Consider the following 68904-nt stretch of genomic DNA (forward strand, 5'->3'; position numbering starts at 1 on the left):
TTTTTTCATCATCTGTGTTCAGGCATCAGCCCCTGCAGCCAGACCAGGGCTGGGTCTCCAAGCCCGCCCCTTCCCGCCCACCCTCCATTGCCCCCACCTCCTAGGTCATATGGTGAACAATCATCGTTATTAAGGCCAAATTGTAAGTAGCATTCAAGAGTGGGAAGTCTGCACACCTGACCCCAAATCTAACAGGCGTCTGGGCTAGAATTCAATCCCTCTCTTACACTTTCTACCTCAAGTGGAGCGGTGGCCATGAATAGTACAGACATGCCATCTTGTAACGCTATACGCCTGTCAGGAGGGACAGGCAGGGTTGAGCATCAACTATATAAGGCTGGTAACTAGGGGAAGGCCCAACAAACAGCCACAAACACCTAAGTTACTTTACTCAACCACTATCCTCTGTGCCTTTCTCTCTCTCTCTCTCTCTCTCTCTCTCTCTCTCTCTCTCTCTCTCTCTCTCTCTCTTTTCATCTTGGCTTTCTGTGGCAGAATGCAAATGGAGCCTGCCGGCGGTGAAGGGCTGAATTGTGATTAAGAAGAAGAAGAAGAGCTCTTTCTTTGTTCTCCCCTCAGGGGATGTTTACTGGGAGAGACACAGCGGATCAGATATGAAAGGCATTCAGGTCAGCATTGATGTGAGCGAAAGTGAAATCATACCTAAGGCATTCAAAAGACCGCCGTGTCAGGGGTTCAGCTAACGGTGCAGCTACTGTGTGTCTTCCCAGAGAGGCAAAAAAAAAAAAAAAAAAAAAAATTCCCCTCACTGACTGGCCATTTCTTTTCCCCCTAATTTGCTACAAAATTATAAAAGCACCCCCCCCCATTTACTTCCCACTACACGACACACACAACAGTTAGGATTTTCTCTCCTCCTGGACCACACAGAAAATCAAACCAACTTCTAATGATGCCATTACATAAATGAACCAGCAAGGCACTATCCAATCTGTGAAATATTTTTTTTAAACAGGTGTACTCGTGTGAGTTACATAGATGTGTGATATTACAAGAGAGAATGGAGAGAACTCCAGAAGACACATGCATGGATGGCTTTTCCTGTCAGCACCCTGACAGGAAACACAACACACACACACACACACACACACACACACACACACACAGAGAGAGAGAGAGAGAGAGAGAGAGAGAGAGAGAGAGAGAGAGAGAGCAGAACATCTTAAAATGAAATTATTTACTTTGTAATTACTGGTTACACTTTTCTTGAGAGCTTTAACTCTGATACAACTGTCACCCAAGATAAAACTGTCTAGCACAGGGCTCATGAAGGCAAGGCTGCCTTCAGCCTGATGGTTATTATTGTCTTTCTTTAAATCCCCTTGATGAAAAAATTCTTGGATCTTACTTTTAAAAGTTTACACTCCCTACAGCCCAAATAGTCATTCAATAGATTTTTTTCCAAGTGGTAAGCTGATGATGTTGGCACAAACAGAGCTGTATAAATATATACAAAATTCACAGATCACAGCAAACACATTAACAACAAGGAGGTTCCTGGATGTTCCAAGGCTCAAAAATTAAAAGAAAAAAAAAATCACATTTCATCTTCTGGTAGCTTAAGAAGAAAGGGGACTCAAGAAATGGGTCTGCATTTATTGGTTTTGAGTCATCCTTCCCTCTGCTCTGCATTCTATTCTGCAACATTCACATCTTGGCTAAAAAGCATATTTGGGCTTATGTTAACATCTGCTTTTGTACTGACATTTTGTATATTTTCAACTAGTGTTTCTGCATCACAGATTTTCCTCCTTTATCTCTTTGCTCTAAAAAGACAAGCAAAGAGCAATCAAAAAGGTGTCTGACTTGGCCATTCAGACAATTGCCCCCTTGTGGGAGTGCGGGAATGAATGGTACAGTGGACACCCAGCACCATTGACGTTATAAACATGTAAATGAAACACATTAGCGCAGACAATCAATTGTCTGTGAGCACTGCGAACCTGCACTCCCTCTCTCTGTGACAGGCACAAAATAGTGTCTACCTTGGGAAGCCACAGTGCTGAAGGGGAATAGGACAAAGAATCTCCTTTCACATAGAGAAAAAGCACCTTCAGAGCCTTGGAAGAACGCAGATGACAAAGAGAGTTGCAAGGAGAAGAACCCCCTATCCCCGGAATAATTATGCCCCTGTTAGAAAGCTAACAGCAGCCTTCTTTCCTACCTTCAAGGGAAGCACACCCCCCACCCTCATCCCAGGAAAATATGGTATTAGAGTCTCCAACAACCTCTTGTAATTTTCTTTAAGCAAATTAAGAAAGAGAGGATGAAGGGAAGAATCTATGATACAGCAGTTTGACAAGGAACTGCAGGCTAGGTTTTCCCCACATTTGAAAAATAAATGCTCAACGATATGAAATCACTTTTTACTTGACAACAGAGCAACATTACAAAGTTTAAAACCTGAAGCCTACCCCTATCCCTGGTGGATCGCCACACAGCAAGGATGCCACCGGGCTAGCTGCTGGCTCTGCTGCGAAGGCAAAGCACGTGTCGACCCCAATTGGCATAGTTTTTTCCAAACCAAAATAAAACAAATAGATCAGTCTAGATACATAGCCTCCAGCCTTGTGTGTGCAGTATCTCCATGGAGAGAACAGGATGGAGATGGATCTCTCTGGAGTACCCTCAGAGCTGGTACCTGCCGCACAGACAGCCTGAGTGTAAAACAGGCAAACAGGCTCCCTACAAAAGCTCACCAACTTTAGGAAAGCGACTTGCCAAAGATTTCCACAGTTGCAAAGATAGGTAAGTTGTGACCAGTTATAACCTGAAGGACACTATCCTGCTTCGATGTGTACAGAGGGTCTGTCACTTCCATCCCAACTTTGCCTCTGAGGGAGGGAAGGTGGCAGCCCCATCCTGAGAAAGGGTTGTTTGATTGCAGTCGCCTTTCTTTCCATTTAAGCAGCTCTGCAATGGGAGCAGCGGCTCCATTCCTCATCGCCTCTCAGCATCACTAACAACCTCCACTCCTTTTAAAGAAGTGGAAAGGAGCAAAGGTTTCTTTCAAGCAGGGATAATCATTTCTGCTCATCTGATTGCTTCTCCCTGAGATATTCAACTTGAGTACTTTCCTTTACAAACTGAAAATCACAGAGCATAGGTGTTTGGTGAAAGCTGCCCTGTCCACTACCCACCTCCTAGGCAGCCTACAGCATCCAAACCTTTAGCAGGAACTTTGAAGTAAAATCAAGCTAACTTTTCCTTCCTTCTTTCATTTCCTTCTTCTCCCTTCCTAATTCATTTTTTTCCACTTAAAGACAGCTTCATTCCCTTCTCTGAAACAGGCAGAGCAGCAATTTCATTTTTGCTAAAACACGCATATGTCTGTGTGAGTTTTCCAGTGGCTGGTGGTGAAAGCCGGGGGGTTGGGGGGGACCTGGGCAGGCAGGCCTTTCTTCTCAGATGGTTATTAATCCAGAAGGAAAACTGGTGCATTCTAGAGCATTCTAGGACCTGCTGCCTAAAATCAGGGGTGAAAGCAACAAACTTTGCAAGTTACAAACCGGCTGCAAGTGGTGGCAGACTGCAGCCGAGCCTTTCCATTCTGGAGAGCTCATTCCTGTTTCCAAGGCTATGTGGAGATAGTGGGGTATAATCAGAGGACTATAAAGGGGGGCTGGCTTTCCCCCTCCCCTCTAGCCTTAGTGAAAGTGTTACAAAGTGAGTCAGGCGGCTGAGGATCATCTGACTGAACTTTCTTGAAACCTACACACATTCTTGTCTGCTGGCTATTTGCTTTTTGCCTCTTTCCCTAATCCCACCTCCCCATTTCCTCCCTGCACATCTTATTTTCTAGGAAAAGGTTTCCTGCTTTCCCTGTGGGTGAAAGGAGAGGAACTACTAGCCATTCTTAACTTGGTCCTGGAACTGTCTTTACTAGGCATTTTGCTGGCCTGAAGAATACTGGTGCTTGGATGTTTTAGATTGTTCTTCTCTTTCTATATTTGTGTCCCCTGATCTGCCTCGTTTGCTTAGGCTTTTTAAAAAAAAATAATACTTCACATCACCATCATCTAAGCCTTGGTTTTGACCAGCCTTTCAAATACACAGGCACTGTTCTGCCCGTTTCCTTTCCTTGCCATCACACCCTCTGCACACACACACACACACACACACACACACACACACACACACACACTGGTGACTTCATTAAAATTATATAAAGTGCCATTCTAGGTCTTGGGTCTTTTTTCCCCCTTGCAGCTTCTATGATTATTGTTGCTATTATTCCTTTCCAGGAATTTCTATATGATGTTGATAAGAATCATCATATTTAGTGTTATCAGCAAAGACACAAGCTCAAAAGTGACATCTTTTCCAGGAATCCGGGAAAGAAGAAAAATCCACTCAGTTCAGATAAATCCTGGCAAGTCCCAAAGGAAAAGGCATTGGGTATGTATTTGATGAGAAAGAAAATGAAAAAGATGGTCTGAGCTCTCCTACCTGCTTCTCAAGACCTACACACTGCTAAGTCAGATTAAACCCAATGAAAACACTGACAAGTCAGTCCCCAGCGTACAGCGTGTTTTCTCATGGGCTTTTTGGAAAAAAAAAAAAAAAAAAAGACACAGGTAATAGTTAAACTCAGAAAAGGTGTGGGCAGTCCACAGACCTGCTGGTGAATGTTTAGGGTCTGGGATAAATGCCTAAACAAATCAAAAGTTTAACTTTATCCACTTCAGAGTGTGGAAGCTTGTTCCAAATTAATGGTTGATCATGGGAGAGATAGTTGGTGTCCCTGACCGCACCCCTCCCTGGTACACTGTATTACCTGTGAGGCCCGATTACCTTATACCACCAGAGTTCTCAGGGAGCCAGAATCTCTCCCAGTCCCCAAACTGGGCTGTGGCCTGACCTCACTGCTGGAGCCAAGTTGGCATTTCACAGCAAAATCATGAAGGGAGTGGAAGAAGGAAGAACACGAAGAAACAAACACTTCAGACAGTCTCTACTGCAAAAGAATACTTCTGCTAGCCTAGCTTCAAACCTCGTTCTCCTTTCTCTCTGAAACAAACAAACAAGCAAGCAAACAAACAAAACCTGTTTAACATGGAGGGGGGAGCTTCATGACACGAAGAAGCTTTTGTTATGATCAGCACTGTGATCAGCACTGTGCTTTGGATACTTGTGAGGGGGGAAGCCCCACAACAGACATTGATTTTAGAAAATCAATAACTAACATTTAATAAGGGGAACAGAGGAAACACGAGAGAGGAGAGGGGAGCATTGGATGTAATTTTAGTGTCTACTAAATTACCCAGAGATGGAGAAGGGGAAGTCTCCTGTGGAAGAACCACCTTAAATAATGCCAGGCAGCAATGAAGAAAAAAATTAAATTAAAAGAGAGACACACGCACATACTTAAAAAAGAGGCAGCATGAACCGAATCTTGGGGACCAGCTTGGAATATATTATTGTCCTTGTTTTTTGTAATACTAAGCCAACCAAACAGATCAAAGGCAGCACGAAGAGGAAAGACAGGGTAACATAACCAACAGTTTTTGACTAAAATTCCTCTATCACTCACCCATATGGCTCCCCACCTCCACAACAAGCAAAACACACACACACACAGACACACACACAGACACACACACAGAGACACAGACACACACACAGACACAGACACACACACACACACACACACACACACACACACACACACACACACACGCTAAAAGACAGGAGAGGAGAGAGAGGGAGATTATTTGTCTCTAAACAGAACCTTTTAGTCTTTGTGTTTTACTCCCTCTAGGACCCCAAACTCCCACACTGCCCCCCCTCCCCCTGCATGCGGTGCAGCATTGAGGCAGGCTACGAGAGCGCACGATTGTCCTCTCTGTTGGAAAGTTGTTCCAAGTGGGTCTGAGCAGTACCCGCCAGGCGCAGGCTTGGTGAGCGATCCCCGGGTGTGTGTTACCACCCCAGTGCCCAGCTCGGAAGCGTCTAGACCGCCCGCGCCCGGTGAGCGGGCTGAGAGCGAAAGGAGAGTGAAGTTTCCTTTCCGATTCTGGGCTGGCGCGGCGGGATCGCTTGTTTGTTTTGAGGGGCTGCCCCCCCCCCGTTTCTTTTCATTTTTTCCTTTTAAAACTCAGTATCCTCCGTCAGCACCCACCCCCTGCACCCTCTGTCGTCCCCCAACTCTCTCCCCTCCCCCAAGCGCCTTCTGCGCACTTGCCAATCACTTTTCTCTTTTATTCCCACGATTTTGTTTGAGGGTAATACCTAGGGGGTCTCTCTCTCTCTCTCTCTCTCTCTCTCTCTCTCTCTCTCTCTCACACACACACACACACACACACACACACACACACACACTCACACACACGCACGCACACTTTTACACAGTTCCTTTCCAAAATGGACCTAAACTCTCACATACACACCCCTTTAATGTGCCACCTCTGGTCTGCGTGTTCCCTCGCACCCCCATCTCTTTCCTCCTTTCTGACTCAGCCTGGATAACGGGCTCCTCCCGGGCTCCTCCCGGCCGTGGAGGAGCAACTGCCGGGAAAAGTCTCTGTTCGCCCCACTCTCTGGCCGGGAGCGGGGCCCGAGTCTGCTGCTGCAGAGGAGCCGGGTCCCCAGACCGCAGCTCCCGGCCCGTCCCTCCTACCCCCCCGGTTCCCCGCGTCTGGCCAGGGCCCGCTGCCCGCGGACCGTTACTTGGCGCACAGAGAGGCGGCCCGGCGACTCCAGCAAGAAACTTTGAGGCTGGCGGAGAAGCAGCCTCGGGTCCCCTCCCTTGCCCTCGTCGCCCTCCTGCCACCGTCGCCCGCCCGCGCCCCGAGGTCCAGCGCGCCCAAGCGCCGGAGCCCCCGCCCTGCCCTCGCCGGCCGCTCCTGCCGCGGGGCCGGGGACCTGCGGGCCGGGGAGCGGAGCGGGCGGAGGCAGCGGGGGTACCGGGGCCGCGGAGTGGGGCGCAGGTCCGATCGGCAGCGCTCGAAGCCCCCCTCCCGGTGCCCGGCGCTCACTTGGCCCCGCACTTGCTCAACTCCCCCCTCCCCCGGTACAGCGGCCACTCGTGGGGCTCCGGAGCTGGCCGCCGAGGGAGGTTCGCCCGCGAGCCCCAGGCGCCGCCACCGGCTTCCTTCTCCCTGTCCCCCCCTTCCCCCTGGTCTCGGGCCGCCGAGTGGCCCGGAAAAGTTTGGTTCGGGCCTCTTCTTACCGTTTTTCCTCCTGGGATTGGCTTGTTTGCGCCTCTTGCACCGGGGGCCATCCGCCATGATCGGCTGCTTCATTGATAAGAGCGGATCAGATGGCAGTTCGCATGGACTCGGCGCCCTGCTTCGGCAGCACGCAGGCTCGATCTAGCAACCAAACACAGCGACAATGTGGGCATCGTCCGCGCCCATTGAAACGCGCGCGGGCCGCCCAGGGGATCCGGGCCAGGGCCCGGGTGAGCACCCATCCGCGCCCCCAGCGCCAAAGCGAAACTTCGGCGGCCCCCTCCCCGCCCCCCACCCCCAGCCTTGGCCCCGAGGCGCTTTGTGTTGTTACTGTTTGGTGTGTTGCACTCGCGAGGGGATCAGAGACAAGAATTACATCTTCAAAATGAGTCATAACTCCTGACCGTATGAGGGAATGCACACGGCGGTACAGTAAGACTGCTTGACTCAGGGCTAGGCGGACCCCTTCCTCCGAAAAGTCCTCAGCCGGGCTCGGGAACTTGGAGAGGGGGGTCTTTCGCTCTCATCTTTTCTCATCCCTCCTCCGACCCCCCATTCCCAAGAGGGAAAAAAGTAACAAACAACGCAAAACAGCCCTTGGATGAAGCACACTCGGGTAAATTGATAATAGTAATTACAGGAAGCCCACTCGCCCCGCGACCCCTCCCCTCCCCTTTGGAGTTTATCGAGACACTGTCTCTTTCCCTACACCCTCCGCCCCCAAATTAAGATTTCCCATTTTACCCGGCAAAAGAAATATAATTATAAGCCTCTCTGGACATTGTTCCTCCCCCAACCTCACCACTTGGACAATATTTACTTAAGCCCCCCCCCACCACCACCACCACACACACATGTTTCCCCACACTGATTTCCTTAAATTCTTCCAGTAGGTTTTTTTTTTTTTTTTTTTTTTTTTTTTTTTTCCTCTCAAGAAAGGAAAGAGAAAGTCCGTGGCCACTGTTTAAGTTGTGCTAAATGATCGTGTCCTTTTTGGCTTCGAAACTTTTGTACCTAAAAATCGAGGGAGGCGCTGCATTCTTTCAGCTCAAACTGTCAAAACTTGGAGAAGGGGAGCCTCGGAGGCAGGCCGGAGAAGAGGAGAGCCCTGAAACTCCGCGGGGTGGGAAGATGCTGCGCCTCGAGGATTAGTTTAAACAGCGGGCTATAAAAGATGTAACAGATGCAAACTGTAACACAAGGGCCATTAACCCTTTCTCTGCCGCCCAGCACGCCCAATCCCTACACCCTGCACCTATTGTCTCCGGTGCTACAAGCTTTGCGGAAAACCTGGAAAGTGAGTATCAGTTTCCGCACATTTGCTGAGCGGGGGTGAAGGGGGGCAGAGAGAAGGGGAAGTGGATGTTGTAGAAAGCACTTTAAATTTACCTAGGCATACAGAGTAGACTTTCCAGTTTGACACATTAAAAAAAATCATTTCTTGTCTGTCCTATTAATTTGAAATTGTTGGGGGGGGGTATGTGTGAAATCCTGGAATAAAGAAATGGTCACACAAGCCTGTGGGATGAAACAGCTGGCCTGCCTGAATTTCTACTGAGACTTACACGCCACTGCATATAAAATATATATTTAATAAAATAAGTTGCTAGTTTTATGAGCCAGTATGTGTGTGAGGGAAAGCCATGGCATTTGTGCTGTAAACTTTATTTGTGAATGTTAGTCTTAACTCTGGAGTAAGCAATCTTGCCCTCATCACTACAAGGGTAGCATGAGAAACATGTAAGTAGGTGGGAGATAAACACATTTATGTTAGCTGAGCTCACCACTGTGGCTGGGACTCCTGAACTCCAACTTTCAATCCCAAAGTCTGGAATGGTGTGTGTGTGTGTGTGTGTGTGTGTGTGTGTGTGTGTGTGTGTGTGTGTGAGAGAGAGAGAGAGAGAGAGAGAGAGAGAGAGAGAGAGAGAGAGAGAGAGAGAGATTCCATGAAAAAATCCCAGTGTATATTACTTGGTCATTTAAAATAAAATTTCAAAAGTTACCCTAATTTTAACCCTATTATCCTGACAGCAGTTTTCTTCCCAGCTGTAGTGACCCCCCCCCACACTTTGGTACACGACTCAAGTTCCAAGAGAACTTTCACTTCTTTATTTATAATCACAGAAGTGAGGTGTTACTTCACACACACACAGACACACACAGGCACACACACACACAGGCACACACACACAAAGAATGAAATAAAGAAATGAAACTCGCTAGGCAGACAAAAACAGTCAAGTTTCTGCTTAGAAAACAGCCTTCTCCGGTGGGAGATGTTAGACAGCCATATCTAAGGGAAGGACTTGCTCCCGAATTTGGTAGGTCTTTTCTCGAATAAGTTTTATAATTATTAACAGGTATTTGCCAAGTTTTAATTGCAAGATATAATGAATTAGAAGTCGGTGTGAGAACAAAGCAGAAGCTCTCCACTTGATGAGTTTTTTACCCCAGCCATACAGATCTCAACAAAACTTTTCCTAGACTATGTAGCAAAAAACACCTTTGGTTACCTGAATGGACAGGTACAGGGCAAATTACTGGGGGAAAGAGGGGGAAAGGGAGAGAAAAGGAAAGAGAGACTAAGAGAAGGCAAGAGAAAGCAAAGAAGCCACTCCTGGGAAAAGCCTGCCACCAAGAAACTAAAACCACCTGAAATTCCTGTCCACAGACAACCCGGCTCACTTCAGACTAACATTCCCACTCAAAATGAGAAAATTAGAGAGGGAGGGTGGGGGACAAGCACACCAAAAAAAGATAAAAAGAGGGGGAAAAGAAGGGGGGAGGGAAACCTACCTGCGAAGTCTTGTTTGTAGTTTTGGCCAGAAATGGTGAGAAGAAAAAGCATGAAGAAGCCGCGAAGTGTGGGGGAGAAAAAGGTGGAGGCGAAGAAACAGCTCCCGGAGCAAACTGAACAAAACCTCGCCAAGAGTGTCGGGAGGCAGGACCGTTATTCCTGCCGAGCAGGTTAGAACTGATCTCTTTTCGGCCACTCCAGGAAACACAAACCTGGGGACGGACTGACGTGTTACGCCTCTTCTAATGACATTTTTTTCTTTTTCTTTTCTGTAGGGGAGAGAAGAGAGACCCTGAAACACGCGCCACCTATCTTTGTGGGGAGGGATAATTGAAGAGCCCTGAGCGTGAGCATCATGTGAAAACGTGATCGCCAAGTTTCTCTCTGGGAAAGGATCTGGGATAGATTATACCTTGAAGTCTCCGCAAACGCTTTAGTGGAAGAAATGAAATTCCACCTCCCTCCCTTCCTCTCTCCCTCCCTCCCTCCCTTCTCCACGCCCCCCCGCGCCCCCCCCCCCCCCCCCCCCCCGTCAAGCCTTTGGCATCATTATCCTCATCACTAAATCCTGCAGAGTACTGGGCGGAAAACGGTGCACACCATTCACAGAACTGGAGAACTCCGAGGGGCGAAAGTTAAAGGGAAAGATCTCGGGTCTTCCATGCAGATCTCTTTTCTTATACAGATATTTCTGGTGACTAGGCTTGAGGTGCACATCAAGTTGTATGGATACCTCAAGCACCGTTTTTTTTTTTTTTTTTTTTGGAACTAAATGCTTGTTCTTTCTCTTACTACGTTTTTTTTTTTTTTTAAAGATGCCAGAGCTAGGGTAGAAAAATGCTTCTTGTGCACTGCATCTTGTGTGTGTGTGTGTGTTTATGAGAGAGAGAGAGAGAGAGAGAGAGAGAGAGAGAGAGAGAGAGAGAGAGAGAGAGAGAGAGAAGATTTCTGGATTGGAACCCTATATTAAAAGTACTTTGGCATTTTAATAAAGGGTCTCTAGATTAACATAGAGCTGCACTATGTTGGCCAATCTCTGGATCTCTCTACATCTCATGCAGACCACACTACAAAGTGAGGGGTCGGGGACAGGAGGAAGAAGGAGAAAGGCCAGAGGAGCTTAGGAGGAATGAAAGAAGAGGGTGACATTAAACTGTGTGGGGTCTAAGTTTTGAACTGCACATTTTTTGATATTGCAATTAAAGTAAAATTAAAAAGAAAAGACTCCACCTTTGCTCTGAAGGGATTGGTTATGCAAATATGGAAGGGATTTCCTGGAGAATACAGCTTTCTACTGTATGGTTAATTAAATAATCACTCAAAAGCTTCCAACGTGACGCTTCTGTCGTAATCCAATCAGGTTACATAGGTCCTAAACAAGAAAGATATTTTCCACATCTGGAAGTCAGCAATTTAGCAAGGACTGCACATTATTAACCAATTCAGAGCCCACTTCCCAGGGGAATTTTTTTGAAGTTTAAGTGTTCTTAACCAATGCTCTGCTGTTTTGTTAATCAAAAAGCTGGTTTACACTGCACATAATTGGAACTAATATAGAAGTAAATAAAGACAGCCAGATTTGAGGATGCTCTGTATTCATAGGAAAAGGAAGAAACTGTTTTGCCTCAACAGTTAAGGCTTAATTTCTTAAAATACTAGGAGACCCCCCTCCCCAATTATTTTAAATAGTGAAAGTATTTAAGAACCTGAGAGCACAGATAAACACCCAGTCCCACAGTGTGTAGATTCCCGTGTAAAGGAAAAGGTGGAGGTTTGAAGAGGCCAAACAGCTGTCTCTTATCAGTTTTTCTGCTGTAATACTGTCAAATATGTCATAGTCCCCTGTTTTCAGTCTGAAGGAACCTGAAACAAATAATACCCTGATCCAACACTAGACTTTTACTCATATTAAGATAAACTGCTTTGAACTGTGCTTTGAATATGTGCCTACAGCAAGACTTTGAATACAAGAGTCACTGGCGATTGCACTCAGGAGGGGAAAGCCACCACAGGGGCTGCCACATCCACACTCCCAGAGCTACAGGGCTTTGTATTTTGCATGTTTATTTTTCAGTGGTGGTGGTGGGGGGAGGGTAATAGCCACCCAGCATGACCACAGCTAGATTTCATTCTAGGGTGCAAGAAAGCGGATTTTCACAGTTGGTTACACACTCTCCTCTTTCCTAATTTGAGCATTTACAATGAGAAGGATTGGATAAATTAATTTCTCCACTGCCCCCACCCCAGACAGAGTACCTATAGATAGATGATCTATATGTTGTAGAGATTTACAGTCGAAAAATTATTGATAAAGAAAAAGATTTCAACATGGGTCAAGCACATTCGTGCCATATTTAACATTTCTCACATTATCTTGTATCTGTACTAAATATATGTAAGACTTATCAAGTTTCCTCCTATAAGATTTATCACTACTGTTCATATCCTTTTTCCTTCCGCCTCTTTCCTTAAAAAAAAAAAAAAAAAAATCAGAAACCAGCTTTCTTCCAAAGTGTGCTGTTAAGCCACCCTTGGAGGAATACGGAGCCTCTTTTACGGAATGACTACTGGCAAGACCCTTGTGCAGGTACCCAGGTAGCCCCTGGACATTTTTTAGCCCAGACACTTCAGTGAAAAGGTACAATGTGACTATATGGCAAGTCGAATAAATAGCTAACAAACCTCTGCCTTTATCATGGATATAAAATATCTTCTTACTTCAGATCTGACAAAATAGACCATTAACTATTTCAATTAAAAACACCTAATTATCTGATTACCTTAGACTCAGTCATCCTTCCAGTGCCAGGAGGCGGCCCCCTAATAGTTAGCACTGAGTTTCGACATGTTTTCCCATATATTGGTATGGAAAAAAAAAAGATCAAAACAAAACAAAACCAACTTCAATTTTCTAGGTTCACATGAAGGTGGATGTTTGGGGTGGTGGTACAGGAAAGACCGCGAGGGCTGAGTGCGGGGCTAGGTTGCCCACTGCCCTTGCCTGGCACGCCCCTCCCCAAGCTTCTGACCGAGAGTGTTCCCACCATCGCAGAGGCAGTGGGATCAGAGGAAGCTGGAATTTAAATTTGTTCGGAACACTCCCTCAGTTCCAGGGCCAGGTCAGGGACAATGGGGACCGTGGGATCCACATAATACAGGAGAGCAGGATGAAAAGTCCAGAGGGGACCAGGGACGGCTCTGAGGCTCCTCACGCAGCAAAACAAGTCCAGCGAAGGAGGACTAGCTCCTTTTTGGACTGTTTTCCCGTTAATAATCCACTTCGAGATTAGCGCAGGCGAAGGGGATTAAAACAACAGATACATGCAAATGTGAAATAATATTGACATCGACATTGGAGGGGGAAATAATTCTTGAGGGTTTCCTTGGATAAAGCCAACTGCTCCCCTCAGGACTCCCCCCCCCCCAAGGCCCCCGGCAGGGTGAGGAGGACACCCTTTTGTTTTCCAATTCCCGGCAGCGGGACCCAGAGCCTGTCCCCCCATTCACCTCTCAGTCTGTCAATTTTCTTAACTTTCACAGCCGCTCCCCACCCCCACTCCTCCTGCTGGCCCAGAGGCCCGAAGAGGTACTTTTCTGCCCTTGAACACACAAGCTGAAGAAAGAATTCGAATTTGGCCACAGCTAATGATTTTTTTTTTTTTAAAGCAAATTGTGTTTATTTTGTACCATGTGGGGAAAATAAAAAAAAAGAGAGAGAGAGAGAGACTCTTTTCTGGTTTAGAAATGGAGTTGATCTTTCATCTAAAGGAATTATTTCAATCCTGTATTGCTATGTAGGACGTGGCTAACTTCGTTTGGAGTTGCGAGCAAAGGCTGATACCCGGGACCCCTGGATTAGGTGTGTGAGGGCACCGCGGGGTTTGAGCAAAGCCAAACGGTTTTCTCACGTGCAAACTCGCAATCCAATCCATTCGGAGTTGAGCCTAGGATAGGAGGGGAAAGCCTATTTAAAAAAAAAAAAAAAAAATCGGGAGCATCTCAGAGAAGCCCTTTCAAAGAAAACTAAAACAGGACCCGAGAGCCCGCGACCGTCCCTCACCTCCCCGCTGCGAGGCCCGCGGGGCTGTGGAATCTCGCACGTCACCTGGCCCCAGCGGGGCGGCCAGCTGAGGATTTTATTTTCCTATTTTATTTGAAGTAAAGGCTTCATCTCGGCTTTGGGGTGTTTGCCAACGTCTCTACTGACAGGAACCAGCAAACTTCAGGACTCAAATGAGCATCTTAATTTATTGATGCAAAGCAGGTCTGCTCGCAGATCCCTATCCCCGGCTCTCTCCTCCCCCCCCCCCAGCCCCCCACCCACCCCCGCGAACTTCGCTCCCTCTGTCGGTCCCGGAGCACGTGGGGGGGGGGGAATCGGCGACCCGCATCCCCCCTCTGCACACACCCGACCCCGCCCTGGCACCGCGCGACCCCCGCCCCGCTCCCGGTCAGCTGACCTGGCTCGCCGGCCTGCTCCCCGCCCGCCGCCCTGTTTCCGGTCCCCCGGGTCCGCGAGCCCCGCTCCGCGAGGAAGCCGCGGCGGCCGGGAGGTGATGCAGGGGGCTGATTATCATGAGAAAGGCTGTGCCTGGAAAAGCCTCCTCCACGCGACTGTCAGTCTCACAAAAGGGGGGTGGTGGTGGTGGTGGAAGAAAAGGGGCTCTGGAGGAGTCACCAGAAAACTTGCAGCAAGTTAGATGCGACGCAGGCCCGAGGAGGTGGCTTTCGCCTCAACTTGGAAGGCTGGGCATTAAGGGTGCGGACGCCAACAGCCTCGCCTGGGGATTGGAAACCCAAATCTCCCTCCTCCCTTTCCTCTTGCCCTCCTTTCAGCCCTCCCTGCCCTTTAACCAGATTTTCTTGCAATTCTGTCGTAACTGCATTTTCTACATTCTCGTCTCTTTCTATATTTCTTTTGCAATCTCGTCTCCCCCCCAATTTACCTTCTTTGTAAAAATTTTTGGTGCCTACTTTATATGTCCAGATTTATCAGTTCGTTTACAAAACAGTGTTTAAAATGCAATTAATCTACCAGCAGGAGGTCAGGGACACCCTGACTAAAATAACTCCTGGGTCTTGAGAGACAAGTTCGCCAGGTGTCAGGAAAAAGTAAAATAATAATGAAAATAAATGAGTATCTCAGTGACTATATATCAGCTCTCACAGATTTCTTTTTTTTAAAAAAAAAAAGATATAATCTTTCTGGAAAAATACGAAAGTATTTGACAAGGAGAATCATTATAATTAAGGCAATATGCAAATTGTTCATACTTATAAATAAATTATTTTAATCATGCTTATCAGACTTTAGAAATTATAGTTAGGTAAATTCAAGAAACAAACTGGTTTTTCTTCTCATGATTATTAGAAAGTGTAAAAAAAAAAAAAAAAAAAAAAAAAACCCTCCCAAAGCTGTCTGTCTACCCCTCCCAACGTGGACTGATCAATTCAGGGAGAAGCAGCCTGTTCTGCGTTCTGTTTAATTGCTAAGCAGATCCACAACTTGGGTATGTGGTTTGTTTTCCTGGCCAGGTTGCTGTCCGTTTCCTAGCAGGTGAGTGAACACGAGGCTTCATATGTCACGAGTTGGCTATACTTATTATTTTCGTGATGATTACAATTATTGCTCTTCCCTACACGTTGAACGCATTTGTAGTTCTCCTATTAAAAATCAGAGCTCGCTCTTGTTTACATTTGTTTACTTCCTTGAATTTTTAAAACTTGTTACAAGTCAATTGAACATGTACATTAACACCCCCCCCTTTTTTTTTAGGCCAAGAAAAATAAAGATGCATTAGAAAGATGCCTTTTAAGCTTCATAATTATTAATTGACATTTTATGATGAATAATTAATCATCTGAATAATTTTGGTATCTCTGATCTGAACACATATTTGCATATCTAATGCTTGATTTTTTTTTAAATGTGTTTTTTTTTTAGGATTCATTCTTTCAGGACAAAGAAATAAAGTGATATTTTAAAATGTAAAATTTCTGCACTTGTAAAAGTTTGTTATGCTATTATATTCTTTCTAGAAATCCATAAAACTTCTTAACAATTTGTAAACCATTTATGTAGCAAGCACATTGAAACACATGGCAGCTGTACAATTAGAAAAACGATCTCTGTGTGAAATCAAGTAACTGTTCTTCCTAAATTCAGATCCATGCACTAATTATGCACCATATATCCTTACTGAAATGTGGTCATTGAACTTCTTGGTGAGTTACTATGGCAGAAGCAGACATATGGGGAGGCATTTGACAGACAATTCAAGTTTGATATTTAGATAAGTTTTCATTTTTTTACTTATTAATATGTAGGCTGCTTGAAGTTATTTAAAAATGATTAAGCAAGTCTGTCCATGTTATTTTTATGATGCTGAAGTTTGAATGTCTATGTAATTATTCTTTTTGTGATCGCAAGCAATCTACTCTAAACTTGTTTATCTCCGGTGGGCGCACTAGCGGCACCTATCCCTGAGGGTGTTGTTCAGAATTAACTGAAGTAATGCATCAAGCTTTGCTGTGTTGTAGTTTATTATAGTGAAAATTTGGACAAACAGTATTGAACATCCAGGCCAGATAAAGCTAGTACCAAGTAGTTTTGAATATGGTAGGATTTATCATTACTTATGATTTTCTAGGACTGTCCAAAGGATGCCTAGCCACCAAAGTACAAATAAATGCAGCATTTTCTTTCTGCTAATTCAGCAGTTAATTTATTATATTCAATGTGGTCCTAATTTGGTTATAAATATCAGATTCTTTTGAAAAGGAATTTAGCCCAAATGTCTGAATGTGAAGTTTCCTGTGTTCTGTAATCACATACTGTCTTTGAGTTTAAAGGTTAAATGTGCAAAAGCCCAGAAACGATCTTAAGTAAGAGTCCGGAATAAAAGGAGACAAACTCACAAATTTGGAGACAATGCTTTGCTTTAAGACCACGCTTTCTGAGGTGAGCATTCCCCTTAGTTACCGGGGCCCGGGCTTTATGATTAGCTCTGGCATCTACAGTGGGGACGAAAGTCAGTTTATTAACTGGAGAATGAATCCTCCTAGTCTCTTAAATGTCCACAAGTCAGAGTTTCTTTTTGATGGAAAGCTGAAAAAATCAATGCCAATGCTGGTCGGAAAGTCCTTCAATATTTAGTCAGAACACTGAAGGCTTTTTGCTGTCTTTTAAGACCTGTAGGAGCATTTATAATTATTTGTAGTTCTTAAAGGGCCCTTTAATTGTTTTTTTTTTTTTTTTCTTAAAGGATCCATCCTATATTCCTTGAAGGTTAAACATACTGCAAGGAACCTGTGGAATTGGCTTAGGGGTCTGGAGTGACCCTTGCCATTCTGTTTTTTACCTGCTAAAGGGATTACAAATGGCTTGCACCTACAAATTGTCTAATTTGTTTTATATTCCTCTGAGGTCTTCTTTAACCCTCCATAATTTGCTAAAAGTTCAGAATTATAAATGTTGGACTGGAGACAGATGAGATGCTTGAGCCAAGGCCTGAAAGCCTGGGCTCAACCCTCAGGACCCAGTGGTAGCAGCTGGGAACTGACTCCTCCTCCTCCTTGTCATCCTCTGACCTCCACATGTGCACCATCACGTGTGCATCATGGCGTGTGCACCCACAACAGCAACGCAATAGCACAATTTAATAAATCAGTGTAATAAAATAATTTTAAACTTTGTGCTATATTTGGTTCTGATTTTACACCATTCTAAGGATTGGCGGAGGCCGTGGTGATCTGCAGTGTAAAGAAAGCTGTTTCTTTGGAGTTGGTACAAGGCTAAATCATCTCACATAGCATTTAATTCTGGCAGAAGATCCAAAGGAATTAACCTTACATACCACATTATCAAGAGACTGTGGGCTTGGGAGAATCAGTGACTTACCCAGAATCTAAGCATCTGGCTGGACATGGGACTTTCAGTCTGCTAAATCCACCATCAAAGCCAAAGCTACACTCATGGGACAACCAATGTGGTCTTTCAAGGATTCCTTCTGATTCCTCTGTAACCAGCATTTGCACACTCATTGTAACTCACCTCCAGTCTTCCTGGACACTGTACTTGGCCCTTGGGTTTCGTGCTTTACTTTCCCTTCTAGATCAACACGGATGCTCACTTTTTCTTTTCAGTTACAGTTCAAGTTCTTGAATACTTTCTCTGACTTTGGAGCCTCAGGCTTTCAGAGTGTGTTTTCTGACCCAGCTCTCTTTGTCAGGTGGGAGAGCTTAGAGCAATCCCCTTTCAGGGGACTGCTATCCGGGCCTAAGCACCGAGCTTATGTATTACACTGATTGATGACAGAGACATCATCCCCCACATATCACAGAATAGCTTTGATTCTTTCTGTGACTTCCCTTAGCATGCTTGAGTGGTACTTGAACATTGTTGTAGTGTATTCTTCAGTAGCTTATTTTAGTTATCCTTGGTAATAGTACAGTGTGCTGGCTACAGTTATCTGAAAGGAAAGAACTTTAATTGCAAGGATGCCTCCCTGAGATCTGATTGTCAGGCATTTTCTTAGTGATCGGTGTGGGAGAGTCCATTATGGGCAGTGCCATCTTTGGTGGGCTGGTGGTCCTGGATTCTATACGGAAGGAGGCTGATCAGTTATGCTGAGTAGACCAAGAAAGCAGCACCTGTCCATGGTCTCTGCATCAGCTCCTGCCTCCAGATTCCTGTCCAATCCGAATTCCAATTCTGATTGCCTTCCATGAAGAACAGTGATGTGAAGTGTAAGCCAAATAAACCCTTTCATCCCCCAAGTCGCTTGGTCGTGGTGTTTCATGACAGCAATAGTAACCCTAACTAGGGCACATAGCCTAGTTTCAAATATATGTGTTTTGAAATTACATAGACTAGATTTAATTCCTTGCCTTGTGAGAATTAATCTTGTCTCGAGTAGATACTGTTTAACCCCTTGAACATCAGTTTAGAAATGAATAAAGAATATGTCGATTCTAGCTGATTGTGGCAGAAGATTATGACAACCTATGAAATGTTACATTAGGTGGCCATGCTGATGAATACTATCTGTGGGTAACCTGGACAATGTAGGGTTAAATTATGTAAAATCAGGGTGAGCCTCACTTTTAGGTGATGCTTACTTGATTTTCTTTCTTTTTTTTTTTTTTTGAATGACTTCATTATTTTTATTTGTTTTACTGATTTTATTAGGAATTATTTAATTGGTTCTTGTATCCTAAAAGATTAATGTTTACTGACAATAATGTCAAAGCATAATCGGCTTATAGGATTTTTAAATTCATAATCAAAAGAGTGGGGTGCTCATGATTATGAACACTGTGATACTAACAGCAGCGGTGGTAGAAAACTATTTGTAAGCCATGCCTGCTGGCTCAGGCCTATAGTTTCAGCCTTCAGAAGGCTGAGGCAGGAGGACCGCTCGTTTAAGGCCTGCCTGGGCAACTTAGTGAGATCCCATTGCAAAATCAAAAGTAAAAGGGAGTTGGTGATGTGGGTCAAGGTTATGTACGGCTCTCATTCAACATGCATGAAGTCGTGAGTTCAATCCCTAGTACCACAAAATAATACCTTTCAAAATGAAAACAAATAGCATCTGGTTCTGTATTTCACATTTCCACTTGCATGGTAAGGAGCACGTTTGTAGCTAATTCTTCATGTGTACTCCACCCTCAGGGGAAGCACCCTTCCAAACAGTGTTCACTGGTCAAAGAGTGCCAGCCAGGTCAAGGCAAAAAGAGGGTCTTTTGGCAAAATTTCTACAGCTGGATGGAATTGGGAGAGGCCGAGGGACAGACTAGATGGGAGAAAGCTGGCCTGCATTGTCTTTTTCTCCAGGTTGAGAGCTGAAAAATCTGCTTTCAAAAAAAAAAAAAAAGTGAGACCACGTGCATAACAGTTTTTTAACAGTTTTTGCTACTTTCTCCTGCTGCATATTTGGAGTCTGGTTGTGTCAGCGGGCCCTGGCATGATCTACTGTGTATATGACTTTTCTACCCTGTGCCCTAGAAAGAAGGGTGTCAAGGGAGGCCTGGCTGTGGACACAGGGAACATATTGTTGCTGTGCTGCTGCTACAGTGAAAACCAGGCTCCTTTCTCTGAAACTAACTTTGCTACACATGCAAAAAAAAAAAAAAAAAAAAAAAAAAAAAAAAAAAAAAAAAGCCATTCCGATTAGTTTTTTCCTGGCCCACTGTAGAACCACAAGTAAGGCGTCTGTGGCAAAGGGGCAGTTTTTCTGGGTTGAGGGAAACTGGCTTACCTCTTGTTCTTGGCACAAAGATAGGGCCACTCTTCGGGACTAGGGAGACAGAACAAAGTGGAAAGTTCACAAAACATATTTAGTCTTTTAAAACAAAGAAATAGTAATTTTGATTCCTTTAAAACTTTCCTCATTTGTGTGCTCAGAGGTTGGGATTTCAGTGTAGGGAAATTATCGCAGCCCTGACTGTCTTGTCACCTACCATCAGTGTGCATTTAAGGCTGTGTGGAAAACTTGGCCACAAGGGCTCTGCTGTAGCCACTCTGTAAGATGATCATCTTGAAGTTTTGCTTCTACTGGGGAGGATTCTTGCATAGTTGAGGTGAGTGTGCGGGTTGTGGGAAATTCACTAATAAATACCATTTGAAAGCACAATGGATCTTGAATTTGGGTCAAAGCAATGCCATGCTGTGCCATGCTTTCAAGCGAATACCTTTCACTTGGAAAAGTTGAAGCTTGTTTCAAGTTAGGATCTCCAAGTTGTAGTCTAGTTGGCAAGGGAAGGTGATCTTCAATGGCTGTGTCGACCCCAGTTGCCTGTTAGATACAAATAGTGGAGTACACTTCATTCCTTCAGAAGCTTTGTAGAGACATAAACTAATAACCTACTCCAATTACACTCTGAAGTAAGAATGGGTAGAGGAGAAGGCATGGGCAGGGACTGTGCATTCTTAGACTTGATCATTTCCCTTTGGACCAAGCTCTGGGCTTGCAAAGTTTAGCACATACTCGGTTAGTCTTTCTTGTGTGTCTCCGTTACTAGGCAGCCTGAAGAAATGGAACAGAGGTGGAACTGAATACACACACTCATTCTCCCTACAGCACTTTTAATTGAATACACTAAAATTAACAGGTGTTTTTCCGGAAAAGGAAAAAAAAAAAAAAACAAAACAAAACAAAACAAAAAAACTCTTAGAGAGTAGAACTGACTAGAGAAAAGGTAAAGTTTGCTTAGGGGGACAAGGGTGGCGTAGTAATTTAGGATATGATCATCCCATTTCTGATTCTACACCAGGACTGAAAAAACAAAACAGAAGATAGGCAACTTTTTTCTACTTTGTTTTCATCTGTCAAGTAAAATGACAGCCTCCATCAGCCAAAGGTCACAGGACTATCATGCAGAGCTAAGGCAACTTGATGCTCAAAGGTGTGATGGGGTGGGGCTGGGGTAGGGGCTGGGGAATTGGGGGTGGAGGTGGGTCCAGCTTGAGTTCTGTTTAAAGGACTATCTTGAATACACTCTCTTTCTTGTTTATCTTCTGAGTCAGGCATACTTGTCACTTCACCTTACCTTGTTTTCCATCCTTTCTATTTAAAGGAAACACTTAGCTTTCAATGCTGGTCTTGTCTGTAGACCTGTAGGCTTAGATCTTGAATTATATGACCCAAACATTTGACATTTCCACGGTGTTACTAAAAATGGCCTGGAGCAAGCAAAATATCACCTGAAATGTGGTGTGAAGAACAACACTTTAATACTGTTGCCGTGTGCTGAGTGCCTAGGACAGAGTTTGGTGAGTCAAGTCTGGACCAACTGGTGAGGGTTTCCACGTGTGAATATCGTAGGCTTCAGAAAGTTTATACTGTTCGTTCTAGATGTTAAAGTTGATAGGTGTTAATGTAGGTGAGGAATCACCTGTGGGCTTGCGCAGAATTCTGACATTGTTTTTGAATTCTGGGTCTGATGCTTTATTGCTAAAACGAAAATACTAAATCATTTTCCAAGTAACAGAGATGTAACAGATCCTATTCACTCACTTGCAAAGGGAATTTTCAATACAAATAAAGTCATACATATTTATACTAGGGTAATTCAAAATAACTTCCTCACATAAGCACTGTTACATTCAAGTAAAATCTTGCCAGCACTTCTGAGTACATTGCTTTAAGAGAGAGAGAAAAAAAAAAAAAAAAAAAAGATGTGTAGCGTCCGAACTATTTAAAAATCTTGCCAGCTTCCTTAACATACACCAGCTATCTCTCTTTAAATCACTGACAAGGATTTAAAAACTGCTCCATCAGAACAACTGTTACCCTTTTTCTTACTCCAGCTAGAGGCCGGTCTTTTAAAGGGACCATATTTACAGCTTCTTTTGAAATCTTGAAACCATTTGGCTGATACATTTTTGCTACATTTTTCTTTTCCTGATTTAATTACTGGCGATATTCGCATGAAAACAGGAGGATGGGGACATTGAATTTTTTTGTCTTATGAGCTCATAAGTTTTGGATGCCTAGTCCCCACCTGAGAACAGTGCCTGTTTTACTGCATTTAGGGAGCCAAGAACTACTTGAAATGGTAGGACAGCAGTTCTCAATGTCCCTGAAGCTGTAACCCCTTTTAATACAGTTCCTCATGCTGTGGTGACCCCCAACTATAAAATTATTTTCATTGCTTATTTTATAACCGTAATTTTGCTGCTGTTATGAATCATAATGCAAATATCTGTGTTTTTCAGTAATCTTAGACAACTCCCGTGGCCCACAAGCTGAGAATCAATGTTGGAAAAGAACTAGTTGAAAGAGAAGTAAAGTTCAGAAATAGGCACTCAGGAAATTAAGGGATCCATGAACCAAACAACAATAAATTTTCTTCTAGGCCACTCTAAACCAGTATATATAGTAACTTGCACTGTTGCTACTGAAAGGGTCAGAACAGCAAGATCTAGGCAGAGCTTGTGAGTCAAAGCTTCCCAAGAAAACCACATTCAGGCAGTGACTGCTGTCCTGTGGGTGTCGGTGTGTCAGCACGGATCTCAGAGAACAACGAGGGAAGCAATTCCAGATTAAGTATGAACTCTAGAGAAGGTCGCTGACAATTAAGAAGGAGACAGAGATAGATCCCTCCTTTTCCTCAAATTCTAACTACCCGGCAAGCATTTGTTATCTTTTACAATCAGATCAGAGAAGACCAATCAGGATGAGATCTGAGCATCTTAGAGATCCAGTGATTTCCATGCTCACTGATAAGAGTTATGGTCTTCTCAGTGGTGTATTCTGCACAGTATACTTTACTCTGCTTGAACGGCTTCACCTCTCATCCAGTCCCCTAAACCTGAACCCTTGCTTGGTATGTCTTTTTCTTCTCAATAACTATATGTTCTTTCTCCTGTGCCCTCAGCTTGCTTCTGATTTTCCTGCCTCTGCCTCTTCAGCATATTCTACCTGTGTGCATTAGTACAACTGGCCTCGCTTGGTTTTTAAAATGACATCTATTTAATGTATGCACACATGTGTTTGCATGCCACAGTGGTGTGTGTCTGTGTGTATGTCTGCATGTCTGTGTAAGTCAGAAAACAGCTTACAGGAGTTCTCTCCTTCCCTCATGTGAGTTCCAGGAACTAACCTCAGGTCATCAGACTTGGTAAAAGTTTAGACATGCAGTTATAAAAGTGTTCAAATAAAATACCAGTACATTAAAAACAATTTGAAACAGTTTTTCACATACAAATTTTCCTCTAATCCCCACAATAAACTCTTAAGGTTAACAAATATTCTTATGCCCAGTCTTTCTCTCATACATTTCCCATCCTTCCTGAAATGCTAGCATGGAACACTGACGTCAGACCCCATGGGTGAGCTTGCTGTTACTGCAGCTGCACCTTCAGCATTACGCCTGGGCTTGAAAGAAGGAAATTAAGATTTTCATGGGAACACAAACACAAAATAATCAAATCTTTTTTGAAATCTCAGACTTTCCTAGGAGTAACAGAATGAAGTACTGTACCTGAAAGGTAAGGGTGGGTGTCTACCAGCTTTAGTTGTGCAAGAGCACAATCTAGGTTGAAATCGAACTCAGGTCCTCCGACTTAGTTTTGTCCTGTATGCAGGGAAATTGAACATAAATATGCTAGAAAAAAGTATGTGTCTTTAGGAGAGCAGCTGGGCCCAGATGTTTGTTTGCTTTTTTCATAACAGGTTTGTCAGTTGTCCTTGGTCCAGGAAGACAAGTCATAGATTTGACCATTAAAGTAGCCTGATAGCACTGGTTTGTTTATTTGTTTATTTATTTATATACAGAGGGTCTATTATATAGTCATGGGTATCTGGGAACTCACTACGTAGACCAGTCTGGTCTTGAATTCACAGAGAACTACCTGCCTCAGCCTGCCAAGTGCTGGGACTCAGGTGTGCACTACCTCACCCAGCTTGAAGTTTGCATCTTAATTCTTTCCCACAGGTGTGTGTATTAAACGTGTGGATGACCCTGTTGGGAGATGATGACACTAGAGGAGCTGGTGGGTCTAGTGGAAAGTCTTCAGCCCATTGGTGGAGGATGAGTAGAAAGTCCATTGGAAGAGGATTTTGGCCTCTTCAGAGCCACCACAACATTGGCTGAAGCTTCCAAAAGTTTTCAGATTTGATGATCTCAGGTATTTCTTTATGGCAATGGAAAAATGGGCTGATGCAATAGTAAACCAAATAAGACCATTTTTTTTTTTTTTGTTTGTTTGCTTAATGTTTGTTGGAACAGGAGCAACAAGAGTCACACGGAAATGGATCACTGACAAAACAACTTTGTCAAAAGTTAACATTCTCCATTTCAAGTAAGTGCTGTGAAACTGTCGGAGGAGATGTTCCTTGTCATTTTCAAGAAATATTTCTGATCATGTACATCCCAAGAATATATGTAGTTTCATAGTTGCGGTGAATGAGATGTCGGCTCTAACAAAGGGAGCTTCCAGGACTCTACTCACCAATGCCATAAATATTCTTTTGAGGGCAGGAAAATTTTACCCACAGTAAATGGCTGGCTAAAAACATATCTTAATAAAATTATTTAAAAATTAATGTGTGAAATGCCAGTGGTAGCAAGTAAATTCTGCATGTATGACAAAGAAATAACTCAAGGTAAATACACATATTCTCTCTTTTTACCCCTAGCAACCAATTACACAGCTTTTAAAAGAGTTTTATTAAATTTTTTAAAAAATTTATCTTTATATGTATCTTGCCTATGTGCATGTCTATGTGCGGTAAGTACCCTTGGAGGCCATAAGAGCATGTTGGTACCTGGAAGTAGAAAAATAGATGGTTGTGAGGCATTATGTGGGTGCTGGAAATTGAACCCAGGTCTTCTGGAAGAATAGCTAGTACTCTTAATCTCTAAGCCATCTCCAACCCCAAAAGTTTTTTTTTTTTAAATATGTTTCTGTGTATATTTATTAAATATGTTAAGATTAATGTAAGTGAAATGGCTGATGATACATCAGAGTGGTCAGATTATTTATAAGTTCAAATATGTAATAGGGTACTGCATTTCCCAAGCTAATTGGTACTTGGTAAAATATATATATATATATATATATTCACTCATATATAATCTCACATTTACTCAATCAGTGAATGCTACTTTAATTCCCTACTACGTGATGAGAACTCCTGGGGGGAAAAAAAAGATCAAGGTGGACTGAATCCATGCAGGTGATCAGAGAAGAGAGACTGTCTGAGGAATGTTCCTGGGAGCATAGAAGGCACTCACATTTAGTCTAATAATAGCTACAAATAAAGTGAAGGCAGGAGTAGGTCTTCTTAATGCACAGAAGGTCAGCTCTTTGAAATCTATCAACCACAAGTGAAAAGAGTTTAAATCACCTGTGACACGTTATAACCCTTTGGGGTTGGATTAAAGGCTGGTCGCGAAACTGCGAGGAGGCTGGGAAAGAAAGAGGAATAAATTCTAGAGTCAGAATTACCAGGAGAAGGACGATGTTCTAACGATGACGATTCTAAAGGGCTTTGATGAGCAATGTTCTCTAAAGGCTGACCTTGTTACCCAGGTGCTCATTCTGGTGGATGGGTGTCCCTGTACTTACGGAAGGCAGAACTGACCGCTTCATATTGCTTTTGTCATGGTTGCAATATAGTCTCAGTTAAATGCTGGAGTCTCAGGAACTGGATGGAGTCCCCCCCAGCCGCCCCCCTCCCCCCCACACACTGGGAAGGAACAGACAGGCCATCCACGGAAGAGCCTCACAGTAGGCTGGCTACACAGTAGTGTCAATTAGCCAGCAGTGTGAGCTGCTCCTTGGGGAGCCCGGGGTGGTTGGGGTTCCTTAGGAGTCTGGTTTATGTAGCAGCCTCTTCCTCCTGTGTAAGTCCTTCTTCCAGTCACCACTGCTTTTTTATTAATTTGTTTAAATCCCAAGACTGTCTGTTATGCCCAAATATTGAATCAGGCTTCTGTTTGCAGCAAGAACTATTAATAGTTTTAGATGTGAATTTGGCTTTTGTTGAGAGAATATTATTTTCAGTAATTGTCAGTTCATTAGAATATAAGTAAGGCTTGGAATTTTGCTGAAAAAGTACGATACTTGAATTAAAATAAATATAAACAAAGAACTTCAATATTTTGATTTATTTATAGACTCCACTGTTTGTATATCGAAAGCCAAAAATTAAAAAAAAAAAAAAAAAACTATAAGAAAGCAGAACTATTATAAAGAACTATTTGACTTTTCCATTGGGCGTTTTTCCTCTGTTTATAAAATAACCAAAGTGCATTGGTACATACGTTGTTAGGATATAATGTGCTGAGGGTCTTAGAAATGGACCCCATGGCAGTAAGCTTATTGTTGATTTTTTTTTTGTTCAACCTTATTTTCTGTCTGTTTGAATATAAATTCATTCATCTGTGTATATTTGTATGTGTGTATGTGTGCATGTGTGTGTGCATGTGTGTGTGTATGTGTGTGGGCTTATTTGCTTCTGGGGTTCTTTTTTTGTTTGTTTTTTGTTTTTTTTGTTTTTTGATTTTTTTTGAGACAGTCTCACTGTATATCTCTGACTGTCCTGGAACTCACTCTGTAGACCAGAAACACACAATGATCTGCTTTCCTTTGCCTCCCAAGTTCTGGGATTAAAGGCATGCACCACCATGCCTGGCTCCAGATGTATTTGAACAAAGGCTAAGGTTTTTAAAAATTGATTACTTTTGTTCTTGTACCATTTCAACATGCTTACCCTCATCCCAACACCCTCTCACTTAACCTCCCCAAACACCACCAGTACATTTCCCCTTGACTCTGCACATGGCCCATCGGTGAGAAGGGAACCCCCCCCCCCCCCAGGTACTCCTCATTTCATGCCTGACTGCTGATGGGTTTATCCTTCTGCAGACCCAGTGCAGACCATCGTAGCTGCTGGGAATGATTGCAGTGGCTATGCCTTGCCCAGGAGATGACATTTTCCAGCCCCTTTTCTTGTCTTCTGGCTCTTACATCCTTTCCGTTCCTCCTCTGATATTCCCTGAGCCTTAGAGGGAATGCTGCAAATGTTTTCTTTCCTTTAGGGGTGGGCACTTTCTCTATTGCTTATTCTTGGCACCCTATGCAGCTATGAACCTCTCTCTACTCATTACCATTCACTGTCAAGAGATGCTTCTGTGATTAAACATGAGAATAACTTATATCTATAGCTATAGAGATAAATATCTATGACACTATGTCCACTTACTAGATGAAAGTATTCAGCAACCCCATCCTATTTACTCCCCACCATTTTTTTTTTTAAACCAGGTTTACAGCAATAGGCATGGATTGTCTCCTGTGAGTCTCAAATCCACTTAGAGAGCAGCTGGTTACTCCCATAAAAGTAGTGCCACTATTGCATAAGTGGACCAGGCAGTTTCGGTCTAGTAAATGTTACAATTTACAGCGGATAAGACTATTGATACTCCCCTTCCCAGAAGCATTTATAGCACCTCCCAGGACTGTGAAAACCACCCGGGAGGTAGGAAACTTCCAGATCAGTTTTAATTTAATTTATTTCAGATCATGTATCAAAGCTGTATGATATCTTCAACAATAGCGCCTTATTGTTTAATTCTGATAGAAAATCAGTAAGAATGGTGTCTTAGTTTGGGTTACTGTTGTTGTGATGATGCACCATGACCAAAAGCAAGTTGGAGACGGAAGGGTTTATTTGGCTTCCATTTTTATGTTGTATTTCATTGTTGAAGGAAGTCAGGACAGGAACTCAAACAGGGCAGAAACCTGGGGACAAGAGCTGAAGCAGAGAGCATGAGGGTGTGTGTGCTGCCTACTGGCTTCCTTCCCATGGCTTGCTCAGCCTGCTGTCTTATAGAATTCAGGACCACTGACCCCGGGATGGCACCACCCAAAATGGACTGGACTTCCTTCCAACAATCACTGAGTAAGAAAATGTCCTACAGGCTTCCCTACAACCCAAGTTATGGAGGCATTTCCTTCCTTCCTTCCTTTCCTTCCTTCCTCCCTCCCTCCCTCCCTCCCTCCCTCCCTCCCTTCCTTCCTTCCTTGCTTTCCTTTCTTCCTCTCTTCTTTCCTTTCTTTTTCTTTCTTTTTTCTTTCCTTTGTTTCTTTTTCTTTTCTTTTTTCTTTTCTCTCTGTCTCTTTCTTCCTTCCTCCCTCCATTTCTTCCTTCCTTCCTTCCTTCCTTCCTTCCTTCCTTCCTTCCTCCCTCCCTCCCTCTTTCTTTCTTTCTTTCTTTCTTTCTTTCTTTCTTTCCTCCTTCCTTTCTTTCTTTCTTTCTTTCTTTCTTTCTTTCTTTCTTTCTTTCCTCCTTTCTTTCTTTCTTTCTTTCTTTCTCTCTGCCTTTCTTTTTTATTCTAATAGACAGAGTTTCTTTGTTTAGTTCTGGCTGACCAGGCTGGCCTCAACTCAAGAGATGCATCTGCCTCTGCCTCCTGAGTTCTGGGATTAAAGGCATGTGCTCCAATACCTGGCTGGAAGCATTTTCTTAAATGAGGTTTCCTCCTTTTTGATGACTCTAATTTGTATCAAGTTGACATGAAAGTATCGAAAACAGATGGTAACAGCGTATTCTTTTGGTGCCTCTAGAACCTCTTTGATCAAATCACTGTGAGGTATCTCACTTTGATACTTGGGTTTTTTTTTTTTTTTTTTTTTTTTTTTTTTTTTTTTTTTTTTTTTTTTTTTTTTTTTTTTTTTTCTTTGATAACACACGTCTCTTGGAGTAGCTTTATCCAAAAGGCTGAATTTTTAATTCAACCATTTAACACTTAGAAAGTGATTTGGCCAAGTCACATAGCTTCTGTAGGCATCAGCTTCCGCATCTGAAGAAAAAAAAAAAATTCTTGTAGCACTGGTCTAGTGAGTTGTTATTCAGAGCAGAAGAGACAGTGGAGATCCAGTTAACTGTGAAGTGCTAATCCATATGCTTAGTGCTGTATTCAGATTCAAGTTATGCCCACATTAAAATTAAAATGTGAATATGTTCAAAACCACAATCACTTCCTGAGGCAAGAAATATGAAATGGCAACAATGAAAAGGGTCAAGGAAACTCTTGGCTTCTAAGTGACACTTCCAAATCTTTCCTAATGACATGTTTTAAAAGATGCTGAAAGACAGAGTAAGGCAGAGAGACTCCCTTTCCTCTCAACCTTAAAGCATTTTCTCTTCCAAAAAAAAAAAAAAAAAAAATCATCTGTAAAAACTCGAGGCCTAACCCAGTACTAAAGATGGGCACTCAAAGCACTGCTGAGAAGGACTGTTGTGTTTATGAAAGTGGTGCTATGGACATGTACTCGAATCAGACAGGGTGGACATGATCAGAACAAGCTTGCTAACAAGGCTCCTTTCTTGTCCTTGGCCATGAGTCATAAATTCTGTTTGAAGATGAAGCGTTTCTCTGAACAAAAGCTGGAAAATGAGTGCAAATGTGTGTGTGTTTATGTGTACATGTTCTTGTACGTATATGTATGTGCATGTTTACTTAATATGAAAAAAAAGAATGACTCTTTTGTTGACTCCACTGTAGGGATAAATTTTAATACCACAGCTGTCCAGATATGAGACATGAACGAGAACATAAGAAATTCCTGAATAGAAAAGAAGATGGCTGGCCCAATGGCCTGTCTCCTCTAAATCTATGGCAGCACCTCTCAGTGTTGCCAGCATATCTGCTGACCCCTTTTGCTCCGTAAACATGTCCAGCTCTCTTGTAAACCCGTTTTTACATTATGTTTCATTCAATGGAGTTATTTGGAAATTCATAGGCGTTTCCACATGACTTTGGATCCATGAGTGAAATAGTCCTACATTACCACTACTCTTTAATGATGTAGAACTACTTGATCCTAAGATATTCATGATAGGCATCATGGGACATTTGGAAGAAATCAACTGACAGGACAGATAGATCTGTGGTTATTTTTAGAAAACAAGTTATTTTGTGAATTTACATTCTATTTTTCTTAACGATATGAAGTAGAGAGCGCCCAATGACAGTAAATATAAAACCATTCCCTGTGTCATATTATTCTCATTAGCATGCCCTTTTTCAAGAAGAACATACAAAGTTCAATGTTTACTAAAGAGTAGGCTCTGATGGTTTATTGAGATTAAGTGAGATTGGGCTTAAGTCATATTTCAGATAGTATTTTTATTCTATGAATTCTATACATACCTCTGGAAAATATAAATTTGAATTTCATTTTACAAAAAAAGAATTAATTCTTTAATAAGATAGAAGTTTTTTTTTTATTAATATTTTCTCCAAAATTTCCAAATGACAGATGACCTGTGTGAGCTTGGGGTCAAATTCTTCAGTTGATGCTGGGGGGACCTTTTCATCCTGGAAGATAAACTTGACAACTTCCTATAGGATTTGGAAGAACTGAATTTTAGCAATCTAAAATGGAGTTAATGGACACAGTGTAATTGAATGATGCTACTTAAAAGTTGTTTGAGCGTCTGTGTGTTGCTTCAGTGTATATGTTAAGATTACACATTGTTTTTCTTTTTTTTCCTTTTTTTTATGAAAAATACATAGGCTGAGAGACTTGCCTTGTTTTCACCCTAGACATGCTAAGTCAAGTCCTGAAAATCTCACGAAACACCCCATCTTCATGCAGAAATACTTGGTAAACACATAAGAAAAAGCACAAGCAGCTTGCCTCTAAGACGTGTTTGATTTTGGTCTGTATACTCTTTAGAGTCTAGACACTGGGAATCAAGCGTCAAATGGGTGCTTCCTCAATATTGAAAGATTTTGTATGTTGGGGTAGCAGCCTATATTGGGTGTCAGCACCTAGGTGAGAGGTGACCAGTGAGTTTTGTTTTCTTTTACTGTTGAGTTCTTGTTGTTTACGAGCCTATCTCTCTCTGCCTCAAACTTGGGGATCAGATGGATGCTCTCAGCTACTGCTGTTGCAATATGCCCCATTACAATAGTCATGGGCTTTCTCATCCTCTGGAACCTTGAGCCCCAAATAAATGTTATCTTTTCTAAGTTGTCTTTATGTCTTTAAGAGATGCTGGCATCTCTTCCCAGGAGGAGAAAAGTAGCCAAGACACTGTAGAACATAGTTTGAATCCTAGCTCTTTGAGTGGTCATCACAAGTAAGTGACTTCTGTAGGTCTTTGGCTCCTTTTACATTTGTGAACTGTGACCTCTGAACTCTTTCAAGAAGATGGTCTCAATGAAGGATGTGCGTGTATCCAGGCCTTGTGATTTTTTTTTACCTTCAGATATGTTATTTGGAATTGTGCTTGCTCCCAAAACTGCTCTTCTGTCTTCTGTGTAAAAATAGTACTGTTCATGGTTAGGTAACTCGTTGGATGATGGTCGAGCTGTCTGCAGTGCATAAAGATGCCAGCATCCACTCCATCCGGCTATCTTCATGTTTATATGCACAATGCATCTTTGTAGTCACACCTTGATTTTGTGTATAGACGGTGTTTGGGGGATGTGTGCCGGCATGTACCACTTAGCTACAGAATGTTAAAAATTTCTTCCCTGGTCACTGTGCTGCATGACTGATCCATTTCATGTGATATATTTAGTATGGTTCATTGCCCACTGGTCTTATTATTTAACAATTTGCATTAAATTGAATTTTCTATTTACAGGTGTAAATGGAAATTTTGGCTTCTGAGAGCATATTATTTCCTGGATAGAATGTTCTTGGGTGAATTAGATCTGCTATTATCAGACTGTACATACCTGGACTAAGCTGAGGCTGTTTAATTAGAATGTCATTGTTATTTTATTTTATTTTTTTTATGATAAAGCTTAAGTTTCTGAGTCCAGGCCTTTTTCGTCAATTTAAGAGACATTACTATTATTCTACAGAAGTTAAATTCAAAACAAAACATGTAGATATGTCTTGATGAATCAGAGGGAGTTGAGTCAGTGTCCTGTGACAAACTTTTTCCAGGAAGACACAACACACACATCTACTCACCGCAGATAGGGATCCCATGAGGGACTAAAGTATGGATACCACCAAAAACCAACTTAGTGAACCCATGAGGTTTAAAGGGGTTATTTATGAGACAGGTGATGGATTATTTGCAGGAACAGAAATGACTCAAAGACAGCTGCATCACCAAACCTCACCCCAGCGTGGGTGGCAGCTCATAAAGGCTGGGGACCTGAAGCATATTCCACAGTTTTCAGGCAGTTCAACAGGAGAATGTCTTTTCCAGGTGCCTCAGTTGGTCTAAACCTCTTGTAGGCAGCTGGGGTGCATTCTGCTTCTTCCCGAGGGCGTGGTTTGGTCTCAGAGTCTTCTTTGGTCTCAGAGTCTTCTTTGAGCTTGGCTTTCTTTCATCTGAGAGGGACTCTCAGCACTCAATGCTTACTGTGGCAGGAAGGGTCTAGTCAGTTTCAGGGACTTCCTAAAGCTATTTTGAGTTGTTTACCTTCCTGCTTAAGTAACTTTCCTGTAGGATAGAATGTTTCAATCTTATAGGAAACTGTTATACAACAATTAGTGGCAATATGTATACATTACTCAAATATTATCATTTGATACAACATTGGTAGCTGTACATTTCTTATTTTCAACCCTACACTTCATATAAGCTTGAAGAATTGACATTTATTGGATGTAAACCAGGGGTCAAGCTCTGTAACATTTGCTTTGCCTGCATTTCTTCATTAAATAACTAAAGTATCTTGAGGATAAGGTATTATGTTTATTTCCATTTTACAGAGAAGGGTTGCTAAAGAATGATTATATTGTGCACCGGTGCACACACTCTTGGATGACAAAGGCACCTGCAGTTTTACTTTCCAGGCTATCCCTATCCTCTTGGGGTCAGTAGGATGGGCTTTACATCTGTCTATCTGTTGTTCTACTTCTCTTCCAGGGGCTAAATGTTTCAGAAAATGCAGTGGAATCTACAGTGTTGGGGGTTTCGGTACAGTTTTTCACCCTTGCTGGTTCTGTTTGAACATTCCAAGTTTTGTTTTGTCCAGCCCTGGCAACTGTAGTTGTTGCTAGTGGTCACTATCAACATTAGACTGGGGAAGGAGTCTAGTCAAGAATCTATGGCATTGATTTACTTTCTATTCTAAATTTTACTTATATTTCCCTTAAATCAAAACAAAAGAATACCCCTACAACTCACATACTGTGTAACTTCTCAGTTAAAGCGTATAATTCAGTGGCTTATTACCTATTTTCAGGTGTAGCCATTCATAATTCCACTTTTGCCATTACAAATATAGACTTTATATCTTTTTGATTTTCCATCCCCAGCCCCATCCCAGTATCTTTCTTTGTTGCAATGAATCCCTAATGAATGTCCACTTCTTTTTTTGGGTGTATATACAATAGAACTTTACTCAGCCTTAAAAAGATTGAAATTGTGCAGTTTGCAGAAAAAAATGCAAGCAAACACCATCTTAAGTTGACTCAAAGAGACAAATATCCTACAGATTTTATATTGACACACAAAACCATGTGTGGGTGCAGGATATGACTTTGGAAGCAGATCAGTCTGTAGATAGGCTGAGAATAAGGACCCATGTTCAAGTGTTAGCACTACAGGCCAGAGAAGACACTAAAAGTGACGTTACAAAATAAGTTAAATTAATAAAAATGGAAATGCAACTTATTATAAGGTCTGGAGTCCAGCAAGCAACAGGGAAGTGAGGATTTCCTCATACTAAGTCCCAGGGCCAGAACACAGGGATTTTTTAAAATTTAATTTAATTTTTTTATTGGATATTTTATTTACATTTCAGATACCATCCCCTTTCCCCATTACCCCCCTAGAAAGCCCCTATCCCATGTCCCCTTTTCCTTTTTGCTTTTATACACTTTTTAAAAATGTTAAGAATGTCCACTTCTGTAGGTTTGTCTACAGTGGATATTTTATGCAAATGGAACTGAACATGTTCTTTGTATTGTGTATTTGGGCTCCTTTATTTGACATCTAATGCTTTCAAAATTAATTTCCTTCTTTTTTAAACCATATATTAGTATTCCTCTCTCTCTTCTTCCTCCTCCTTTTTCTCCTCCTCCTCCTTCTTCTTTTGGTTGTTGTTGTTGTTCTTGTTTATTTGTTTTGTTTCGAGACATGGTCTCTCTCTATGTAGTCCTGGTTGTCATGGACCTTGCTATGTAGACCAGTCTAGACATGACCTCGCAGGAATCCTCCTGCTCCTGCCTTTGAAGTGCTTAGATTAAAGGCATGAGCCACCGAGCCCAGTCACATATTAGTACTCTATTATATGGGCACATTACTTCTGTTTATCTACATTTTAGATAGACACAGTTGGAGCATTCCCATTTTTTGGTAATTGTGAATCTTATTAATTTGAACATGTATGTGTAATAGCTAATCTTGGTTGTCAACTTGGTTACATCTGGAATTAACGAAACTCCCTCCAGCTGAGTGATTTGCGAGGGTTAGATTATTTGAAGTGCAAGATCTTCGTTACATCCAGATCATTTTGTATCAACCTACTTATGGGGCACACTTTTGGGTGGCAGGCCACATAAAAGGCCATGAAAGAAGGGAGCTTTTGCCTTTGCCTGCTTTCCCTTGCTCTCTCTGGCAAGTTCATCTCTCTTGTTCCCGAGCCTTTCCTTTACTGGTGTTAAAAGCTATTTCTCCAGGATTCTAGTTTAGACTGGAAACTGTCAGCTCTCTAGGACTTCCTTGGTACTTCGACGCCAGATTGGGACTGCTGAGACATTCTACCTCATGGACTGTATAACTGGATCCTTGGCCTTTCTGACAGGAGACAGCCATTGCTGAGCTACTCAGACCACACCCCATAAGCCTCTCTAATAAACTTTGTATATATGTATATATATATATATTTTTTTTTCTATTCATTCTATCAGTTCTGTTCTTTTACAAAACCCTGACTAACACACTAGTCTATAAAGTTTTTGTATGAATACCTGCTTCCCATTCTTTTGCGTATAGACTGAGGAGTGGAATTCCGAGTCTTAACTCTCTGTTTCACCTCTTGAAGGCTCGCCTATTGCTTTCCATAGCAGTTATCCATTTTATATTCCATCAGTAATTTAGGAAAGTTCTAGGTTTTCTGCATCCTTGCCAATAGTTTTTTGGTATTTTTCTTTAGATTTGTTTTGCTAATTGCCATTCTAGTGGACCTTATTAATACTTAAGCTTGTTTGGGCAGTCCTGGTAGAGAGGCAGACGGAGGCAGTTTTCTGACTTTGAGGCCAGCTTGGTCTACAAAGTAAGTTCTAGGACAACCAGGGCTATACAAAGAAACACTGTCTTGAAAATCCAAAATAAAATTAAGACTGTGTTTTAAAAATAAATTTTAGGAATGGAGGGGTTGCTCAGTGGTTAAAACACTGTCTGCTCATCTAGAGGACTTGAATTAGACTCCCAGCCCCCACATAATGGCTCATAACCACCTGTAACTCCAGTCTCAGGGGATATGATGTCCTTCTTTGGCTTCCACCAGCATGAGACATTCAAAAGGTGCACAGACATATATGCAGAAAAAAACCAATAAACATTAAATAAATAAATGGAGTAAAATGTTTCATTTACTATTATTATTTCCCCTCCCCCTCCCCCTCCCCCTCCCCCTCCCCCTCCCCCCTCCCCCTCCCCCCTCCCCCTCCCCCTCCCCCTCCCCCTCCCCCTCCCCCTCCCCCTCCCCCTCCCCCTCCCCCTCCCCCTCTTCTTCTTCTTCTTCTTCTTCTTCTTCTTCTTCTTCTTCTTCTTCTTCTTCTTCTTCTTCTTCTTCTTCTTCTTCTTCTTCCTACTATTATTAGGGTGTGTGTGTGTGTATGTATGTATGTAATCTGCAAGTGGAGGTCACAGGACAACTTTCTGAAGTTTGTCTTCTTCCATCTTGGGCTTTGGGAAAGGAGAACTCACATGACTAGGCCCATACAGAAAGCCCCTCTATCTGAAGAGCCATCTTGTGTATCTTATCTTACTCTGTGTTTTTGACATGGCTCCTATAGCCAAACTGGTCTCCTACTGGCTATACAGCTGAGAGCCCTGAGCTTCTGCTCCTCCCTCTTCAGTTCCGGGACCACAGGGAGATGGACCTTTATGTAGTGGGAACTAAACTCCTGAGCTAGACAAGCACTCTACTGTCTATGAGGTAGACTACCGCCTGCTTGAAAAATTAAAAGAAAGTTTTCCCTTTTCCTCACATCCCGAGGCACTAATCTTCTCTCCTTTTTAGGTCCTTGTCTTTTCATCCTGATCTCTCTTTCTTTCTTCTCCTGTCAACTTTTTTTTTTTTTTTCTTTTTCTGAGACAAGGATGAATGGTTTTATTTCTCCTGTATTGCCATGCCGCAGTCTTAATAAGTGAATTGATGAAGGGGTAAGAAGGACTTGTAGGGACAGGGAAAATTGGCAGTGCTTAGCACTTATGTGTATCACCTCATTTAATTTTTATAACAACAGCAAAAACCAATTGTTATGACATTCATTTTGAAAAAAAAAAAAAAAGAAATTAAAGGCAACCCATTTTTTGGGTCATCCAAACACTAAACATAGAACTCAGACAGATTTCTACCTAGGCTCTCTGAATCAAATCATGGTGTTATCTTTACAGCACGCCATACTGCCTGTGACTGTTGCCTTCTCAGAAGTTTCTTTCTGTGCCTTGCTCTGTGTCCGCTGGAAACCAGTCAAATCATCTGCAAACCTGGCATCCCAGACTCACTAGATAATTATTAACAAATAATGACAATTATTCTTTCCAGGAAGTGACGCAGCCTCTGAGATGTTAAGTAGTGGTACAACATCACACAGTATCAATGAGTTCAGAATCAGGTCTGTTAAACTGCGCCTATGAATTTTCATCAGTACAGACCATTCGCTGCAGTCTGAAGGGTGTCACTTATTTGACAGTGTGAGAGGTCAGTTAGCGAGCCATCTTTCCAGACTACCTAACACTTGCCCCAGATATTTCTCTTTCTCCTCTGACCCTATTAAAGCTTTGGTGGGGTGAGAATTTGTCTGAATCTGCACATTTATAGAAAATGTACACATTAGCCCCAAACCAATATCTGTTCGTGTTGTTATTGTGTTTTAATTCTGACGTATAGCTTACATAAAGTGGGCAACATTGGATCACAGAATGTTCAGGCAACAATAAGGAGCTACTCCCTTACCACAATTTGGTCATATTTCATCACTTCTTAAGCCACATAGCTATTCTTCTTATAAACCCCATCTTGGTATTTGATAAAATCCATGGTAATGATGGACAAGAAACATTATAGCTATTGTAGAATTTTTAATATGTATTTACATTTTGCACTTTAACTTACATGTTCTAGCTTTAGAGTATCCATCCAGGATTTGATCTGGGCTATTAGACACCAGGAAGTCTCTGCATGAGAAAACACATCAAATGCTGCGAAGAATTAATCCTTGTACTTTCTCATCCCAGTTTGTTTTAATGTCTCATCTCTCTTCCTGTGTCCCTTTTGCCATTGCTCTCCACGGTTCTTTCAGAGGTCTTAAAAAACAAAACAACAACAATAAAACAGAACAAAACAAAACAAACAAACAAACAAACAAACAAACCAGTCGCCCCTGTTACCATTTGGCATATACCTTCCCTGGCAATGACATCTTGAAAACTAAAAAATAATATAATGCTTCCCTCTCATGTATCTGTTCAGGTTGGCTGTCTATAGCTGCCCTCTGCCTCGGAATGTGTCCCCTTATTAAATTCTGTAAATTGCTCAGAACACTGTCTCTGTAAATGTTTTGGAAGGGCTGTACTGTCAGGTCAGCTTTCTAAGGGCTAGAAATATGTCAAACCTGGCAGCCTTACCTTTATTTAAGAGCCAAAATACAAATAAGTAGATTACAAAGCAATCAATCAACACAGCACTGCAGGGTGTTGTGGTTGGCAATGACCTCGGGAGTGTGACGCCCACATTTTATGGATGAATAACCTCATTGGCAAACTGCAGGACGCGAGTTTGCATCCTGGCTCAGTCACAGCTAACTGGTCAACCTTGGTTGTGCTTCTGTGCCTCAGTTTCCTCATCTGAAAGGGAGTAAGTTTTGCAAATGTGAAGTTTCTGTGGTACCATAACAGAGTCGATGCATCTCCAGGCTTTAAAAAGATTTTAACATCACATCCCGACTGCTCTAGTCTTTTATGTGCTTTCTTTGCTTTTTTTTTTTTTTTAAAAGCTTGGGTGCTATTAATTTATAGTTATTGGCAAATTATAACTTTTATTCACTGCTGATAGAAAAAACAAAGGAAGTTTTATTCCCCCCTGCCCCCCCCCCCCCCCCCCCCCCCCCCCCCCCCCCCCCCCCCCGTCTTGGATTTTTGCTTCTTTCCTTTCCATGGATTACACTGCTGGGTTGCTAGGGGCTACTGGGTTACTAAACTTTATTTTTCTTTCCTTTCTAACAGAATCTTTAAGTGATGTCTTTTTGAGGGAGCCTTACAAGAAATGACAACACTTCCACAAGTAATTAAGTGGGTGCAAGCAAATACACATTGATTAGTTTTCAAACTTTCCGATGACTAGTAGATGACAACCTGAAAGCATGGGAGAGATTGCACAGGCTTTCTCAGAGTCTCTTCTCTGACTGAAAAGTCTGTTTGTGAAATCAGTACTCCTGCAAGGCCCAGGGCAACAAGGTTGGAACGCTTGGCAAGCAATTTAATCTGACAATGCTGCATGCTTTTCTGTTCAACTGTAAACAGCCATTTCAGTTATCACCTGGTAGTCTTACAGAAAGCCTTCGAATCAGAGAGACCTTCGGTTGTGTCAAACCACGTACTGTGTTTTTGATGGCAGTAAGTAGAGATGTAGGTGACTTAACAGACCAGCTTCCATGCAAAGCCAGGACTGTAGAATTCTAAAGTCGGTTCTCCTAGATTTCCCATGTTCACCGTCTTTACAGACGTGATGTTTAGGTAGCTGAGATTTTGCAGGGCGATCTTAGACTGTAAATAGTCTATGCTGCCATCCCCATACTTGTCAAGCTATGTGTCGTGAATGTGAGTTTTGGTTTGGAAAATGTGGATGCTATGTGTACATCAAAATCTGGTCTGTTTTTTTTTCCCCCCAGCCCAACACCCTGTTCTGTTTGTTCCTCTACCGCTCTGGTCCTAGCCTACTTCCCATTGCTATCAAGGCTTGCTGCTGTCACAGTCCACTGGCTCGTGGTGTTTAGGTTTAGTGTCTAGGGGACAATGAGAGCAGTAAACTAATCTGTGCTAATGGCAAGCAGGAGAAAATCAGGGTCAAGGAAAGCTGCACAGCGCAGCCTGTGTTCTGCTCCTCCTAGGTAGCGTTAAGTGGCATGTTGGAAAGACTATGTTGACTTCATTTTTCTTTAAGATATCAAGTTCTCCTGTGGTTGGTTGTGTGAAGTGGCTTTCTCAAAGACATTGAGGACTCAGCATATTACCACAAAGGTCGATAGATTCCTATGCTGTCTTGAACCAGCTTTGCACCTGTATTGCAAACACACTTAGATGCCTGTAACAGTGGAAAAGAATGAAAGGTTGGGGTTTCTACTTTCCTCTCTGCCTGTGATGTTCTCTTTGGGTGTGCATATATGACTCAAATGCTCTTTTTTTTACAAGTTAGCAAAGCACAATGGTTGTGACGAGGTTGTGACTTCGATAAGCCAAGCCAGTGTCTCTTCATTATCAAATCCCAGAGCGCTGCCACCTGACTTCTCAAAACTTTGTTCTAGCCAAAGAAGACCAACTTTAACATTCATAGAGAGAGCTCTAGCACTGTTTGAAATATTTTGTAGATTTCAAGTTCACCGCGGATCATTTTTCTTCCAGCTAATCTTGTTATTCCTATTTATTTTATATGATCTTATTACATAGACATGAAGATTTCCTCTGACTGTCCAAGCAGCTTGCTTTAAAAGTCTCTGCATAACTGCTGCTTATTTGTATCACATTTTATTCTTCGCGTCTTGGTTTGGTATTTAACTGTGATACATTTCAATTGAATCTCTTTAAAACACAACTGCTCATTCCTCTGCGTTAAGCTCTTTACCTTTTATAAACTCAATAAGCATTCTTGCAGTTTGTATTATCTTAAATGGCAGCATTAGTACCTTGTCTTTCCCGTCCTGAGAGCATTTGCTGAACCAGGTGGTTTCCGTAGCATCTGTTACTTGAATCACAGACTTTATGTCTTAGGAGCTGCCTCGAGAGACCATTGGCCATTTAGGAAAGGAGAGAGAAAGTCATAATGCCCTTAGAAACAGGATACAAATTTATCATGGTTATTATACCAATCAATATCTGAGAAATTAAGCTGCCTTTTTAATCAAATTTGATGTTTTCTTATAGTCTTTTGCCAGACTGTTTCCCCTGATTGTTTATATCTAAATTTGGGGAGTTTAATGCTAATATCATACTTGGTTAATTTAAAACACCTTTTTTTTTTAAATTGTAGTTTATAAATTTTTAGAATTTTTATAGATATGTGTAACAAAGCATGATTGTCTCTAGCCCTATTTTTTTCCTTCAAACTGTCCTGATATCCTTCCCATGAAGTGCACTGAGTCTGGGTATAGCTGTTTGTATGGGTATAGCCATATGGGCACATATGTGTGTTAGGCCATCCCCTGAGCCTGGGAGGCAGACCAGTGGGTTTTATCCTCAGCAAAGAATGATTTTCCCTCCCCCAGCCACTGTCTACTGGGTATGGAATGGGGCCTTGAGCTGATCCACCCATTTATGCCTGGATTTTGGCTGTTTTGCTCTTGTGTATCTAACTACGACTGCTGTGAGGTTGTGATTGGACATCCATGTAATGTTGATCTTCTTTATGATCTGACTTTTAAATGCTTCCTTCCATCTTCTCCCTAACGGCGCTCAAGCTTGGCAGTTTGGGGAATAATATAGATGTCCTGTTTAGGGCTGAACACTTGTCTCTTATTTTTAGCACTCTGACGATTTACACATCTTTCCATTGACTGCCACTCACTGTAGGATAAAGCTTCAACGACCAAGGCTGAGAGCATCACAGGTCTATGAGCATAAGCATAAACAGAGAGAAGGAAACCTGGTAGCTTGAGCGTTCAGTATAGTAACAATAACCAGTGCCTATGGCCTCTCCAGCTATGGGGCTTCCACCACGATTACGGCAAGCCTGAAATGCCCTGCTGTAGAGCAGGCCTCAAATCCAATCAGAAAACAGTTAGCTACTCCCTAACAATTGTACCACAGTTGCACCAGTCGGTACGCTTTACCTGGCAGGTTAATTTAACAGGGTTCAGCACTGGGTAAGACCACTGATGTTTTTTCTCCCCCAACAGTTTTCATAGTATTTTCTGGTGCTATGAAAGTTGGCCTGCAAGGAGGGAGTTTCCCAGCTGGGTTGTGAGACTGATTCCCTTATGTCTTGCAGTCAAAGCATTGTTTAACTGGTTCCCTTTGGTATTTGCTTTTGCTGTAGCAACAGGTTTTGAAATTGAGGGTTTTTATGTGCTAGATGTTTGAATTCTAAAATGTTAGTGTCAAACCAGAGAAGTTGGTATGTTATCCCCTTTTACAGATGAGAAAATAGTTTTCAAGAAGGCAAGTTATATTTTTTCTTTCAGTTTCCCTAGTGCTAAGCATGAAGCTGAAATCCAGACCAAACTTTGTCTGAGTAAGAACCCTCCACTTCTAACCACTGTGTTCTAGTACTTCCTGCTAACTCTGGAAAAGGTGTCTCTCATGTAAATCAACATATTCACTGACAGTGGACTTCCTTCTTTCATACAGTAACATGCATATATGAAAGCAGTGAATATTAGTTTCACGTAGCTTTCATTTTTTCATTTGAAAATATCCCAAATATATAATATAGTCATAAAATTATACAAAGTAAGACTTTTTAGTCCTTCAAGATCATAGACACTTTGACATGTGTACTTTCTTTTTTATTGTTGTTGTTGAGATTTAAAATTCAGGTGTACATGTGTGTCTGACCGTGTTTATGTGAATATGTGCATGGGTTCCCGTGGAAGCCAGAAGAGGGCATAGGGTCCCCTAGAGCTGGAGTTATAGGTGGTTGTGAGCTACCAAACAGGGCTGTGAGAAACTGAACTTTGGTTCTCTGGAAGAGCAGCGAGCACACTTAACCACTGAACCATCTCTAAATATGCACTTTTAAAGTTCTGACGCATACATATTTATCTGTAGCTCTACAGTCCTTTCATTTTTAGAGTTTAAAGTTCTACCTTGAAATTTATCACCGAAAAGTTTTATCACTATCTGCTAACATAGGGCACATACAACAATACATTTCTTTAGAAAATACTGAAAGATCTTTCTTTCATTTGTCCTTCCTTCCTCCCTTCCTTCATTCTTTTCTTCCTTCCTTCCTTCCTTCCTTCCTTCCTTCCTTCCTTCCTTCCTCCCTCCCTCCCTCCCTTCCTTCCCTTCCTTTCCTTCCTTCCCTTCCTTTCCTTCCTATCTCTTCCCTCCTCTTTCCTCCTTTCTCACCCCTCTTCTCACCTCCACTACCCCCTCCTCTTCTGTGGTGGTTTGAAAGAAAATGGCCCCCATAGGTTCACAGTGAGCGCCACTATTGGAAGGTATGGCCTTGTTGGAGGAAGTGCATCTCCTCTTCTGTTGCCTTTGGATCAAGATGTAGCTCCCTCAGCTATCTCTAGCACCACGTCTCCCTGTAGGCTGTCATGTTTCCTGCCATGATGATAATGGACTAACTGGACTAAACCTCTGAACTGTCAGCCAGCCCTAATGAAATGTTTTCCTTTATAAGAGTTGCTGTGGTCATGGTGTCTCTTCACAGCAATAGAAACCCTAACTAAGGCAGAAATTAGTGAAAAAAAAATGGCTCCCATATGCCCATAGAGAGTGTCACCATTAAAAAGTATGGCCTTGTTGGAGTAGGTGTGGCCTTGTTAGAGGATTTCTCTCTCTCTCTCTCTTTCTCTCTCTCTCTCCTCCTCTTCTTCCTCCTCCTCCTCTTCCTCCTCCTCCTCTTCCTCCTCATCCTCCTCCTCCTCCACCTCCTCCTCCTCCTCTTCCTTCTCTAGCTCTCTTCTTCTCCTCCCCCAAATCTGTCCAGATTCTTTTCTTCTTCCCACCCACCCAACTTCAAGTTTTTTCTCAAAAACCAAAGGCACAATATAGCAACAAAATCTCCCTAATCCAAGAAAACAAAACAAAATACCACCCAAAAAGGAGGGGAAAAGCCACAAAATAAAGGAACTTCAAACTATAACTAAATCAAAGCACATACAGAAAATGTGGTATGTCTACACGATAGATGACTATTTAGCTATAAAAAAACAAAGGCGTCGTGAAATTTGCAGGTAAATTTCACTTGATAATACCATCCTGAGTGAGGTAACCCAGACCCAGAAAGACACACATGAAATGTTCTCACTTATGGTCATTAGCCATAAAGTGCAGAATAACCCTGCTACAATCCACAGACCCAGAGGAACCCAGTAATAAGGAGAACCCGAGGGAGGATGCATGAATCTCACTCAGAAGGGGAAACAAAATAGAGAGAGGAAACTGGGTGGGAGAGAAGGTGAGGAGGGGAAGGGGATAGGGATCAGTGTGGGGAGAAGTTGGGGGGTGAGAAGAGGACTGGCTCCTTTAAATCAAATAATGTCTAACAAAATAAAGCACAACAGCTTCCCTTTATCCTTGCCTTTTTTGGGGGGCTGGGGAATGGTAGTCATGGGGATGTAGAGACAGACTTCTTATGGGAGACTTGCCTGGTTTTGCTTTGTAGCCCAAGCTGACCTTAAACCTGCAGTAATCCTATTGCTTTAGCCTCTTGGGTGCTAGGGTTATAGCCATGAGTCACCTGGCTTCATCATTATCTTAACTCTGAACATATCTTTTCATCCTCTAGGCTCCAACAGAAATGTATATTATATGACCATTAAAGAGCACTATCTTGTCTTCATCTCTGTTGAATGGCACATCTTGAGAACCCTGTCTGAACCCTAGTGCCTAGTATAAAATGAAGAAAAATGCATGTGAGTGACGGGTGTTTGAAGTCCTTAAATGATAATGTAAATTTGCAATAAGATACTAACAAGAGAGTAAAAGATAGGACATACTAATAAACGGACCATAGGTTTGGTTCACTTCTCTTGTGAACTCCCCACTTACTGTGAGTTCTGAATTACCCTTTTCTCCACTATTCTACTTATGAAAGTCATGTAATAATCACACATGCACATGCTGGTGTCAGTTGTAGTGGGTTATTCTCTGGCTAGCTTCAATCTTCAGACCTTCCAGACTATCTTCCCTTTATTATTACTTCTGATTTTTTTTTTTTTAATCCAGGGACTTAGGCATGCTAAGTACGTGCTCTCTATATAAACTAAACCCCTAGCATCTATGTAGACTTTAGGCTGATAGGAATAGTAATCTGAATATTATTGTTATTAATGATAGTTTTGTAGCCTTATTTATGCCAGACTTCACCTTGATATTGGTAATTTAGCAAAGGGGGAGAAAAGATCAAAGTTTCTCCTAGAAATCAGATTACATTTGAGTAGAAAGAAATAAAGATTAAATTAATAAAATATAGATTATATTCAGTAAAGGTAAATATGAATGAAAATTATCAAATAGGAAAGAAAGATAGAAAGTGAGAAGGGTCTGGAACCTTAGGTAGAGTATCTAGGGGAAGGTCATCTGAGAAAGCATGTGGTAGTCTGCAGGAAAGTGACGAGCTGGTGCCAACAAGCTGTGGAAGTGCATTCCACCACAGCCATCTGATAGACTGCCTACCTCCAGCCTTCATTTTCATATGAGTTTTGAAATAGAAAATAGGAAAGGGGCTTAGTCTCACCAACATTTACACTTTTAGTTGAATTCCTGTGTTTTAAGTTAGCAAAGTCGTATCTGAAAAGTTAGAAATAGTATGGGGGGGGGTTGGAGAATACTAGCTATAGGAGAGAGATATTTGTATGCATATGAGGTAAGGATCTCTGAGTTATCTTAATACGAATCCACAGTTGCTTGTAAGACAGTGGTTCTGTTTATCCGTCTCTGGGTGAAGAGAAAGAAGCAGAACCTGAACTGGCTTCCTATGTTTTTCCTGTCCTTGGATAGGTAAACTTTGACTCATCATCTTCTGCTGCCTGGATAGTGTTTGTTCTTTCTCAGTACCATGTTTCTATTTATGTTTGAGCCAATGAGGGAATGCATGCAAAGGATTTATAGCTTTAATGGAGGACATTTTCTACAGATAAGGTACAGCTAGATCTTACCTTATAGGAGGAAATTCTTTTCTAGTTGAATCAGGCCCCTGGGCTTTTTGGTCAGTGCGTTTGAGAGTGCTTCTGAGTAAATTCATTTCCATAAACTGTACTGAGAATTTAAAAATTCTCCAATCAGTGTCATTACATCCTTTCTGATTTTTGAAGTGCAAATTTGACACCGTTGTTCTTATTAACAGTTAAGCAAGTTTAGCCCCTCAAGTTTCCATTCTAATGGATGCATTGTTGAAATTATAGTTACATTAAAATTCTTACTATGAATGAAGCCAGCTAAAAATGTTTACTGACTTGAATTGAGCTCATCATGTTTTGTTTGCTGAACTGTGTTTTGTCATTTCACCAACAGAAGAGCTAGTCTCCAAACTATTCTCAAAAGGGGAGCGTTCACTCTCAAAGAAGTGCTTGCTTCAGTTTTCTTCTTGCTGCTCCAAACAAGATGTTGTTTATTACTTTGAAACACTATATGTAAACCCCAGGAATATGTTAAATATGATTGAAGTCTTGGCTGTCTTTAACAAATTGAAGTTTCCAGAAATTTAGCTATGTTTAAAAACCAAAGCCATGTTTTAAGGAAAGATTTCTATTTCCAAATATGTGGTTGCCCAAACCTTCTATATTCTCATGTCAAATTCAGCTGCCAAATAACACACATTGTACCTTAGCTGTGTGTATATGTATGTGTATATATATATGTATACATATATATGTAATATTATATATATAAGTATATATACAAGTATATATATATATATCCCAACATACAGGTTTTATATTTTAAAAAGCCCTTGATGAGCAACTCTGATCATATTTCCTGAACATATGCTGTTCATATGCATATAAGCATGTTTTGGAGAAAGTGCGGTAAAGCACGGGTCATCTATCCTGGTAAAAATTGACCCACACAGAGCGATTAGCACAGCAGAACAGTTGATCCAGAAAAAACACAGGAATTCCTAGCCAACCCAAAATAGGAGGTCAAGGAAATTGACTTCATAATCATAGTCGTGATATATTTATTGCAGTGATATGCTGACCATAGGTGATTATATATATTTCTAAACTGGCTGGTACATGCACATAGTAAGAGAAATCTCCAAGTTTGTGATAAAAGGATATTTATTACCCTTTCATTTCTTTCATTTGCTTTACTTAATCATTTATAAAAAGACAAATTAATAATGAGTCGCAATCTCATTTTGTTTTTTGTTCAGCATTCATTCTCACACGTTTGGGATATCTGTTAATATGTATTCTTAATAGTTTTGGCACAAGTTCAATGTCAATGAATGAATGATGGGCACATTTTATAGTCTTCTTAAGGGATAATAACATGGCTCCGTGACAGTGTGTCTTGATTTCTTTGGGGGCAGGGCACTCAGCTACGTCACAGATGTAGAGAGCGGTTAGTTATTTTCCCAGCTAATGCAGTGATAACATTTTTTTTTGTTCCATTATATTTATTTTCTTAGGATAGCAGTATCAGGGATACATTGAAGATTAATGTCTAAGAAACTGACTGATTCTATGAGGCATCTCTTGATTTATTCTTCCATTGTGGTCGAGAATTCATATTCTATCTTTTCATATCAATGACAATGTGATGACATAGAAAAGAGTTTTACTGGCTTGTTTCATGCATCAAATGTAATCTCTTAGCAGAGGAAGGTTTATTTTTAATAAGAGATTAGAACTTTGAGTACTTGAAGTTTCGGGCGGGCTATTTTGGAGAGGATAGTGATTGGCTGCTGTTTACCTACTCTGTTGGCAAAACAGGGAGTTATGGGATTGGATTCTAGCGAAACAGGCTTAAATTAGTCTTGCAGAAGTCTGTGCATAAAATACTGGGATGAATTGGCGACAGTTGTATTTTTTGTTTTCAGGGACTCAGTCTGTTCTACTCATAGAGTTCAGCACAGGGTCTGGCACAGATAAAGTGCTCACCCAGTGGAAACGCATATAAACAATTGGTGAGATGTTGCAAACGCATAGCTCTCTGCCGCAGTGTAAGGCATGCTGAAGGTATACATAAGGTAAAAATTGTAGGTGTTGTTTTAGAAGTTCAATGTTTTACACAAAAAATCAGAGTTGTAAATAAATATTGGAAAAGACTTCATGGAATCTGAAGCAACAGTAATATGCCACAATTCTTTATATACTTTCCCAAACTTTCTTGGATATTTACATTTCTTGTAGTCCAGGAGAAAGGACATGAAATATGAAGTTGGCTGTTGTGGACTGGGAGATTTCTAGCTCATATACAATTCACTACTGGGTAGGTGTTGAGGGAACTCCAGCTATTAGCTGTAGCTGTTACCTTTAAGGGGCTTCTGAGGTCTGACTGTGAGCTGCTAAAATGTTTGCACTGTGTTTATGTATTTCTCAGGAGGCTTTCACTGAGAACTTATTCTTTGGAGGGAGAAGAAATGTGGTCAATTACACATTATTTCCCTAACATCAAACTAGACCTCAAGGAAGATTTAATTTGAAAACTGTAAGAGAACACTTCAAATACGGTGCTCAATGCAGTCACCAGACATTGAGAGAAGTCCTGCATGCTCAGAGGCCGGGAGAAGGCATTGTCTCTGTGTGCACGTGAGGGTCCTGTGAGGTGGTGAGTCAATAACAGCTTTCCTCTGAAGAATTCATTGGCTCCCACAGTGCCTATCTTGTCTGCTGGAGTTGTGGTTGCTTAGTCTCCAGAGGCTTCTAGGCTTGGTGTCTGGAGAAAAAGAGAGGATGTCTTCCGTTGCAGATGTGGGCAGGGGCATCTCCTTGGGAACTAAAGACACACCAGAGTTTGCAATTTTGGTAGCTCTAGGAAATCATTAAGGGAACAAAATTTAAAAAATACATAATTCAGATTAAGAAATTTAAACTGCAAATTTATAGCTGCTCATTTTTGCAAAAAAAAAAAAAAAACATGTTTGTTAGAAGTTTGAAAAGAAAAATTTGGTTAAATATTCTCACCCTAAAACATTTATGTGCATGATGGATGATTTCTCAGAAACCATGGCTGATTTAAAGTTTGGTTTTTTAGTAGGGGTCTTAATTAAAGGAGCAAACTATAAATTGTAAAAAAAAAAAAAACACTTTACATATGGAATGTTGATATGTCTTAGTGTTTGCTCTCACAAAGGATGTTTGCTCTCACAAAGGATGTTTGTGTCTTACATGTATCCATGTACCCTGGTATATGACAATAACAAAGGCTAGTAAGTGTCTGTGAACTTACTGAATGGATGACAGACTGATGGATGTAGTGCCTTTTAGAGAAGATCTGCTATCTATCTATCTATCTATCTATCTATCTATCTATCTATCTATCTATCTACCTATCTATCTATCTATCAGTTCTCTGATATCTGTAAGGTCTTGAGATCCTGTCAGGCGGATCCTGCAGGGGAGTGTGGTCATTTGTTGACACTTGACTGAAGAAAGATATTCTAATACCAGTAGAGGTAGAAGCTTTTCTTCTTTGACTGAGCACACAGCTTTCCAGCTTAAGGTTAGGGTGAAAAGACGCTCACCACAGTGAGAGAGGATGGAGAGACCTTCCCAGTCAACTGAATTAGCTCAGTTAGCACAGTGGGGTGACAGATGTTACAATCAGAATCTCTTCAGACTCTCTACTGCTCTTAGGGAGGGTGGGGCTTCTGTCTGATACTAGAGAGTTAAAATGTTTAGGCACACTGCTGTTGAAATGGTTCTTCTGGATTAGGTGGATTAGGTTCACATCATCATTCTAATCAGGACAGCCTGACATCAGGGTCTGATAGCAGAAGCTACTGCTGGTCTGTTCTCCAAAAAATGTTAGGTGGGGCCTGATGCTTCAGGCTACAAGGGGACTTGCAGTGCAGCAAGTCTGTGCAAGATGTCTGTCCCATGCATCCTTCCCACATCCCTTCCATCTAACATGGTCTTTTCTTCTCTTTCTCAGAGACAACTAGCATACTCTTCCCAAAGAACTTCCACAGTTTAATTCTGACAAAGCTCAAGTGTGGATTTTTTTTGTTTTTGTTTTTTCTAATGAACGGAGCCATAACTAGCTCAATGTAACACATCTGCCTATGTACTGCTGAGATGATATCATAGAGCTAACTGTTCTGTTTTGTATTCAGACTTCTTAAGGAGGGTTATAGAGACAAATTTCCCCATTGTCTCATAGCTAGGATTAATTGTGTTTCTCCTGGGCAAAAGTTTGTTCTTTGTTTTACAGACTTTGAAATGTACGTAATGATCCACGTTTTTCTATCCACGTAGCCTGTCTGGATGTTAAATTTAAATTTATGGTTTTTCTCCTGAAAAGTATGGGAGGCTCCTCCAAACGTTCTTTCTTGACTGGATTTCCTTTATACTTACTTTAAATTTGAGTTACCATATTGCATGGATGCATTTTTTTTTGGCAAGCCAACTTTGATCTGGTGGAAGAGAAACATGGCATAAAGAAACAGAAATACAGACCAATTTGTTAATATAATACCTGTGTTCTAGTTGTTGTCCTTCTCTGAGTCTTCGCGTCTCCTCTTTGTGTCAGTGATAGCCCACCCTTATCCAGAGTCATACCGCATCCCAGATTTGGGACTATGGAGGATTTGCCCCATCACACTGAAAGCATGGTACTAATTAATAGCTTGTCTCTGGATCACTATTTTCTAGCCACTTGAATTTCATTAAATTTCTTTATTTCATTTGGAAGAAGAGTAATATTACTTCTCACGTGTGAAAGATACAAAAATACATTTGTACTGTATGTAAAGTATCTTATATTAGTTCATATTGCAAGGTAGACACTAGGAGGGAAGATATTCTGACGTGAGGTTTAAAGGCTCCATGTCTTTATTAGTCCATGACTTTGGGCAAACCACCCTTTGGGCTACATATTTTTTTTTTCTCATGTAATTTTATGGCAGGGTGTAGCAAGTCAATATTCCAGTTTTAACTGTTATCCAATTCTCAGAGAAGCCCGGGGTAACTTGTCAAGAGTGTGCCTGTCCTCAATTTTCATTAGAAGAACTTGCCATTATCTACCTGGGCATAGAGAAGTTTCAGATCTGAGGTTTGGAAGTGAGGGATGTTCTGTTGGTCTTTACATTCTTTAGTATATTAATTTTAGTATTTGTAATTGGGGTTGGTGTTTTCTGGAATACCCCAAATTGCTGGTGATTATAGTCCTGAATTCATGTGACATTCAAAAGACATGTCAACATGGATGGTAAATACATAGTAAATGGTCTGTACTTTGTTGCTTGATGGGCTCACTCCATCAGAGCGAGTCATAGGTTGGGGTTTAAAAGGAATCAGTGGACTAAAATGAGCTGATATTGATATCAGTAATCATGTTGGTCAATGACCATATTCTGTTCAATCATAGAAACAATCAAAACAAGTGTCTATAAGCAAGATACGATTTCTACTTAGGGACTATTGAACAATCTGGTGGTCCCAAGGCAAGAGGACTTTCATTTCTGGAGATGATAAGGTTTGTAAGAGAGCTAAAGTCACACACACAGCAGTGTGCCAAGATGCAGAAGCACTGTGTTGTTAAACACTCAGAAGTTTCTAGCATTTGACTTTAGCCAAGTTGGTTTCTCCAAGCATCAGTTTTCTAATATCTCAGAGGGAAATGGGCATTTAAAGAGCACGACTCCTTTATAAAGAGAGGTTTAAGTGCCTGAAATATGTTACTCGTAGGTAATTATTATTAATGAAAATATTAGTATTATTCAAAATTCCAAATTCATACCAGCTTTCAAGGGTTTTTGCTATATACTAAATCCAATAAGATACACAAACTATGGGGTCTTAAAAGCAAATGATTATCTCAAAGTGATTAGAGTATGTGGGCATGGTGGCATATGCCTTCAATCCCAACCCTGCATTCTGTGTCTCACGAGTTTCCTTGGTTTTCATCTGTGTTTGTATGTGGAATCTCTCCCATGTCAGGTCATGTGTTAGCCTGTTCAGAATTGAAGCTTTTTATAATTTCCAGGAAAGGCGTTCACTGAGTGTTCAACTCTAAGTAATCTAGAGCATCTTCTCTAGGGCTTGGGAGGCGGAGGCAGGTGGAGCTTTCTGAGCTCAAGGCCAGTCTGGTCTACATTGTTAGTTCCAGGACAGCCAAGACAACATAGAGAGACCCTATTTCAAACAAAACAAAACAATAACAAAAGAATGGTTAGAGTAGATATACAGAGGAAAAGTTTTCATAAAGTTTTGAATTGACATACCCTGTTCATTAGTTTTCACTGTGCTGTTTTATCCTTCACACTTACATAAATAGAAGTCATCTACTTTAACCCTTGGTGGTTTCAGTCTGTACAGTGGCTACAGGGTGGTGAACCAGTCTCTTCTGTTACTCATACTCCCCTGCATCTCATTTAGTCCCCTGCTGATCCTCAGTCTCTTGCCTTTGTATGCAACAGGTGTAAATTAGCTCAGTGTGTTTCAGAAAAGGACTATAACCACCACCGGTGCAAACTCATTATTTGTAACATAGTTTCGAAAAAGTGTAGGAAATTAAGACGAGATGCTGAAAACAGTTCTAAATATTATTAGCATTTATTAGTTTTTATAAAATAATGGGTTTTTGAAGTGACATTTCAGACATGTATATAATAAAGTGCATCCTCCGTTACCATGTGCTACCTCCGTCTCCTGCTCTTCCCTTGTCTCCTCAAGTCCTCATCTTTCCATGTGTCTCTGTTGTTTTCTTTCTTTCCCTTAATTATTGTTGTTACATAAATACAGCTTGATGAGACCACTTAGTCTTGATTGCAAATATGTTTTTAGAACTGACCAATTGGCACTGGATAACCAATATGGGACCCATATTGGGGGAAGACCAATTCCTCCTCTCTTGGCAGCCATTAATTGCCTGTAGCTCTTTATTAGGGCTTTATTTATTTATTTATTTATTTATTTGTGAGAATTTGCTTGTTCATATTGACAGGTCAGCTTGTTTTCATGTCTTCTCTAGGTTATATTATTGTTGAGATTTCATGGATGCAGCAGCTACCCTGACCTGTATAAAAGACACTATTTTGCAGTAGAAGTAGTTTGGGTCAAAGATGAAATCCAGGAAGAATTAACAAAATTTTGAAAGTAGAAATTAGTCAACTCCAAAGACAGTGAGTTTGGTAAGATATTGTTGAGGTGCTGTTATAGAAATAAAGAAACCACTGAAAACTCAACTGGTTTGGGGACAAGTATTTTTGTCTTAATGAGCCTCAAGTTTTTTCTTTTTGGTTCACTGACTAATTAGTGAACTTGTAAGTTTATACCCAGTAGCAATGTGTGTTAGTTACAATCTTATGGCAGAGCACCTGGAAAGGGTGGTTATTCTTGTAGTTTCACTGTTGAGTCTCTCAGAGGAGAAGTGAAATTCTACAGTCTGGGTCTCATGAGTTTCCTTGGTTTTCATTTGTGTTTGTATGTGGAATCTCTCCCATGTCAGGTCATGTGTTAGCCTGTTCAGAATTTAAGCTTTTATAATTTCCAGGAAAGATGTTTACTGAGTGTTCAACTCTAAGTAATCTAGAGCATCTTCTCTAGGGCTTAGGGAGAGGAGGAGAAAAGGAATGTAAGAGCCAGATAGGGAGAAAGGCTACAGAATGCTGTCTGCTGGGCATAATACAACCATTGCAAGCATGACTCATAGCAGCCGTGGATGCCTGAATGGGGCATGCATAATTCTGGGCCTATCTGTTAACAGTTTATCATGGATTAGGGAGAGACCCACTGGACTATATCCCACCCTGATGAATTTCTTGCTACTGGTGGATTCTTGGGGAAAGGGTACTTATGTACCAACAAGTAATCCCACCACCAAGCTCCAGTGGTAGGATTGAGTATCTATACCCACCGTTGCAATGAACTGAACTAGAAGATCCATTCTAGTGGTACAATTGAATTAATTGAAAGGCAGCTATCATTCAGATGTTTTCCTTTTGTGATTTGGTGACATGACCTAGGGCCTTGTACACACTATGAACACGTTCTGTGATTGGGCCGTGTTTCTACTATTAATTCATCATCTAGAGTAATAAGGTTAACAATTAAAATCAGAAACAGAAATGTGCTGAGGCAGAAAACCATAATAATAGAATAAGAAAACCATTGACGTACACACACACACACACAACTGAAAGACATTATGAATTTTTCATTGAGAGCTTTAAAAGACATGGTTAGGGTTGGCAAGATGGCTAAGCAGCACTGATCCCGATGACCTGTGTCAGAGCCTCTGGACTTGCATGTTGGCAGAGTAAACTCCTTCAGGTTGTCCTTTGACCTCCTACCTCTATCTGTGCAGTTACATGCCCCAATAAATGTAATACAATTTAAAAGCAGTTATAAGAGGCAAATATTCACTTCAGTGTTACCGTTTGTTGAGTGACTACCAGAATGCCAGAGTTAATTGAGAGTTCTTAGACCTTTCGAAGCTATGCTTAAGGACTTTAATGACATTGTAGGACAAGGCAGGATTCATGCAAAAAGAGTGCTGAAGTTGGAGCTGTGATAGTCCAGAGCTCACATCTCCTTTTTATTTGACTGGATGTATTTAAGAGTGCTCAGTGTCCTGGTTGGAAATTAAACACCACTTATGTGGTATAGTTCCAGAGAGAGGTGAGGTGCTGCTACCCTGGTGGACTTCTTCTTTACCCAGTTAAAATGTCATCATGAGATGATAAAATGTTCTCCATCTGGTCAGCCACTGTCAACATCTTAATAGCCACCATGTACTGACATAGCAAATGAAGTATGGCATATGGGTGGTGTTGCCATGGCAATGATCATGGCACTAGTGGTCATCCAAACTCACGACGGATCCATCCTTCTGTGTGATCTCTTGCATGTCTTGTCCCACAATTTGGACACCTGCTTTGCTCTTATGGGGCATAATTTATGTATTTTATGCCTTAGTGTTGCTCAACGGTTGGCATTAGTATGTTTCATGTACATTTCATATTTAAATAGGATTTTATACGCCAATCTGGGAATTTAATGATCAATTATAAACTTGTTTCCCTGCTAAAATATATTTAAGTCCAAATCAAATAAAGTAAAAAATTTGAGGAAATGACCCTTTTAAAGAAGGAAATTGTTTCAATTTGTACCTGTAACTTTACATCAGTATATAATAAAGTATTTTAGTATGCTTTTGGAATGAAAGCTGTAGCTTAATTTTAGTAATGAAGTTAAAAATTGGGGCAGCTAAAACTAAGCAGTCTAATGTATATGAAGGCTTTTATATGTGCTGTTGAATTAATTAAAAATAAAGCAATTTCAATCCAGTCATTTGATTTTAAAATGTATGGCAAGAATTTTACGTTTTCAATTGTATTTCATGATGATGTTTTTCTCACCTTATAATTACCATGATGTTTTATTTCTGTAAATGTATGTTTCACCTACTCTAGGTGTGTGCAGAGTGGTGGAGACAGCTGACTTAAAATTTATAATGTTTCAAGTAATCTACAAATTAGTTGGTCCAAACACAGGTAATTAACTGCAGATGCTTAGATGCTAATATCGGTCAAGTTGTGATTGGCTGTAGGCAAATGTGGAAAGAAGTGCAGAGTTACACTGACCTGTTTAGCTAAATATAAACCTCTCCTGGAGAGGCTTTGCATCTGTCCTTAAGGTCCTCCAATGGTGGGGGATGGGAATATAATTTCCTCATTAGTTATGACATACTGATACATGAGGGGAAATCATGTGGACTATTCTCTCCCTGTCTTTCCTCACTCATTGAAATGGATAACCAAGTGACCTCTAAACATAAGGTCTGTTTCTTTCTTTCTTACCTACATTGTTAGGGGCCGACTTTTAGCAGAAAGCAGCTATCAGCTTTGCAGCCATCTTGAGCCATATACCCTGACATGAGACTTGGATTACAATAGCCTACAACAGCTGAGCACACTCTGATAATCTTGGTTTAGATACCTTGGGTGTGTGAGATTAAAGGTATGTAATTTAAGAGTGTGACTTAGAAGTGTAGAGATCAGATTTAGAGACAAGACCTAAGGGCATGATTAAAGGTGTGACCAAAAGGCATGGCTTAGAAGTGAGACATATAAAAGGCAGAGGCAGACAAGAGAGAACCAGACACAGATCAGTAGGAATTAGGCATTAGGTATCAGGCACTTGGAAGAGAACTTGGAAGAAGTAACTTGGAACTTGGAGGCACTAGGGACTAGGAACTTAGGACTTGGGACTTGGACTAAGAAGAGAGACTGAAGAATAAATGGGATTGAATCACACTCTGGTCTCCATTCTTCGAGTCTGTCCTCACTCTCTCTCTTGCTGAACCCCCGAGGACTGGAGCGGCAGCTTGGGCCGGGAAACAGTGGCCGCCAAGCGTGGAGTGGAGAGGCCGGCAACATTTTTGGCCGCCCAAAGTGGGGCAGCTCGGGCCTCAACATTTTTGGTGCCCGAACAGGGACTAGTGTGGTCGCAACATTTTTGACGCAACACTACATGACCCTTACCCCTGCAAGTTTGGTTGAGAGGACAGCCAAGTTGCTAGAGGAGTCTATTCCTAAACTCTGCCTTCCTCAACTAGGACCAGAGCTAATTCAGTGAGTCTCTACAACTTGGTCTTGGGATGCTCAACTATGTGGAAAGGGCCCAGGAAACAGTCAATGAAGCATGCTCTTCTGAGAACCCTATGATGCTTTCAGATAGCTGCAAGAAAAGTACAGCAACTTCAATAGTTACCAACAACTAATTGTTTTTCTATAAAGCAAGCTATGAATCATTTTGTTTAGTTCACTCAGAGGTTTATAAGGTGAGCCTCGGAAGTAAGCCCATTTTTTCCAAATAGGAAAATCTACAGATTTTCTAAGTTTTAAGCCTGTTCTTTAAGTTTATACAAGTAGTAAGAGAGACCTGAAAGTCACACAAAGATGGTCAACATGAGTCAGTTATTGTGCTAGTACTTGCTCCATTTTGGTAATGGTTGTACATTCTTGCCGTTCTTTGGGTGACCAATGTACTCAGTCTTGCCAATTAGTTATGTATGAATTTAAAACAAGTTATTCAATGATTTCCCTTTGCTAGGCTCTCTCACCTACCCCCTTCCCTGCCTTCATCCCCCTCTCCCTCTCTTTCCCCACCCTCTCCCTCTGTTACATATCTCTCTTAGATTAGAAGCAAAGGCTATGGTTGGATCCATTCGGATGGAGCAGGGAAACCATACTGCACACTCTACACTTCTTAGTCCAGATGACAGAGAGCCCCAAGGATACCTGAGAAGACTAACCAGAAGCCTTGTCACAGATAACTGTATTGTGTGTCTGAATGTACAAGTCTGTTTTTTTTTTCTATTATTATGTGATATTTCATGTTGACTTGTCAAACTGAAAAATGCCCGTATTGATTTTGCAGAAAGCCTCACGTGTGAAATAAATGCACTCAAAGACGCGTCACGAGTAGCACTTTGGAGCTTCAGATGTGAAATGGATCATTCCTCAATCTGTAATAGACCCTTCTGTGAAGCTCTTCAATCAAACCCGAGAAGTCAAGGTGAAACTGGAGGGGAGACTGGGGTACTCTGTAGGGTGATGTGAGTGAGCCAGCTGACTGAGAAAGGAACCTAGGGTGTTTGCCACGTGCTTTTTACCAGCTCCTTTATCATAAGAAAACTGTCAATCACTGTGTGACCTTATGTGCTCTATGTGCTTGGTACCTGGATACATAACAAGGTGTGTGTGTGTGTGTGTGTGGGGTCTTGTGCACTTTTGATTTCTTTCCATTTATCATTTTTTCTGATAAGATTATTTTCAACTTAGTTTCGAGGTTTGCATTTGACATAGATTTGTAATAGGTACTGCCCACTGAATAACTAGCTCTACTGTCACGATGCTGAACTGACACTCTTACAAAAAGCAAAAATAAACCTTTATTGAAAGTTTGTCACAGCAGATAGAACTGGCATAGTTTGTTAAGCAATGATCCAGGTAGGTATATATATATTTTTTTAAATCCAGAATCAGTAAGAACTCTGAATTAGTTCACTTTGAATAAAGCAGTAAGATGAAGCTAATTCTTAGTAAGGGGAGCATCATCCTTCTGAATTCAGTTTTTTATATTACACTTTAAATATTTTAAAATTAATTTTTATTGATGCACACACGTGTGTGCATCTGTGTTGTGTGTATATTGCATGTATGTGGCTAGAAGAGGGTGTCGGAGCCCATGGAGCTGGAGTTAGCAGCCTGACATGTTGCTGAGAATTGAACTTGGGTCTTGTGGGAGAGCAGCCAGTGCTTTGCATCAATGAATCGTCATCTCTCTAGACCCCAGGATTTTACATTTATTTGGTGCCACATTTCTAGCTGGAAGATTCGGGGTTAACTTAAAAACATAACAAAACAAAACAAAACAAACAAACAACCAACCAAACAACAACAAAAACCAGACAAAACCAAAACAAACCAAAACCAAACCCCCAGAATTTTCAATGGTCTATTTAATTAACCTGGAGGAATAGAGAGAATCCCGGTGCCAAAGTAACGAAACTGTGCTTTGGAATTTCTGTTCGCGTGTTTGCCAATAGTTTCTGATGGTTTAAGCTGCTACGAAATGATTGTTATCCCAGAACTATGTCATAGCTTTCCTAAGCCACGGAGACAGAGTTGTTTGTAAAGCTCCACTATTAGTGTAATCTTAAGAGCGTATTAATTGCCCAGGAGGTTCATGTATTTGTTCTGTACATGTGATTAAAGATCACAGCAGCTTATGCAGCGTCGTTGTAGAGAGGGAGAAAATGACTACTGTAACGCTCGCCACTCTCAAGTTTCCTCTACTGCAATGCCCTTACACCTTTCCTTCCCCGGCGTTTTGTAGCATTCTAAACAGAAGGATATTGCAGGGAGCTGATTCTGCTTTGATCCTTGTGCTTGTTGTTGAAGCGCTTGGGATTGAAGAGACTGTTGGCTACAATTGACTGTGACAATTAGGAGATGATCAGAGCCCTAGAGTGGAGCACTTAAAGGGTAATTTACATGTCAGTTTGTCGAATAAAAAAAAAGATATTCAGCTAAGATTTTTCTCCCCCCCTCAGAGCCTTGTAAACTGCAATTTGTACGCTGGTAAGAAAAACCTGGCAGAGGAGTTAGGATGCCATTACCATTTGAAAAGAGGCAATCATAAGGCGCTTCTGAGCCCTTTGTCCACTGAAAATGCTGATTTGCAGGCGGTGAGTGAAAAAGTGGAACCGCCGTTGAATAAAACCTTGAGCTAGGTAACTACCTCCTACCCCAACACTTGGTGGCTTTTTTAGCATCTGTTAAAGGTGCTCTTTAAAAAATTGTATCTAAAATCCTACATTTTCCTATCATCACAACATTGTTATTGAGCGCGAATGTTTCCTTTCCACCCCCAGAAGCATCAAAGGAGATACTGAGAGGTAAGTGGGACGCAAGCCAAGCCGGTGGCAATCAGACCAAAGTTGCTCCACATTTCCCTGTATGATCGCAGCTTCCCGCTAGCCATTTGCTCAATCTGCTGTTTCCCCTGCACCGCATCAGTGTGCTCTTAGGTTTTTCTGTCTTGTTATTTATTTCTCAGGCTTAAGAATGAGAACCATTCTTCCAATGTCCTTGCAACCAGCCCGATCATCTCTATGGCCCATCTCAGTCTACTGGCACATCTGTGCCTACAACTAAAAGTTGAGTAACCAGAAAGTTCACCAGCAAAACCACACTGTACTTATGGATACATTGTCCTATGTGGAAAAATGTAAATCTGGTGCATGTGTTTAATATAGAAATATGTACTAACTTGCAATTGCTGGAATGTCTTCCAATCCAGAATTTGTACTCTGGGCTGGGATGAAGGACATTTTTAGAAAAAAATAACACATCTGGTTATAGATGCTGTTGTCTTTATGTACAATATCAAAGTGTACTCCCAGCTTTCAAAAGCCAGAGTTTCTGACCCTGAAGAGGAATCTGCCCATGACAACTCCACACCCTACTACTGACATGGATCTGGGTTTTAAAACATCCCTTTCTTTAAAGAATTCACTACCTTGTGCTTTGGAATGTATGGGCTTTTATTTTTCCATGTTTGAATCCCAAAACTTTTTTTTTTCAAAATAGGGTCGATTAAAGGAGTCACATTTGCTCTTGGGAGTTTCTGAAAAATCACAATGAGTGTGGAAATTGGCTGAGGAAAGTTCCTGGGCATGTACCCCTGCCTCCATGACTGCATTAGGAGAACACCTGCTTCTCGCTAAACATTTTAAACTGTTGGGTTTTCCTAGTATACATGCGCACTTTGTAAACAATATGGCCCAAATAAGATGAACAAATGTGTCAGTTATTAGGTGTATAGAGGGTAATGAGAAAGAGCCAGAGAAGGTCTGGCTTCCTTATCATGTGCCAGCGCCGGATCTGTATCAAGAGTCACGCACAGCAGGAGGTGTTCATCTCCCAGGTAATGGAGAAATGATGAGCAGATGAGCCACCCTCATATTGATTTAAGCATTTTGTTCAGCCATTCACAATTAACTTTGATTTGTTTTTACTTTCCTCTTCTGGGCTTGCATTTAAAATGCTCTCAGAGCACTAATTGTATAAAATTCTAGTGACCGTGCCTTCGCAATTCAGAGGAGTAGCAAGTGAATGAGTGGAAGGGGAGGGTTACTGAGCATCCTTCGGACTAGACTACGAGGACATTCCTACTTGTCTGAGACCTGTTTGGATGGTGAACTGTAATATGAATTTCACAGCTACAGGAGGGAGACGCTGCACGTGCCTCTTGGATGCCCTTTTTCTTCAAGGGACCCCGAAGAGCTGCTCTGTGACTCAGCAGCTGATTCCCATTTCATTTACAAGAGAATATTTAGATGAATAATATGAAAACATTTTAAAGTATGCTTATTTGACACTTAAGTAAATGGGAACCCCTTGAAAGCTCATTTGGAAATATTTGAAATGACGTTTTCCTTTCCCCTTTACACTATACAAATTGCCATGTTGTGACAAAATAAATTATTGGAATGCTTTGGAAAGTTTGTAGAAACCTGCCTAAGGAAACAACGTGTACATTTTTATGGTTAATTCTCATGTCAGTTTTCTGAAATTCTGCCCCTAGTGAAAAGTCCTAGGACTTTTGGCAGAATATTTTCTTTCTTGTTGTAGAGAGCAACTCTTTTCCTCTACTTTTTGAAAGCTACACTTGTGTTGCCAGATGTGATGGAAAATACAATAATATGAATAGCATGTCACTGATTTGTACTTCCTATAATTAACAAATAATATTTTTGTATGAGCATGTCTCAAGTACATGCTAACATTTTTTTTTTTACTCCATTAACCATAGGTGGCACTCTGATTGGATAGAAATTCTAGCCAGAAGTTGAATGCATAACTCAACTATTTATAAATACATTTGTAGATGATTTTACTTTTTATTGTCAGATTAAATAAACCAACAAGCTTGCTTTCAACTAGAAACCAGAATCTGAGACACCTCAGTGTTGAGCTTAATTTTACCCATCAGGGTTTCCCTGGTCAGGTTGGGGGGTTGCTATTTCTCATACACAATGACGTCTGTATAATCTTTACTAAAATGGAGACGTCTGAGGTGCTGGCTGAGCACCATGGCTTACCTATGTGGTGGTCAGGCTTTGACTGCAGTCATTGGCTGCAGTGTAGAGAACAGAATGGCGTTATGGGCATGTATTAGATTTGTGAGCCCTGGTTTCCCAGTGTGGCAGGTCAGACACTGTATATTGTAGCCACATTTGAAACCTGTGTGATTCTGAACCTGGCAAGTTCTTCTGGGTAGGGAGAGAACCTGTCTCCTGGCATTTTATCATGCTTACAATAGTCCATTGCACTTGTCAGGCCAGTGAGCCACAATTTATGTAGAACCAATCTGATTTGTCCTTTTGGGTCAGCATTCATTTTTGCTGTCCTCATCTTCTTGGAGTTTTCCATAGCCTTACAGAATGATCAAGTAAGTTTAGACTTCATGTCCCCTCCTCTGACCACATTGCTCCACTGAACATTTCCCTAGGAAGCCCAGGCTGGAGCTGGGCTTTCTCGTCCCTGGAGAACTCTTTGAATCTCTATTTTTCTGCCTGATAGCTTTCTCCGAGCGGCAGCAGTTTGTTCAACACTCCCCCAGCCATGGAAATGTGGAGGGAGTAAAATTCCCAACATGAACAGTGTGCAAACACAGAGTGATAGGCGTCTGTGGATAGTTCTTCCAGCCAGGTGTCCTTTGCACAGGCAGTTCTGAGAGGCACCCACATGCTTCTTGGAGGTCCTGTTTTTACCAGATGGGATTCTATGAATCCTTTTGTACTTTTCCCCCTTATTCCTATTTCTGGGCATAACAAACATGCTGGCAAGCCCTGGTCTTACTTAGGCTTTGCTTCCAGGGACCGTCCTTTTCCACGGCAGGCACTAAGCACTCTCCTCACACCAGGTAGTTAATGGTTCTTTGGTCACCCAAGTGTTTACTTCTATTGGAAGAGGGGAGAGCTGCATCTTGGTGTATTACTAAACCCAAGCCACATAGGTTAAAAAGGGAATCATACACCATTTCTCCTGAGCTCTCTTTTGTCAAGGAAATCAACTATTGGATGCAACTACATGCAAGGGCATAGACTTAAGTGTGGAGAATGGATAAAAATCCCAAATAAATCTGTATTGATTGAAATGGGTATGGTCTTATCAAGGACCTATGCCTTGCACCCACAAGAGTTACTAAACCTTTCCTCATGAAGTTCAAAGGTGTGTCAAAGCCTGCCTCGGGTCCAAGTGTGAACGTTGGCAGTGTATGTACAAACCACCATCCCTAGCTTCCTCCTCCAGGGTGACAACAACCTGAGGCTGCTTCCTGCAGAGATCTTCTGTCAAGGCTAGCTATACCTGCCTCCTTGTTCAACTGTATGTCTTACACCTATCCCATTATTCACTGTATATACTAAACCAACCTCCTTGATACAGATGAGGGTCCAGGCTCATCAGAGTCAGTACAACCTGCCTGACCCAGTGTTTCTGAACATGTGTTTTCGTATCTGTCCTTTCTTCATTTCTTCATTGCCCCCATTAGCTGTATGCACTGAAGAACTCATCATGTGCATTGCTCCGCATAGTACTTGCGATACTACCAGAAAAGAATAAATTAGCAACCTATCTGGCAGATGAAGTAACAGATCCAGGGAGAATGGGCTTTTTTTTTTCAAGACTGAAAAGTTAGTCCTACTTACTACATCATAGTCTACAAGTATAAGAAATTTAGAAAAATAAACACTATATCATATATAATAGTGTATTTATAAAAAAAGAAAAATTTAAAACCATGTGTATATAATATGAGTACATAACAAAATCTAGAAGTACAGATTCAAAATGAAATAAAAAATTCTTCATGAAATGTCAATAGAAATAACCAACAAGATAACTGGGCAGGGGGTAAAGACAAGGAATTGGCCTCCATCAAATAAGGCAAACATTTTCCTTAAAAGATCTTCATGTCAATACATAATTAAATAACATTTGTAAAGCATAAGATTTAGAGCTCCAAAAATCCATGCTTTCCCCACTCCCCTGCCACGGTACCTTTAAACATAACTATACTTCAGAAACATTCATGGAGTTAAGTAATTGCAGATTGTGGAATATTGACCTCAATAAAATCAATTCTTTTAGTCATCTACACTTTACTCAAAAATTGTTCAAGGCACATTTCAAGATGACTTGTTACCTGAAAGTCTTAAAATCTTAATAGTGCTGTGTATAATTTAAGATATAGTACTCGGAATGCTAGGTTTTCAAATATGGTAATTTTTGTTAATTTAAAACTACAGGAGACAAAGGGCAGTAGAAAGATTCCTTCCGATGCTATTTCAGTCATCAGGAAGTGTGATGTGCAGAAGTCTGTTGCCGTCGACGTGAATCTTTCAGGCAAAGAAAGAGGACTTGAACTTTCAAGGCCTATTTTCCTCTCAGATAAGTGAAGCAGACATTGTCCCATCTTTACCATTTAGCTCGGAGGGGACTGAGAACCTATGGCAATTCTTCTCAGACTCTCTCATCTTGAGAAATTAACACATTTGAAAAATATTACAATTTTGAACTGTTTAGGAACTGTCTGCAGCCTTGTCTTGGGATCGATTTTTATAAATCTAGCATTTTCATCCCATTGAGTTTTCTGAAGTTGAGCTAGAGGTTCATTCATGCAAGTCTTTCCTGACTTAACATTGGTAGAACTTATATTTTGTTCATATTACCACTAGGGCAGCAACTCTATGGCATTTTCTATAACCCTCATGACGTTGTTAGTTTTGAACGACACATAAAGATGAATAATTACTGTTCGGAGTTTCTATTGGATTTCTCATAGCAAGTATAGTAACTAAGTTCCTCAAGAGTTAAAGAAGCTGCATTTGCCTTGTTCCATCACAACTGGAAAAAACAAAACAAAACAGTCAAAATTAACAAACCCAGACTGGGATCTTTCATGGCCACCAATGGGAGCTACGTGCTAAGCAAACAGGAGTGTGTAGTGCTGGAAGCCCATAAAAGAAATACCTCATGATTTTTCACATTGCATGTCTGACAGTGGGTTCAATACAAACTAAAAGACCTTCCTAATGTGTATAAATAACTAAAGTCCTTCTCACATGATTTTTTTTTTTTTGGTGCATTTTCAGTATACGAGAGCCAGACATCTTTGCCTATAGATTAAGGTATTCGATTGGCTGAAGATGAATGAAAACTTTAAAATGCAAACAATTAACAGAAAATGCTTATTGCATGTTTAGTTTTAGACCAGTACTTATGTGTGAACCCTAATTAGGATTAAGGTTTATAAATCAGTTTAGTTACTATGTAAGTAAATACAGACTAGACAAATGACCCAGAAAAATGAGATGTCCATATACCGATACAAAACCAATGCTTTGTGGAAGCAGATCTCATCAGAGAGTGAGTTTTAGACCAGAAACAGTGATTCTGGGCAACCATTTTATTCATTGGGTTTTTATTAACACTCTTCCTAAATGTTGAGATTATCAAGATGCCTATACCCGCCCCCCCCACCCTGTTCACTGAATTTCCAGTCTAGAGAAGGATAGCTAGGCACTGAATAATCATACTAATGAATATTCATGTACAAACAGAGATGACAAGTCTGAAAGATCTACAGTTCCATAAAAAGCACACAGCAAAGGATTCAGCCCTTGGGAGGGAGTTAGAAAGGACTCTCAGAAGGCAATTCTTCATATGACGTCTGCAGGATGAGTTGACATTATGTAGGCAAAAAGTGAGGTGGGTGATAAACCTGTTCAGGTGGGCTGTGTAAAAACTTCTGGTGGGGTGGAACACTATGGAGGAGAGAGGGGGAGGGTGAAGGAGGAAGAGGAGGAGAAAAAAGAAAATGAAGAGGAGGAGAAAGAAGAGGAGGAGGAAGAAGAAGAAGAGAAGGAGGAAAGAGGAGGAGAAGGAGGAGGAAGAGGAGGAGGAAGAGGAGGAGGAAAGGAGGAGGAAGAGGAAAGAAGGAGGAGGAGGAAAGGAGGAGGAGGAGGAAAGAGAACAGAGGAGAGGACAGAGAAAAGAGGAAAGAGGAAAGAAGAAAGTGAGTTGATGATGCCAGAGAACCAAGTTCTAGTTGCAGATCAGCATATGTCCCTGTGGTCCATGCTAAAGATCTCTTCATTGAATCAGATGGATGATGTTCATCTGTGAACTATTTTGGCTTCTGCTGGACATTTGGCAACATTTGGAGATACTATGAGTTGTCATTGATGGGGTTGAGGATGCTATTGGCATTTCATAGGCAGAGGCTATGGAGTGGCTAACCTTTCTCCGGTGCACAGAACAGCCCTCTACAACAAGGAATCACCTGGCTCAAAGTACTACAAGTGCTGATGTTAAGAAATCTTGACATAGACAGTGAGATTTCTTCAAGGAATTTTAAGAAAGTGAGAGCAGATGATGGGGCCAGAGTTGTAGTTAAGTAGTTTGTTGTAGTTGTGGCAGAAACATGATTAGGAATGGCAGCCAGAAATGAGTTAGTATAGTTCTCTAGCTGAGAAGGTGAATGTTGATGTTGGCTTAGATTACAGCCATGGCAAAGAAAATGATTGTTTTTATTGTCAGGAAAAGTACATTCAAAACACACTCTTAGAATGTAAAAATAAGGTCAAATGGTGTCATGTACAGTGTGGCCTCATCATTTGGCACAGGCAAAATTACAAGGTTGTAAACTAACACGGCATCATAGCAGTACTATTTTAGTGTATTTATTATTTACTTACTTTTATATATTTATGATGACATGCATTGTGTTTTTACAATAAAAATAGAGAAGTTTAATTTTCTATTCCAAATTCATCTTTCCAAAAAAATTCTAGATAAACATGAGGCTATACACACTTACCATATTTTCTGTCAAATATTTTTATAGTTCATAGATTATAAAAATAGAAGTCACAGGAAAATGTGGAAGGGGAAATCAGGGTTCCAAGGAGAATGTGCAATTATCAGTATTGATTATTATTCCCTCTTTTACATTGGTGGAAACATGAGACCTTTGGATGTTGCTGTGTACTTTACTGATCAACCAAATTCTCAATTTTTTCATAATTTCTATTCTTATTCATATAGTGAGTGGTATGGAATCTACCTCTCTATGTTAAGGGTATTTTTTTCTATAAGCTAAATTGATATTGGTTATTAAAGACTTGAGACAAAGACCCACCTAATTACAGAAGTATCTAAGTACCTACTTCACAATGGGTAGTCAGTCACTGAATTCTACAGACCAGAATTTCTTTGTTTTGGGTCACAACGTATACAAATGACGTGGATTTAAATTCTTAGATATGTTTGGATGGTAAACAATTTCACGGTCACGATGTGGCTGAATAGCCAATAGGTTAGTAGAGTAATATGGAATGATATAACGGACTTCCACACCCTAAATCTCTTTATGTAAACCATACTTTGGTTGATAGTATTTATGCAAGTGCTTTAACTTGTCCTTGTCACCAGGATCTGGTGATATCATCACATAACTAATTTCTTAGTTAATGGTCTAAGGCTGAGTCAGGGAGTCATAGTATATGCCTATCTTTTTAGTACTTGAGAGATAAAGTAGGAGATTAGTGTTCAAGGCCAGCCTGAGGTATGAGACCCTGTGCCAACAAACAATGAACAACCCATTTCTCTAAGTCCAACCCAAACCAGACTCTAAAATGGTCTAATGACCTTTAAAAGGTGTTGACCTTTTACCCAGGCGATAATGTAGGTGTTGGCAGAATTGAGCATATTAATCTTTATTTTATTATTTACTTACCCTCTGAGCATCATACTCAGCACTGCAGTGTGGAGAAGAGAAGAATTTCCCAGAGAGCAAGTGGCTGGCAGCATGGAGCCAGTCCACCATAAACTGTCATTACAGAATATGCAGACAGAATGATCAGCTGGAGTCAAACAAGCCTTGGAAAACATGATTTTCAGAAATGTTCTGGTTATGTGAACTTCTGTAGTTAATCTCGCATCTTGAAGCTTCTTTCCTTAATATTTTAAAGTAAGGAGTCAAAATATAAGATTTCCAAGTCTTTATATTTCAGTGCTACGATTTTGTTAAAAGGTGTTTAACAACAGTAATTGAAAAGATATATTTTCACGTTTCTTAATCGTTTTAATTTTAATAAATGGAAAGGCATAAGATTTTCTATGAGACTTTAAGAATATAATGGGCCTTTAATTTTTTTTTATATATATCTAAGTAAAAATTAAGGATTTATAAAATGTTTCAACCTTATTTACATGTACTAGAGATCTGACAATAAAAGTGAGACTTTATTTAAAGAGGTGTACATGGGCTTTTGTTACTCCAGAATGATTGCAAGGACTGTAGAGCTGCAGACAAATGCCCAGTATAGTGCCAAGAGATGCCGGTCCAAGAAAACATGCTGGCTTTATATAGTCTCAAGATTTTGATATGTAGTTTCAGGCTGTTTGATCATTTTCTGAGATCTATATTCTGTTTCTAGTTCTTTAACCTCAGACTAGTTCTCAGAATGAACATATTATTAACTGAAGATTTGCTATAGAATTTAGTAGGTTACAAAAACCCTACAAATATCAGGAGATGTTAGGCTGAGTTACCAATACTAAGAAAAAAACCTAGAATACCGTATATAATTTGGCAAAGTAAAAAGAGTCATTTATCAAATCTGGAAATGTGTGTGGAACATCTCTCTTTTAAATAGGGCTTTAAGTACTATATAAACCAAAGTACCTTAAAATTTCATAACCATCCTTCTTAAAAATAATTTGGTGATGAAGTCTATATCTCTGAAGTAGATTCATTCATGAGCATTTCACACCTGAAACACTGTTGTTATGGATATGGCAGTAAACTGGGATCTCATTATGCTGACATGCCTTGAGAAGGAAAGTCTCCGGTTACTGTTATCCATAATGCTCTTGGCCACGGATGTGTTTTGGATGATCTTATAAGACATATACCCTAGATATGTGGTACACTTTTCTGTTGCCATAAATGATATTTAGAAGCACAATTTGTTGCTTAAATTTGTCACCAATAAGGTACAATTGATCCAATGGTAAATGTTGGCATCCTCCAGAAGTTTAGATGCCTAAGAGGCCAGTGAGTGGTGTGATAAAGAAGGAAATAAAGGAGATGTTCTAGATACTCAAAAATTGATTGAATATCAGACTTAGGGAGAAAATATGCCAATAGGAAAATGCATCTTTTAGGATTAAAGTCAGCAGTTGTTACTTAATAGCATTTGTCATCTTCCAAATTTTCATATGCAGCAAATTAATTTTAAGTCCTTTTGCTATTCCAAGTGTCTTTGTGTATTGTGTTTCTTTTTTTCATATTCTTTTGGATAACATTTGGGAAAAACTAAGACTACAACAGTCAATGATTACATTCAGGCTGGAAGACAGTTGTAAGATCAAGGAACAGGTGGGGTGTATGTGATGAAGTAGTCTCCTTTTGTGCCACCATTTTGTAGCTGTTAAAAAAAATAGCAAATGGTGGATATTGTTTCTTTACAAAAAATGGTTCTGTACTGGATCCATCTGCGAAGTATAAACATGTCATCAGCACTCATTTTCCATCTCCAAAAAACATTCCCCATGTCCATATTTGATTTTCAAGTGCATCTGTGCACCGATGGAAACCCTCCCAAC

The 68904-nt window shown here is 41.0% G+C and overlaps 2 protein-coding genes and 2 long non-coding RNA genes across 8 annotated transcripts in view; 2 read left to right on the forward strand and 2 right to left on the reverse strand.

The window, feature by feature from the left end:
• Zeb2 (zinc finger E-box binding homeobox 2) overlaps window positions 1–10126 on the reverse strand; it is a 125673-nt gene extending 115547 nt beyond the window's left edge. Inside the window, exons 1-2 of one of the 2 annotated variants that reach the window (XM_034496442.2) lie at window positions 9990–10126; window positions 7193–7334 (exon numbers count right to left, since the gene is read on the reverse strand). In XM_034496442.2, the coding sequence (XP_034352333.1) occupies window positions 7193–7265 (73 nt within the window). In that variant the 5' untranslated portion in view covers window positions 7266–7334; window positions 9990–10126. Of the gene's footprint in view, window positions 1–7192; window positions 7335–8207; window positions 8346–9989 lie in introns of those variants that run through there. The other variant, XM_034496443.2, reaches the window with a different exon arrangement.
• On the forward strand, window positions 8356–10396 carry LOC143441300 (uncharacterized). 2 transcript variants are annotated; one of them, XM_076928711.1, is made up of 3 exons: window positions 8356–8490; window positions 10010–10160; window positions 10266–10396. In XM_076928711.1, exons 1-3 carry the CDS (start codon window positions 8377–8379, stop codon window positions 10322–10324), a joined length of 324 nt encoding a protein of 107 aa, XP_076784826.1. In that variant the 5' UTR covers window positions 8356–8376; the 3' UTR covers window positions 10325–10396. The 2 variants fall into 2 exon arrangements, 1 of the variants encoding a protein (XP_076784826.1); XR_013108574.1 differs by lacking the exons at window positions 8356–8490; window positions 10266–10396 and adding an exon at window positions 9328–9514 and having other exon boundaries at window positions 10010–10149.
• Window positions 10397–14733: 4337 nt separating this feature from the next.
• Window positions 14734–60738, forward strand: LOC143441301 (uncharacterized). Of its 3 annotated transcripts, none has more exons than XR_013108576.1 (5): window positions 14734–16951; window positions 24430–24622; window positions 24724–24796; window positions 57098–57235; window positions 58776–60738. It is a non-coding gene; the product is annotated as an uncharacterized LOC143441301 (long non-coding RNA). The 3 variants fall into 3 exon arrangements; XR_013108577.1 differs by having other exon boundaries at window positions 59282–60735; XR_013108575.1 differs by having other exon boundaries at window positions 57098–60738.
• Window positions 60739–64788: 4050 nt separating this feature from the next.
• LOC143441302 (uncharacterized) overlaps window positions 64789–68904 on the reverse strand; it is a 5606-nt gene continuing 1490 nt past the window's right edge. The window contains exons 2-3 of the long non-coding RNA XR_013108578.1: window positions 67031–67250; window positions 64789–65057 (exon numbers count right to left, since the gene is read on the reverse strand). This is a non-coding gene — a long non-coding RNA (uncharacterized LOC143441302). The remainder of the gene's footprint in view (window positions 65058–67030; window positions 67251–68904) is intronic.

This window comes from Arvicanthis niloticus, chromosome 2, assembly GCF_011762505.2.
Source record: "Arvicanthis niloticus isolate mArvNil1 chromosome 2, mArvNil1.pat.X, whole genome shotgun sequence".
NCBI classification, from domain to species: Eukaryota; Metazoa; Chordata; class Mammalia; order Rodentia; family Muridae; genus Arvicanthis; species Arvicanthis niloticus.

What these genes read in the sequence shown, in the direction of transcription:
- LOC143441300 (XM_076928711.1), top strand. Translation starts at nt 8,377, where the DNA reads ATGCAAACTGTAACACAAGGGCCATTAACCCTTTCTCTGCCGCCCAGC. An exon ending in CTTTGCGGAAAACCTGGAAA is followed by an intron (nt 8,491 to 10,009) that starts GTGAGTATCAGT and finishes TCTTGTTTGTAG; the next exon opens with TTTTGGCCAGAAATGGTGAG. An exon ending in CCGTTATTCCTGCCGAGCAG is followed by an intron (nt 10,161 to 10,265) that starts GTTAGAACTGAT and finishes TCTTTTCTGTAG; the next exon opens with GGGAGAGAAGAGAGACCCTG.